The 72089-nt window shown below is 38.0% G+C and overlaps 1 protein-coding gene and 1 long non-coding RNA gene across 3 annotated transcripts in view; both read right to left on the bottom strand.

Annotated features, from left to right (window-relative positions):
- The window catches only part of MME (membrane metalloendopeptidase), a 70449-nt gene extending 59551 nt beyond the window's left edge, over positions 1-10898 (bottom strand). The window contains exon 1 of one of the 2 annotated variants that reach the window (XM_039330623.1): positions 10755-10898. The gene's annotated coding sequence lies outside the window, so the exon portion shown is untranslated. Of the gene's footprint in view, positions 1-6862; positions 7295-10754 lie in introns of those variants that run through there. The other variant, XM_039330622.1, reaches the window with a different exon arrangement.
- A 44655-nt stretch (positions 10899-55553) lies between these two features.
- Positions 55554-60268, bottom strand: LOC120302391. The gene is made up of 3 exons (XR_005555122.1): positions 58366-60268; positions 57525-57601; positions 55554-56876 (listed from the first exon to the last, which is right to left on the bottom strand). It is a non-coding gene; the product is annotated as an uncharacterized LOC120302391 (long non-coding RNA).
- Positions 60269-72089: the final 11821 nt, after the last annotated feature.

Raw genomic sequence — 72089 nt, 5'->3', positions numbered from 1 at the left:
TAGATTTATATCTACTTTTGATTGATGTATATCTACTTTTGATTGTATATGATAAAATATTGAGGATGTTTATAAGGAGGATGAAATATCTGAAATATGAAACATAATATTTTTGTAGTGATTTGAATGAATCTTACTAAAGGAAAGGAGGTAATAAGTTAAAGTAAAAGGAGAACTGTTACAGGAAAAATGAATGGGAAATTGTCATAAAGAAAGAGATATGGAAATTGCTTAGAAGAGATGGAAAAGCAAAACTTTCAGGGTGCCCAGAAGTGTAGGTAATTACACAAGTGGGAAATGTGAAACAGGATGCTTAGTGGACTAATATAGTGAAAGAGTTTATGGATACATTGAGAAGCATGATTGTTGCAGAAATTGAGAACATGAGAATAATATTGAGCCGTGGTGGTGCAGTGGTTAGAATGCAGTATTGCAGCTAACTCTGACCCCAGCTAGGAGTTTGATCCTGATGGTTCAAGGCTGACTCATCCTTCTATCCTTTTATCTTTCCAAAGTCAGTAAAATGAGAACCCAGATAGGCTGGCATGGTAAACCATTCACAGAGTACTATAAAGTACTGTAGAGTGGTATATAAGTCTAAGTGCTGTTGCAATTGCTATATTATATAACACATTACATCTACAAAAGGATAATATAATGTATTATTTCTACAAAAAGGATACTTTCAAGCCATGTAATCAAAAAGAAGAAGGAACAATTAAAAGAAACAGAGAAAATGGAGGGTGGTTTTGATGGATGTTTTTAAAACATTGTTTTGAAAGTGGGAGGAAAGAACCAAGCAATAATTAAAAATAATGAAATGATGTGGGATGATACTGAAATAATGGAATGCTGGAAAGAATGCTGCAGTTATTTGTATAGGAGTGACAGCATGCATTGAAAAGAAGAATTGAAATGAATGTTGTCTATTAGATTTAAATTATGGAATGTTTTGGTGACTATGAAATTGAAGGTTGGTTGATGATTAGGATAGGAATATATTATGGATATAAAATATGTATGAAAATAAATTCAAACTTAGTGGTTGAACATTGAGTAAAACTAGAATTTATGGTGTGTAGTTATTCAATGCAAATGATGATTTAATGCATCATAAAGTATGTTTATGATGTCATTTGGCTGTGCTCATTGGAGATATATGAAGCACTGTATGGATATGATAAAAAAGATAGTTTGCAAGAAGAGAAAGTTATGGTAAAGTATACTGAATGGTATTGGTAGTTATTGGATTTTTTTCCCTCATCTCATTCCTTACATTTTTTAGTTTACTAATTCTTACTCATTTTCACATTACATTGATTGCTCCAAATGAGAATAGTCACTCAAAACATAAAATTTTAAGATTTCATCTGACTTTTAAAAGAATTAGACAAATCCAAATATGTACTGCTATCAATGGCTTATAATATTGCTATACATCAGCTTCACTCTACTAGTTGAAATCATATATCTATAAACAGCAGTAACTGGGCCCCCCAAAATATGGCAGAACAGGGCTGATATATTGTCTGTAGACTACATCTGACCATCCACCGCAAGAAATGAATCACATTTATCTTTGGTTCTTCTTAAATTTTTATTATTAGCTGTGCACTAATATTTAATATTAAATGTTACTTTTTAAAAAAAGAAGAAAAAAATAAAATGGTAATAATATAAGTTGAAATAGAGTGAATACTAAAATCAGCAAAGAAGTGAAAAGAATTGGTACTGTACTGTTTGTCCTGTAGTTATTCCTGGGTATCATTCTGGCCTTGTGATATGGCGGGTGTTTGTTTTTTTAAAATTAATGTACTGACATGCATGCAATTAGACAACTCTATTAAGAAAACTCAATAAATGGAAGACAAGTTCTCCCGGTTCAGGCTAATATTATAGCATTCTATTTTCCACAGTAGCTAATCAGGTGAGCACAAACAGGATATAAAAACTTTCTTGATCTCATCCATTAGCAACATGGGTAACCTGGGCTGAATTTATATTTTGTGCCAAAACAAAGCATGATTTGTTTGATGAGCAGATTGGTAAACAGATTACAGAACTCAGTCATTCTGGTTTATAAAGCATGCTTTATCACTTAGCATGATATGTGCATGAAGCTAATTTTGGTTTATCCATATACCATAGACCAGTGGTTCTCAACCTGTGGGTCGGGACCCCATTTGGGGTCAAATGACCATTTCACGGGGGTCGCCAAACCATGCTGTCCGCCATTTTTTTCCCTTTTCCCTAGCTGTCCTACTCCCTCTTATTGGTGGCCACACCCACTTGGGGGTCACCACAACATGGGGAACTGTATTATGGGGTCACAGCATTAGAAAGGTTGAGAACCACTGCCATAGACAAATTAGGCTTAGTATGAAATATTAGCCTGAATGGGAAAACATTTAATCCAGGTAGGAAGTTTCAAATTTCTGTTTAGCTGTGACACTCACATGATTATTCTTATGTGAAAGAATTCGCCTAATGTAACAACACAGTTGAAATATGATATAGCCTCCTACATATGAATAACATAATTATCTGCCTAAAGCCTACATAAAGTTATTAGTTCACCATTCCTCTCTGGAAGAATATATGAAGGAAGAACATTGTTGGAGTAAAATCTGTAGAACTGAGTTTGAAAATTGGGTTCAATTGGCAGCAAAGTCACTGTTCTTTTTTCTTTAGGAACTTATATGATTAGAAAAAACATTTCTCCTACTAATTGATGGTAGAAAGCAGATTTCATGAAAATTCAAGACAAATTCAAAAACAGCAATATTTGATGACAGTATAGAAAGCTAAACTAAGATATCTTTACTTCAGATCTATTTTTATCAGCATGCAGTATAAACAATGATAATGTATCTTTCAAGATTTTCTGTAAGAGTTACTGAGATAATGTTTTTTTTATTTTACGTACTGCTATAGTATTCTATTGAATTAATTTCAATATTTCAGTTAAAGTGTTCATGAAAACACTGAAGATAATTTATAACTGTTGTAACAAAGCAAAATAATGCTCTAGCAGTAACTGTTAAAAGGAAAATGCCACCTTTTTTGTTTTCTTTGCTGAATTATATGAAATAATGAAGAACCCAAAATAAATAAAAGTTTTGAACCAGGACTGAGGAGACACAATGAAAAGTCTGATTGTGGTACTTTCTGGGTGACTTTGGGCTAATAATTTTCTATCAGCTTAACCTGTTTCACCTATTTGTTGAGAGAATAAATTGAGGAATGGCTTCATGCATGTTACCTTGAACTCTGTAAAGGAAAGATAGGATATAAAGATAGGAATAAAGCAAACTAACAAACAAATAAACTAATGAATGTACTCTTCATTTTCAAGTCAGCAAGATTAGCATTTCTGACATATAAAACCCTGTCTTCCTTCCCAAGATCAGAGGAAACTTTCTTTAATTTATTAAACGTTAAATATTTTGGCCTGATTTAAAAGTACCTACTTTAAAGTATCTGAATTAATATTTTTACTCTAAACATATAGATGAATACTTTCAGAAATAACCTTACCCATCCTGTTCACATAAGTAAACACCTAATACGAAAAGAATCTTCAAATGTAGTAGGCCCATTGTCAAAATTAGAAAATGGTTCATTTTCTTAATATGGTAAAATGCTTTACTGTTCCTAAACTACAATTTATTAGTACATCAAGAATGATCTCCCTTGACATGCAAATGTGCTTTGTGAAGTCAGCACATCTTTCCCAAAGGAGTTAGCCTTTATACTGCTGCCTGAATATTTCTATAGAAAACCTATGATCGGTTCTCATCAAAGAAAACTAATGAAGTCTGCCATACTGACTTAGGGTATGTCCTAATACTGTATACGTCACTTTGTAAGTTCTTTGCATGCACTACAAAGCCTGAGAATTAAAGTAGAGGAACCAGTATTCTGATAAAATAGTTCATTTCTATTTCTCCTATTATCTTCTCCCTTTGCCCTCTGAAAGCATAGAGAAACAAACGTTTGTGATTTTGTCAGATCAAGAAACTGGGAAGTAGCAATGGGAATAAATGTATTTTCTTTTTATTTTTCTAATTTTGTGGCTTCTCCATATTGTTCTTAAAATATTGTGTGATTCAAGTAGCAAAGGTACCAGAATAATGGTATTTATTTGTTTGTTTGGTTATTACATTTATATACCACTCATCTCGCTAAAGGTGACTTTAGGCAACTTACAATCATTCAATAAAAAATTATCATTTTAACTCATATGGGAATGCAGATCAATAGGAATGACCACACTGAAACAAATGCAGCCTATTGAGTGATTCAAAATATCACGATACTTATCCCCAAATCCTTACTAAGTTTAGATCTCTTAATAAACCATAAGAAGAATGTTTAAAGCACATTTCCTTCTCAAAACAACCACTGAGCTTATCCTGAAGAAGATGCATCTATCTTAGAAAAGTTATAGTCAATACACTCAATCTAGCATCAGGTATGGCTGATAGGAAGAACCAGTTGCTACATTATTTAGTTAGGATATCCTGTCTGCCTCCATTATTCAGCGAGAAGAAAGAGTCTTTGTACAACTGAATTGTGTAAGCTTTGTGCACAGTACAGCAGATTACACATTTAAGAAGGGCAAAACAGCATCAGCAACAGAATAGAATAAGATCTTCACAAATTTGAAACTTCAACAATGATAATTTTCTAGGAAAATATCATCTGAATACTTGTGAAGGGAAGGCTAAAATGTCTGAGATGTGCATCTTGAGGACATTTATTAACTAAAGATAAATTGCCCCTAACTACTTCTTTTATATCAAAAGGTGTAAGAAGCATCTCACAGTAGTCCACAAAGGGCAGAGTATTTCAGTTTTGTTTCAGAGATAAGGACTGGGTGATAAAGTGTGCCTTGAAAGTAAACTGACATAACTAGCAGATATCGACCTTATTTTAACACATCAAAGACACTCCTGAATCCTAACAGACACATCAGATATACCATTCCAAGCAGAAAAAAAATCATGAGGTGAGTTAGAAGTTTAAGTTGCTGTTTGTGGCCATTAACTGATTTATCAAAGAGGAAACTATAGCAACCCTATTCTAATTCACATCTTTCAGTTAAATGCACAGGAGCTCTTCCTGGACCTAAAGTGTAAACACTGATTAAAAGTAATAAGCACTGAGAAGAGACCTATGAATTGTGAATCCTTAGAAGAAACAACTTACTGTCACATTCATTAAAAGAAGTGTATTCATCCAAGAAATGTACTGCTTTCTTACTTAAGATAGCAAAAACCATTACTTTTTGGACTCTTATGTGATATATAAACAAGAAAACAATTTATATTGGTTTTTTATATACACATTTATCATACTTCCAGAATAGGATTATCTGTATAGAATCATCTACTAAGTTATTCAGTGATGAAAAGGTAACTGCTACAGGAATTTTGGGGAATCAATAATCCTTCAGATACTACTAGAGCAGCCCCAGCTAGCATAACTGATGATGAAGATGCAGGGAGTTGTAGTTTGGCAACATCTGGATGGCCACGGGCTTCCCATTCCCATAAAAGCTATTGCACATGGTTATATTGAATTGTTATTTATTAGATGAAGAACGTCACTTTTTTTGTAAAAGCTCAAAGTTGCTTGCACGGCGATCTCCACAACTCCTCCAGTAACACATCTGTGGCCATTTTTGCTGTACCAGAATGCCAGTTCTCTCTCTCTCTCTCTTTTAACTGGGATGGGGGAGGGGCTACAGTTCCCATTATCCCCAATAGTACTAGAATGGGAATTAAACACCCACTGTTAATTGGATCTTAAGCAGAGATCACCTATTTTTTAAAACCAACCATAGCAAGATTCCCCCTCTCTTCAAATTATCCCTTTGTACATAGCAGTTTCAAGGAAGGCATGACACATTTACCAAAAGTTGATATAAAGATTGCAGGGGTGATACTTTAATCTTAATGCATGACCTATGACAGGCATAGACATGGGATACCAGATACCACCTTTCTTATTTCTGGAAGGCTTGAAAAGTCTTTGCTAAGCTTGCTGAGGTAAGGAGGAAGGGTTTGAATACATAGTGTTACTTGAGCTGCTGCATTAGGAAGTGAGAACTCATCCACTTATATGGACTCCCTGGGAGTTAAACAGCAATCACATTGTTCCAAAACTCGCTGATAGCTTGCAATTCCAGGACAATGGGGACCAGGCAACCAAACATAATGTGCACAGAAATAAAACCATGTGTAAAGCAAGTAACGCTGCAATAACCTACATATTTCATATTAGGAACACTTTAAATCCAGGGGGAAAGGTGCTTTTCTTGCTTTAGCCATACAAGACAAGAAAGAAGCTTTTAGGGTTTTGTTTTGTTTTTAGAAAGCTTTTAGTTTCTCATTTTCCCTCTTCCTCTTTTCTCTAGCTAAATTCAACAAAATAAAGTTTAGACAAGTTAAACGGTTGAGGAAAGGTTTACTGTTTACTGTTGTAAAAGGCAGTGTTTTTTTTTCCTCTGGTCGTGGTTGCCGCAGCTTCTTTTTCACCAAGCCGTTTAAAAGAAACTTGTTTCAGAGGTGATGGCGATGAGGGGGGCGAGGGGGAGAGAGTGAACTCTGCACAAGCTCAATACTTTTCTCCAGGCTCGCCATCATTACCAAGAGATAATCAAAGGAAAAGTGACACACCCCAACCCCTGCTCTGCTGCCTTTCCCTGAAGTTCACACCTCTGTCCTCTGACATTGTGCCTTTAAAGTCCCCCCGCCCCGTTGCTCCAGAACTCCCCACCTCCTCGGTTCTCCCTCTGCTTCCCTACTCAGAATCCTACTTCTGCACTCCCCGCCCCACCCCCGGTACCTCGACTTACCAAGCTGTTCTTCGGAAAAGTTCGGAGGCGATGTAAATGCATACATCACCGACCAATGAAAAAAGGCGAGAGAAGCAGCCGTGGGAGCTCCAGGCGCTGAGAAGCCGCCGGTCGGGAGGCTCCAGGGAAGCGTCGGCGCGGCGCTCCGGCGAGCGGGCCGGTGGGCGGGCGGGGATTGCTCCGCTCCAGGGGTTCCCCCGGGACCGGGCTTAGGCTGCTCGTCTTGCCAGGAACTGAAGCATCCTCTAAACCCGGGGGGTCGCTCGCTTACTCGCTCGCTTCCCTTGACAGCCGCTGATCGGGAGAAAGAGCGAGCGAGGAGTGGGCTTGCTTGCAACCGCCACAGCGGAGGGGCAGAGGCTGAGCGGGTCGCTGCTTTGAACGCCCGCCTCCCGCCAAAGGGACTCTCAAGATCTCCTCTGGTGCCCGGCTCCTCGGAGGCGTGCGGGCAATTCTGGGGGCCGCAGAAAGGAACTCCTCCTAACCTAAGCGCGGAGTCTTCGCCCTCCCCCTAACAAGGACAACCCTACAGGGCAAAACCCGGAGGGAGGGGGAAGACTTTGGCAACCCTCCCCTGAGAAATCAGGCAGCCACACCAAAGAGAAGGAAGCGTCCTGCGAGGACACGATAGGACCAAGCGTAACCATCCTATCCTGAGAATCGGGAGCTCTACTCATCCACCTTCCTTCCTTTTTTGGCTGATAAATAACGTTTAGGAAATACAGGCGCTCAATAACTGCCCTGCCAAGTCTTCCTCAACCCAAACTTTTCCAGATGTCTTCTGGACCACATCTCCCATCGCTATCAGATGCATATGGATAACCCCTGAGAGCTGAAGGTGGGCAAGGAGTTGTACATCCCACAAACAATAGTGAGCTGGATTCATAGATGGCTATAAATCGGATCCATTTCTTTCATTCCAGGTAGAAATAAATGCATAAACATACAATCTCAAAAATTATTTCTGTAGCTTGGATTTCCTTGACTGTTGACAAGGAGCAAATGAGAGTGGAAGAAATTAGAATTTGCTTCCAAGCCTTTCAAGGGTGCTGCCAGCCCTTTAAGGTAGACTAGGTCAAAGAATAAAAGCAGCAGAGATTCCAGGGATGGTCTTTATTGTAACAGATAGAATAAACCAATTTATACCAGGCAGAATCAAGGCAAGATTGATAGAATCATTTTTTTCACTTTCTCAAGACTGAGTTACCTCTTCTCTTTGCCTGACACTTCATTCTTCTTTCCCACAGCCAGAGCTATGTATGTCCTTTCACAAGTGCCTTTGCCCTGTGTCCTTTCAAACTTGAAAGCTGAAGAAACTTCTATTGGCCCAAATCTTGCTGCCCCCATAGCTGGATTTTACTACACATCTAGAATGGAATCATGGTTTGTTGCTATATTGTACAAGCCAGATTGTCAAGGAAGTGATTGGTGGCTGCTTCTGTGTAAAATTCAGAGATCACAAGCCTGGTGGGAAAAACACTATTAATTGCTGTGTATAGATACTCTGTCCAATATTTGCCTCCTTCCAAATTTGACTTAGCACAATGACAATTGTTACATGGCAGCAAAAAGTTCATCTGTCTCTAGTGCAATGTACTGGTCACCTGGTTTGTGCTGCCTCAATGTAGCTACTGTGTTAGGTTTTGAGAATTTGACTATGTAAGAGAATCAGGTTAAACTGTGGGTGCTCTCGAGTATATTCTGAAAATGTTTCCAGGATTACTATTAAATTGTTCACTGGTCAGCCTATGAACCATTAAGAAAACATTGTCCAGCAAAGGGTTAGAGTTTTGCGTCTCTTGGCTACTGTCTTTGGATGTATGCAGCTGAGCCACTGGAAAAGTCTTATTTAAGAGTTTGAGAAATGAATTCAGCTGTGTAAACATTTGGTAAAATAATGTGTAAACATTTGGTAAAATAATAGACACCAAACTGGTTATGGAAACTGGGTTTCTGGCCTCTCTCCAGAATAATGACAAACAAGCTATTTTCCAAAGCGCCTGAAGGCAGGACAAGAAGCAACGGGTGGAAACTAAGCAAGGAGAGAAGCAACCTAGAACTAAGGAGAAATTTCCTGACAGTTAGAACAATTAACCAGAAGCGGTGAATGCTCCAACACTGGAAGTCTTTAAGAAGAGACTGGACAGCCATTTGTCCGAAATGATGTAGGGTTTCCTGCCTGAGCAGGGGGTTGGACTAGATGACCTCCAAGATCCGTTCCAACTTTATTATTATTATTATTATCAATCATCGCACAGTCAGCCAGATGTTCAGACTGGATTTGGCATTTTGTCTACCTATCGAGTCCTTACCCAGGACCTGGGATAGGCAGATGTGGATGTTTGATGGTATTACAGGTATCGTCGCAGAATGGAAGCAGTTCCTAATAAGGCCGCCTTTTGCAATTGACTAATAGCAAATTTGTTAATGCCAATGGTGTTCAAGTGGTGCTCCAGTTGTTTTGGGAGTGCACCCAAGGAGCCTATTGCTATTGGTACTACCTTGCTTGCTTTTGCCACAGTCTTTCTATTTCTATTTGTAGGTCTTTGTATTTTGTTATCTTCTCCAGTTCTTTCTCTTCTATTTTGCTATCTCCAGGCACTGCCACATCCACTATCCAGACTTTTTTGTCTTCTTATCGACAATTGTTAAGTCTGGGGTGTTATGTTGCAGGTGCTTGTCTGTTTGAATTCTGAAGTCCCAGAGCAGTTTAATTTTATCATTTTCTATGACTTTCTCTATTTTATGATCCCACCAGTTTTTGCTTACAGGCAAATGATATTTTTTGCAGATCTTCCAATGCACCATTGTTGCTACTTTGTCATGCCGCTGCTTGTTATTATTATTATTATAATACAATAATGTCACTTAGTTACCATCCACCTCCAATGCATTCAGAAAGCTTCCTCAGGCTGCCTGCTTCATAGCATGCCCTGAATTGAAATGGTGTTCAAAAGCAGGAGTGCTATGTATGCACTGTACATGTGTCAGGTGGTATAGGTTGCATGACTCTTGGTCGAGGCAGCACCTGTTACATTTGAGAAACCATCTAAAACAGAGATAGTGAGCTCCAAGTCCTCTTAATCTATTGGGAGCACACTTTCTCTGTTGCAGTGCCTGTGGTCCAGAACAGCAGCTATCTGCATGGCTCTGAATATGTTCAAAAAAGCACTGGAAACTTGGTTGTTCTCCAGGCCTTGAGTTAGGATGGTACCAAAACACTAGAATTTTATCCAGTTATGTATCTTCTTTCTTCTAGATGCACATGGTAAGTGTGCCTATTATTTTACTACTGTCTTGCTTTTCATGCTGTGTGTTGCAATATTCCAAACTGAATAATGAGTGAACAAATCATTTTTAAATCAATTGGTCAACTAATCTGTAAGGGAAAAAAAAATACACATAACAAAAGTAGTGACAGACGCTGGCATTCCAAACTCCATCACAGCCAAAACAACACTGCAAAACACTTAATGCCTAGGGACTATACACAAGGGCAGCAATTCCACAACAGACCTGCTGGACTAATTTCACTTGCCAATCTCCTCTGAGACTTCACAAGCCACCTCATCCACACTCTGTCCATACACTAGACTGGATACATGGGCTGCTTTGTGTTAGCAAAATATGGAAAATACTATGCATACACCAAAACATTCAAAACCATCTTCAGGCTGCCTTAGCAGGTGCAGGAGATTGACAATAAAAAAAATTCTATAATAATCTATAAATAAAATGGCAAAATTCTGATATCCTCAACAAATGGTAAGTGATGTCTTGATATCTGGTGAAGGAGTCAAAGTACTCAGTGGAAAGGCTAGTCCAGGTTTTATAAAATATTAGAGAAAGATGGAGAAAGAGTTGCATTAAATGAAGTCACAAAGGATCTTACCCATAAATTCAGCTGGAGCTATGCATAGATCGTACCAAGACAGCTTCTTCAGTGCAAGTCTTGGCCTTCAGTGTAGTGATCTCTTTTCTTTAAAATACTGGGGGAATGGGTAGGCGGGAGTCTTCCTCTGAACCCAGGAAATGATTTTCAGGAAGAACCACATACTTTATGAGCTATAAAGCTTTGTTTATGTCACAATCTGGGCTTTTTTATTTTTATTTTATAACCTCTTAATTCAGCTGCTCAGTATTTGCTCCTCCCTGTATCAATGTGTTTATATAGTACATATCTATTTATCTGTTCATTTGTTTCACACCCTAGATTTCTGCTGTACCAAGCCTTCAAAGACTTAATAGATTTTTTTAAAAAAAGAATAAGCAAAAGTGCAAATGGAATGAATGATAAAATGACAAATGACAATTAACAATCTTGTCAAAAAATATCTTCATCAAAACCTACTCCCTGAGAGAGTGGGGACTATATGGGTAGTCCTTGACTTACAACAGTTCATTTAGTGACCATTTGAAGTTACAATGGCACAAAAATGACTTATGATCATTTTTCACACTATTGAATGTTACAGATCCCCATTGTCATGTGATTTATATTCAGAGGCTTGACAACTGACTCACATTTATGACAGTTGCAGTGACCCAGAGTCATTTGATCCCCCTTTGCACCCTTCTGACAAGCAAAGTCAATGGGGAAACTAGATTCACTTAACAATCATGTTACTAATTTAATAACTGAAGTGATTCTCTTAATAAATCTTTTAAAAATCCTGGAGCACTGGGGAAATACCTGAGGATTGGAAAAGGGCTGATGTGGTTCCCATCTTCAAGAAAGGAGAAAAAAAAACAGACCCAGGAAACTACAGACCAATCAGTCTAACATCAATACCTGGGAAGATCCTGGAAAAGATAATCAAAAAACACATCTGCAAACAACTAGAAGCAAACAAAGTTATAACTAGTAGCCAGCATGGGTGAATCAAGTTTACACAAAGTATTAGTACCGCTTTATAAAACCCTAGTAAGACCACACCTGGAATACTACAGCCAATTTTGGTCACCATGTCACAAAAAAGATGTTGAGTGTTTAGAAAAAATTTGGAGAAGAGCAACTAAGATGATCAAAGGCCTGGAGACTAAAACATACAAAGAACAGCTGCAGGACTTGGGTTTGGCTAGTCTAAAGAAAAGAAGAAACAGGAGCGACATGATAGCAGTATTCCAATATTTGAGGGGCTGCCACATTATTCTCCAAAGCACCAGAGGCCAGGACAAGAAATAATGATTGGAAACTGAACAAAGAGAGAAGCAACCTAGAATTAAGGAGAAACTTCCTGACAGTGAGGACAATTAACCAGTAGAACAGCTTGCCTCCAGAAATCAGTGGGCGCTCCATCTTTGGAGATTTTTAAGAAGAGGCTAGACCAGGAGTCGGCAACCATAAATACTCAAAGGGCCACTTGGACCCATTTCCCACAGAAAAGAAAACACTGGGAGCCGCAAAACGTGTGCATGCATGTGCACATGCGCCGCAGGGGGGGGATTGATTGAAGAGTTTAATTAAAAAGAAATAGAGGGTGCTGTGCATGAGTTCTCTCTCTCTCTCTCCCTCTCTCTCTCTCTCTCTCTCTCTCTCCCTCTCTCTCCCTCTCTCCGATCTTCTGCTCACCTGGCAAGCTGGCTTCACACTGTTCTCCAACAAACTGACACACAATCTTATTGGGCTGGTTCTCTCCTGCACTTCCTGCTTCCTGCTTCCTGCAGAGATGCAGCCAAGGCAGGAGCCCCACCCAATAAGCTTGTCAGCTCGTCGGAGAACAGCATGAAGCCACTCTCTTTTTTACACACACACACACACACACACACACACACACAGAGAGAGAGAGAGAGAGAGAGAGAGAGAGAGAGAGAGAGAGAGAAGGGAAGCTCAAGTACCTTTGTCTCTGTCTCTCTTTCTGCAAATGGCAGAGGAGGCTGGGAGCCACAGCAGAAGGTTCAAAGAGCCGCATGTGGTTCCGGAGCCGCAGGTTGTTGACCCATGGGCTAGACAGTCACTGTCTAAATTTTGAGCTCAATTGTGGTCATAAATTGAGGACTACCTATATACAACTCTTAAGAGAGTACATTCTCCTGCCTAAGGGGCTGCCCCAAAGAAGAGGGGGGTCAACCTATTCCCCAAAGCACCTGAAGGCAGAACAAGAAGCAATGGATGGAAAGTAATCAAGGAGAGAATTAACTTAGAACTAAGAAATTTCCTGACCATTAAAACAATTATTCAGTTGCCTCCAGAAAAAACCCCACTGGAGGTTTTTAAGAAGAGATTGGACAACCGTTTGTCTGAAGTGGTATAGGATTTCCTGCCTGAGGAAGGGGTTGGGCTAGACAAACTCCAAAGTCCATTCCAATTCTGTTATTCTGCTGTTCTGTTTGTATGTTACAAAGACATAAGGACATGATAGCTTTGCTGTTCTTGGCCAAGTCCATCTTAGCCGAGTATTTTCCTTTTTTGCAAGGACCAACCAAGAACTTCTGGGGTACCTACAGGCAAAAGGTGGATGTAGATTTCCCTCTTGCTTTTGTTTCTCTGCAAGTGGTATTTGGAATCATGCTGCTCCCAACCCAGAGATAATACTGAGTCTCAAGCATTATAGCCCCTGAATGATCTGGCTTATCCAGTCCTCTTAGAAGGTACAATTGGCAGGATGGTGATCTGTGGGGCGGGGGCAGCATTTTTAAAAGAAGCCATCCAGCAGAACCTAACAATCCAATAGATTTGTAAAGGGAGAGGTGCCAGTCCTTAAGCCATTTAAAGATTTAAAGGCAATATCAAAAGTTCAGTTTGTGCCAGGAAGAAATTGGCAACCAGGAGGTATCTTTCCACACAAACTTCATATGAACACTGTCATTTGGCTGCTGCACTTTTTACCACTATTCCTTCCACATGTTTTTCAAGAGTTGCCCCTTAAAGTATTTTGCAATAATTCATAACAACTTTAAACATATAAAATGTACTCCTCCTAGTTTTAGTTGACCTGGGTGTTTTCATTACATTGGCCATGATATTTTTATGAAGACTGTGTGCAGGTTGGGCGCACTGCCTTGCAAAAGTTCTGTTCATTGCTATATGGTCAGGATTAGTCAGTGTCAGTGGAGGAGAAACTGCTCCAATGGTATTTCTCTGGGGGCTTCTATAGCAACTTCTATATCAAGCATGAGATACTGTAGAAATCTGGACGCAGTATCTAGATAATGCAGGTGTCTGGATGAGGCACAGACCAATGTTGATTTGTAACAAAATGGAATTGCTACTTGTTCAGAAATCATATGATTCTCTGCTGTTCCAGTTCTAACTCTGGACTGAATTTGACTGTCTTTCTGGGAGCATGTCTATAATTTGGATGACCTTCTGGACTCAGGACAACTGTTGTGTTCACAGGTGGAAGCCACAGCTAAGTTATGAGAAGTGCCTTTGCCCATCTGTCATGACAAGAAAATCACACAAGGCTCCCTCACCTTCTACCCGAACAGAAAGCTAAATCTAATATATGTCCTGCTCTCTGCATGGTGCCTGTAGAGAGCCATGGTGACAGCCTTGAAGAAACTATTTAGAAACTGTTACAAAAACAAAATGTGCAAAAACATGATTGGAGCTCAGGCAGAATGGAACCTATTTGGAAAAAAACCTAGGCTGGCTCCTCCTGGATACCTTAGAGAGCAGAAGGGAGGGAAGGAAAAAGGCAAACAAACTTGCAAGATTATGCTGCTATAGAATAATTCAATCAAGAATATTCCTAGTCTTTTTGTGTAGTCTGTTTCCTGATGTGGACCACCTTAAAGGGCTAACATGACTAGATACCAACTGGGATAGAGATGTTTCTGATTGGGCAACCTCAGTATAGACAGTGAAATCCCGCAGGACAAGACTCCTAAAGTAATGCAATCCAGAAGATTACCCCTGTTAGGTTATGAAGAGAAAATGTTAGGTAGCAGGATCAATGATATTTCCACCCTTTCTGGAACATCCAAACATAGCAGCCTGTTCTCAAAATCAACAGACTGCCAGACAGAGCCTTTGGTTAACTACTGTAAATGGAATTTCTATAGAGCATGGACATGCCACTTCATCCTAGCTGATTGTGCCATTCTCTGGTGAATAATACTGGGAAATATTTATTCCCTGCTCTTCTGTCAGTCTGATTTTTGTTTTACGTGCCAAGTCAGCCCTTTCATACAGGATTAAATGTTATACCAGCAATTGGTCTAGCATTAAAGAGCCGGTCTTTCAGGTTGGAGGGACCACCACTGCTGTCACCTTGATGTTTTTGTATTTATTTATGTGTTTGTATGCATTGTTCATTGAGAATAATCATGAATGATACTAAGAAAACTGAATCTTATTTGAGAAACATTAGCATAATAATGCTCTTTTTATGTCCTGTTTAAAAGAGATTTAAACACACAAACACTCACTCCACCCAAATATGTTCTGCACTCACACACTCCACCCAAACGTGTTCTCCTAATTGAGAATTGGCACGTTTTGAATTGAAATTTGAAATGGTAGTTTCTATCTTATTCACTTTTTATTTTCTATTTTCTTTATATCTCACATTTTCCCCAATGAGGATAAACCAAAATGCATAACTCCCTTCCATTTTCTCACACTACAGCAACCTTGTGAGAAAAATTAAGGCTGAGAGAAAATACTGATCCTCAGTCACCCATTGAACTTCATGGCTGAACAACATCTGAAGCTGACAGCCGAGTCATTCAGTCCTCTAACAACATTATCACTCTGCTTTTCAAATAATGTCTGATTTAGGCTTGCCAATTTTTGAACTATCCCTTGTGTATATGCCTTTAACCAATTCTTGATCTGAGACAATTAGTAAGTGATATATCCACTTATGAAAAAATTTGTTTGCTAATTGGTGCCAATCAGTTTGTGAAGGCACTGGTACTGGAAACCAATCAAAGGGTCCACAAGAAAAGACGGAACTAAGTAGGACAACAGTGTAAACAGCCTGACTCTAAATGTATTGACTCAAAACTTTCATTGAAACTTTCAGTGACATTTATTTATTGTATCAGAAATATTAGGCGATGATAGAGTTTTGGAAGTGTTTTTATTAAAGCCTTCCAGGTTGTAATCCTATGACTCCTGGTTGGAGATAGGGGTTCATATACAGAGGAAATTAGTCTAAAATTAGTTCTTCTTTGCAAGCTTCTGTGAATGACTATTTCTAAAGTTGGAAAGCTCAAATTGAGGTGTGCTAATATGAACTTTGGATATGAGATAGATAGACAGACAGGCAGGCAGGCAGGCAGGCAGGCAGGCAGGCAGGCAGGTAGGTTGTGGGGAAAAATGCATGCGCAGCAAACTGCCATGCTTTCTCCCCCACAAACCTCATAACCTTTTGATACCTTTTGTCCTAATGAAGCAGCCAGAAGGTCATACCCTTTTGACTTAATGCCTTACCTACCTAAACAGTTCTTTCTCCTATCATTTCCTGCCTTTGTTAGTTCCTTCTCCTGTTTGCTCTTTACCTGGTCTTTGACCATGTAATGTGTTACTAGAAAATAGTTGCTTACATGAAGACATTTTCCAATGAAGAAACCTTTGTCAGCATCTAATGGTTAAGCTGGTATATGTAATAAGTATATAAGAAGCAATAAACTCAGAGTTTGTCAAGCTGTATCCTGCAGCTTCAAACCTCTGCTTAAGACATGCCTGTGTCTTTTTCTTAGCGTCTTACAGTAGGTAGGTAGGTAGGTAGGTAGATGATAGATAGATAGATAGATAGATAGATAGATAGATAGATAGAGAGTTAGAGAAAAGACTTTTGTGATCTATGATCACTAAATGCATCCAGACTATTATGTTTTCCTAGCTCACTAAACTGACATTAGAATTAAATGTTTCAAAGGAATCAAATATTTATTCCCTCCATGAAAAAAAAACACAAATGCACTAGCATAATATCGGATTTGCCAGAAGCTCAAACTCTGGAGACCACTTAGCAATGTAACTGGATTTATTTTATTTGCCTGGTAGGAAAATGAAAAAGCAAATTCACTTCAGATAGCCAACAGGCCTTTTTATTTTCCATATGCTAAGGCAAATGGCATGAATGATTTTCACATATTTATGAATATGTAAAAATCAAGTAAATGGCCATGTATGTCAGCCCTATGCATGACTCCCAATATTCACTCTACACCAGAGTTGGGCAACCTGAAATTTCAGAGGGGCTCTTGAGGACCTTTTTGTATTTCCCAACACATTTCTCTATACAACCATAGAAAATCACCAAGATGGTTTTCACTGTCTTGAAACTGGAGTTGCATGAAAATTATAGTTTACTGGTGTTGGGTGCCTAATAAATTCAAATACATAAATAAAACCTTCAACACAGGTGATTGAACAGGTGGAAAGGGTGTTTTTTAAAAATTAAAACTGTTGAACTTCTGGTGGATCTGCACACGCGATGGCAGCTACTTTGTAGCCGTCCTCCTGGGTAAGTGTTTGAATCGCTATGAACAGCGGCCATCAGCTGTTCAGTGGTTCAAAATCCCCCTCCCGGGCAAAGGGGGGGGGAAGAGGGTTGTCTGAATAGTGGTAGAGCCACTCTCATGCACCCCCAAGGCTTTTTTGGGGGGGTGAGAGGAGTGCTCCCACGGAGTTCAGACTGTCTCCGCTTCCCAGCTGCTTTTGTCCCTAGGGACAAAACAAGCCGCTGCAACCACCTCCTGCGATTAAAGTGATCTGGTGAGTTTCTTTTTTAGAGGCGGACAGAGCTGAGTAGAGGATTTAGCTTTTGCTTTCTTTGATTTTATTTGGATTTTAAGTTTAAAGATTTACTTTTACTTTTATATTCCCTCTTTTTATTTTTTTCCTTTTGTTGAAAGGGAAAGTAAAATGGCGATCGGCAAGCCTTTCGGTTTTTTTTTTTTCCCCTTTGGGAAGGTAGAATGGCGATCGGCAGGCTTTTTGGTGTTTTTTTTTATCCTTTTCCTTTTTTTTTAATGATTGGAATGGAATGTGGATTTGATTTTGATGTTGGGTTTGGATTTTAGAAGCATTATTATTTTTGTTTAACTTCTTTGTTTTGCTTTTTGTACTTTTAAAAAAATGGAATGGATTTTTTCTATTTAATTATTTTTTTCTTCTTCCCTTTTCTTTTTTTAACTCCTTTCTTTTTATTATAATGATCTCCTTTTGAAGGATTTTTTGATTTTTTGGAGTTAATCTCTCTTTTTCTTTTGTTTAATTTTTGTAATTTTTAAGAAGGAGTAAAGATTTTTCTAAGATGGCTCCAAAGCGTTCAGTATTTTTTTGTTATAATGATCTCCTTTTGAAGGATTTTTTAAATTTTTTGGACTTAATCTCTCTTTTTCTTTTGCTTAATTTTTGTAATTTTTAAGAAGGAGTAAAGATTTTTTTTAAGATGGCTCCAAAGCCTCCAGTAATTCCTACAGCTCCTAAGGTGGTTTCTTCTTCGGTGTTATCATCAGTGCAACAACCTAAATCAATAGCTTCACCCTCTTCCTTGGTACAGCCAATAATTGTGAAGGATTTGCAAGATATGATGGGAAATGTTATATCTCAAATTAGGGGAGAAATGAAAGAGATTTTAGAGGAAAATAATAAGATTTTGAGGCAAGAGATAGTTTTGGCTCTAAAAGGAGTTGCCTCTGTTCTTGAAAAGCTGAACTCTCGTGTAGAAGAGGTACCAGAAAAAGTGGAATTGATGGAGGGAAAATTTGAAAGCATGGAAAAAGAAATGGAAAATGAGATTCTTATGCTTCAATATAGACAAATGGAATATGCCTTAAGAATCAGAGGTTTGGGAGAGTCTGTGCAAGGAGATCTGAGAGAGATGGTTGCAAAGGACTTTGCTGTGATTTTGAATAAAGAAAAAGAGGAAATACTTAGTGAAATTGAAAAATTATTTAGAGTTAACTCTGTGGTGGCAGTGCAAAAGAATTTGCCAAGAGATGTGGTAATTTACTTTGGGAAAAGATCCCTGCGCAACGAAATTATACAAGCTTTTTATAAGAAGAGATTTCAAATTGCTTCACAAGATGTTATAATTCTAAAGGAGATCCCATCTAAAATTTTAAGAAGAAGAAAGGAATTTGCTTTTTTAGCAGATGAACTTAAAAAGAGACGAATCTTGTTCAGATGGGATGTTCCGATTGGAATTGTGGTGAATTACCTGGGGATATGTTATAGACTTAATACTGTTTCTCAAGCAAAAGACTTTTATACTTCGGTCCTGGGGGTATATTCATCGCCATCTATTAAGTTTAAAGCTTTGGAAGAAAAGAAGGTAGATTTGCAGTCTGAAGAGCCTATATTAATGAAAAATGGGAAATCTCAGTTTGAGGGGCCTCAACAAATGAAGGAGCAGAGGACAACTCGTGCAACATATAATCGTAAAGAAAAAGAGCAACAGAAGAAGGAGTTTAAGGAAGCCTCACAAGTATTGGCTCCTGAGTCTGCGGGAGAAGCAGGATTTATAAACTTTTTGGAGCTACCTTTAAGGGCAGATTTCAAAGCACTTCTTTCGAGATTTATGGATAAGAGAGACTGACAAGGATGGAGATCGAATGAAAATTCTAGATAAGAAGTTTAAGTTTAAGTACTTAGTTTAAGTATTCAAAAGAGTACTGAGTCTGTGGGAGAAGCAAGATTTACAAACTTTTTGGAGTTAGCTTTAAGGGCAGTTTTCAAAGCACTTCTTTTGAGGTTTATGGACAAGAGAGACTGATAAGGAATGTGTTTATTGTGGATGGAATTTGTTATTGGTAAAGATTTAAATGTGTATAAGGGAATTTTAATGGTTTATGGACAAGAGAAACTGATTAGGAATGTGTTTATTGTGGATGGAATTTGTTATTGGTAAAGATTTAAATGTGTATAAGGGAATTCTAATGTTTTAAGTAATGTTCAAATTTGTGTTTTGGAGGAAGTTTATAAAGAATGATGGATAATAACATAAGTATGATATGAAAAGGTTCAGAGTATATTATAATGTGTTTAATGATTGGGTTTTTTATTATTATTATTATTATTTTTAAGAGAAGATAACTTGTTTAATTAAATGTATCTAGATTTGTTTAGGATTTATATGTCTTTTAAGTTTTTTTTTTGATAGGAGAGAAGATTATGGAGATTGAATGAAAATCTTAGATAAGAAGTTTAAGTTTAAGTATTTAGTTTAAGTATTCAAAGAGTATTTAGTTTTAATGGTATAATGAAGGTTTATATGTTTATTTTTGTGTTCTAGGATAAAGAAAGAGGGAGAGATTAGATTTTATATTGTAGGTATAGATATTCAAAGAAAGTAATGTTTAAATTTGTGTTTTGGAGGGAGTTTATACAGAATGATGGATAATAATATAAGTATGATACTAGAAAATGTTTAGAGTATATTATAATGTGTTTAATGATTGCAATTATTATTTTTTAGAGAAGATAACCTATTTAATTTAATGTATTTAGATTTGTTTAGGATTTATATGTGTTTTAAGTTTTTCTTTTCTTTTTCTGAAAAATTTTAATTAAGCCTGTACTCAGCTCTGGGAAGGTTGGGGGAGGGTTTGGGAGGTTTGGGGAGCTGGGGGAGGGTATGGGAGGGTGGGGGGGTTTGGGGAGGGGATTTGTTTTGTAAAATTTAAAAAACTTTCAATAAAAAAAATTAAAACTGTTTTATTTTTTAACACTATTTTTCTAAAGACCTTTCTCAATCCCAGGAAAAATAGCCAGAGATACAGAACTCTGTTTGTACATGGAATATACAGTAGCTCTGTCAGTTTGGCTTCATTATCTTCCCCATTGCAGTCCTCATTGTCCGCTTTGTCTAAAAGTTCAGCAGGTCTGTAAATCCCCAAAGCCTAATCATGTCTACAAATCTCTACAGGTTTGTAATTTCATAAATAAAGCCCTTTCAAATGCCTATAAGAAATAAAGCCCCTTTTAAATGCCTATAAGACTGGATGAGAATGACAAGGTCAATCAAATTCCTATTTATGGGGGATTATTCTGGACTCCACCTGTTGGCCATTTTGCATTTTTGCAGAACCTCCTGGGTTTTATTCCCTTCTGAAATCTTTTTGGGACCAAGGTGAAGTATCAACAACTAGTATTGGAAAGGCAAAACACAACTGAAAAACAGTATCCTTGTATAGACTCTATAAACGTACATGAGGGTTTTTTTTAATCATACATTGAAAGAAATGGTCAGAATTTACATATTGTTGAAGCAATCTTAGAGTCTGATGCTTTCCAGTTTGTAGCCTATGGACATTAATGATGGTCTAGGAGGATATTGCAAACTACTTGGGGAGTGATTGGGGAGGTGATAATTATTATATTCTTTCAAATCTATCATATTTGACAATATTATTATTTCCACTTCATTGTTATTATTTGTTTCATGAGCAGTTTTTGATAATGTCATATTACCTCATTTTAAAGAGTGGAACTTTGGGGTGATGACAGTATGAACCAGGAGACTGGTGGTCTTAAAAGTGGGACTCCAAAACTGTTAACTTTTATCTGACATACTCCAAAGATAGCATGCTTAAAATGGGTGGCATGCATGGGGGTCTCCAACAGGTTGGATTCACATATGGGAAAAGGTTAGGAATCTCTGTTCTAGCCTTGAGTCTTTTATCCATAATCACATATCAAGTCTAAGCCAGTAGTATCAAAGATTGGTACTGATAACAGAAGACTTGAGATTTCTGAATCTTGCACTCCATGATTGTCCTTGATGCCCTGAGACAGATTCTAGGATTCTAGGACAAAGAACTTTAAGCACTGGCTCAAAGAGGCTGTGTATAAGCTGCATAATACTGCTCATATACCAAGTTCATATCTCCACATTCTCAGAAATGCAGTAAGATTATTCCTCTCGTGATTAGCAAATGACCCAGAATGCGTCTCAGTAGAATGATGAAGAACCACACAGAAAAAGCATGAGATGCAACTTTCCTTTTTAAAAAAGATGAAGAAGAAATTGAAGAAGAGAAAACATTTTTATATTCCTGAATTGCAATGAAATCACACCTGCAATACTATGCTCTGCATTAAAATATTTTCATCTAGCAAATGAGCCATCCTTTCATTTTCCCCTAATTAAACAATAACAATGGTTGTAGTCTTGTAATAATAATGAAGACTCTGTCTTTCAAAAAGGCCACCTAAATTAATCAAGCCATATCAGTTTCAAATTTTCCTGCATGTTTCTTTCAAGTCCTGCCACTTCTATTATTAAAGCAGCTCATCTGCTTAACAGGGCCATTTTAATATTCTTTCGGATGCAACTGTAAAAATGCCATTTTGTTTGATCATCATAAGCAGTTTTCTCAATTATAGTAAATCACAACACTAATGGGAAGAAACCCATTTTGAAGTATTCTAATGCATTCCCATTTAAAGCACTTCATTTTTAAATTAGTTTAGGCCAGTCCAACTTAGTAGCTTCCAGATATCTCGAATTACAGCTCACATCATCTTGAAACATCAGAATCGTTAAACAAAACCAATCTTATAAAGAAGGTTGTGTCAAAAGTTTAACTATAGTTCTGCTAAAACTTAAACACATCAGTTTTTGATTAAAGCTCTTTTGCGAGCTCTTTTTGCATTAGCAGACATAACATGTGCCTTTTCAAAAGATCTGCTACTATTCCATTCATAGCACAGGCTGATCTAAGCTAGTTAACTGCCCAAAGTTGATGGGAGTCAGGCAGCCTATAAATTTAATAAATTATTATTATGGTTGGTCACATAATCAGCCAGATGTTTAGACTGGATTTCACATTTTGGAAGTGTGCCCAAGGTATCTATTACTATTGGTACTATCTTTGCTTTATTTTGCCACAGTTGTTCTGCTGTTATTTGCAGGTCTTTTTATTTTGTGATTTTCTCCAGTTCTTTCTTATCTATTCTACTGTCTCCTTATTGCAATGTCTATTATCCAGACTTTTTTGTCTTTCTTATCAATAGTTGTTAAGTCTGGAGTGTTTTGTAGCAAATGTTCATTGGAATTTAATTCAAATAATCCACATTCAATCCCAGAGCACTTTAGCTTAATTTTCTATTACTTTGTCTGTTTTATGGCCCCACCAGTTCATGCTTACAGGAAAATGATATCTATTGCAGATGTTCCATTGCACCACTGCTAAATGTTTCCAGCTAGTGCTTACTTGAGCAACTAGTTTTTCCTCAGTTGTATTTGTGGTATTACCATCTCTGCTTTATTTGTTCAGGATTCCTTTTTAATGCACCAGTTGACAAGAAAGGTTCAGTTTATATGGGCATCTCAAATGATAACAAAAATAGTTGCAGGATAGCCTCAGTGTAACAAGATTAAGTTGGTAATCCTCCCCATCATCATCCCAACAAGCCAATTTTTTCCATACTTACTTCATCTTTCCTCAACTGGACTCAGGACAACTTTCATAGCTTGCATACAAGTCTCCTCTCATTTTATCCGAATCAATTGTGAGTTGGTGAGATGAAAACCTACAAAGAGACTTTACTCCAGATTCATGTGGCTGGATGCCATCATTAGGTGACTTTAGTATTGTGCTAAGACACTAACTTTCTTAAATCTCATCCTCACTTAGAAATATTTCCAAATATTGCCACAGCATTCTGCTAGAGGTAAACACAATACAAGGTTAAATTAAAGTAATAAAATAAATGTTTGCTACTGATGGAAGTTATAATGTGATGGGCAACCACAAAACCATGGTTTCCAGTTTCCATGTTTCTTCCTCCATGCTCAATGGCTTGAGTTTTCAGATGATGCTTTTATTATATGAGCATCTTGTCCTATTGACAAGCTCAAATTGAGGTGTGCTAATATGTCATGTGGTTAGAAGTGTTACTAAGCTTTCGTCCAGCCAAAAAACTGCCGGCGTCATCAGAGTTAGAATAGCAGAAGATTGGAAAGGCAGCTCATATAGCCTCCTTCCTCTGCGCCTGGCTCTTTGAGCGCGTCATTGGCCTGTTGATTGTGTTAATCCTTATCGCACCGAGTTGTTCCGCATCAGGCAAACTGTCTTTGACTCCACTGGTTGTTTTATGATCCTCAAGTGCTCTTTTTGAGCATGTGCAAGCACTTGGAGGGCTGCTGTCAATCCAGTCCCCCTTCTTCCCAGGGCCATTATCCTCCCCCACCCCAAGGCCGTTGTTGTAATTATATCTATCTGTTCCAGCATTCCTGCTCTCTGTCTTCCCCCTCCCTCCCCCTCCTTCCAGATCGCCTTAGCGCTTTCATCCCTGGCTTAAGGCCATTTGGTCCATCATCTTGGTCCATGTGAGTCATGGTCGTCCCATCTATAGAGCCATCGTCCCAATTATGTAAAATGCTGTCATCTTCTTCCTTGGAGATTGTACCTGTCTCAGCCATCATTCTACCACCCCACTCCTGTCAAGAAAGAGTTAAATGTCTTCTCAGTAGGCCGTGGTGCTGTTGTTCCCATCTCCTAAGCGTCTGGTAGGCCGGCACAAGGTCTATATGCCGGCTGATGGATGAAAGCTTAGCAACTCTTCTTAACTACAGGCTTGTTTATATTAAACAGGCTGGTTTATTATATCCTGGTGTTCGTTTTTTCTTTTATTTGTTAACAGTATAATTATACAATTATGGAGATAATGATGTTCTCATGGATTAAATAGGAACCATGATAGGTATCATTATCCATGAGGTAAAAGTTTGAAAAGGTTAAGTGGTTCATCTGTAATATTTTGTGAACTGCCAGTGTTCTGTGAACTGTTTTTTGAACAATCATTAGGAGATTATCTCTGTGTAGCTCTCCTACATTAGAGTTCTCTAGGACCTCCCTGTTTGCTGAACCCCATATCCTATATTTTATTTATTTATTTATGCTCTCTGTTCTCAAAATCCTACTTAGTCAGAAATGCAGACTATTTTTGAAAATGTTATGTAGAGTTATTCCCCCTACATTTTAAGTATATCTTCCTTTGCACCCTATTACTTGAGATTAAGGCATTTATGAATTAAAAACTATAGGGATCTGTTGTCATCAATTTATATTGATGACAACAGATCCCAAAGAGGCTATGAAACTCTTGGAAGTATGTCAAGGTAAATTGATGACTTGGATCTAAAATCAATCTAAAATCTCAGTTACAATCCAATAGAGATGTCTTACTGATGTTTCTGTGCATTATATATTTTGAATGTGCTTCTCTGCCATTAGTTTCTCTCACTGTTAATGCCTGTGTGTATAGATGCAATGGAAATCATTTTTTTATCAATTGTTTGTATAAATACCTGAATCACCCACTATTGTGAATGGTTACTTCATGTCTCTTTGTATGTATCACTGTTATTCTGAGCAGATGATAAACTACTTTCAAGAAAACTCTCTGACTAATGCATACCCCCAAAGACAACATTTTCAGCTGAAGGACAGTCATAATTGTCTGAGGAATGAGAAATGAGGAAGAAGAATGAGGAAGAAACACTGCTCCAATGATGAGCAATGACACATCTGAAAAAGAAACAGATTGGGGGGAAAATTTCCTAGGTTCTGCAAAACCATGTAGAAACCTATTCTGCCAAACTTATTAATTTGTACAAACACTACATTTGTAAGATTTATAATAATAATAATAATAATAATAGTAAAGTTGGAAGGGACCTTGGAGGTCATCTAGTCCAACCCCCTGCTCGGGCAGGAAACCCTACACCATTTCGGACAAATGGCTGTCCAGTCTCTTCTTAAAAACTTCCAGTTTTTATTTAATTAATTTGAATTAAATTAGTTATGTATTTTGGATTACAAAACAATACTTTTAAAATAGGTATTTTTTTCAGTGCAAAAGGCATACACTTTTCCTAATTAGGTTTCAGAAGAGTGGAAATAGCTAGTTGACCTTGTCTAGGATTGGAAGCTAAATGGAATTGAGTGTGATTACTATTGGGATGAAAAATCTCCAGGCAATCAGGGCGGTAATCTAGATAAGTTAGTTCAAAAATATAACATATTTCAAGGATGTCACTGTATATTTTATATTTTACAAGCAGAAGGCCAAATTTTATATTATACGAAATCACATCTGACTCCGTATAATATAAAATTGGCCTCCTGCTTGCAAAAAATGGAGTTTTCCAACAGCTTTGGTTACTATTTTACTTAATTAATTCATCCTCACTAACCATACTTAATTGGAAAATTCTTTTGCGTATACTGAAACAGACAAATCTGATAATTAAATTTGATAACATTTGTATCCTGTGAATTATCCAAATGGGACTGATGATCCTAGGTTCCTCTTCCTGGATTTAATCCCATTTTACAGATTCTGTAGTGAACTCTGGGATCCTATTATACAAACAACATTATGCTCACTAATTTAGCACAAGTTCCTCATGTTGAAGATGACACACCATCAAGAGCCTCCTTTCTCAGGAAAACTAAACACATAGAAAAGTTTAGTTTGGAGGAAGTCATTTATTATTCTTATGAAATTGAGATTAGCAAATTTTAAAGTGTCCTCATAGACATTATCTAAATCAAATGTACCATTCATTCTAAACAAAACATTGCTATATGTAAAATATGTGTACCTTAAAGTATATGTACACAGGCAAATTGTAGAAACAAATGCTCAGAGAAAAATAGAATATTCTGATATAGCAGAAAAAACTATGACAGGCAGTTTGTATATTTGCTCAATTACTTCTGAAAGAGAGTTTTAAAGTTTTTATTCTCACTTCTTTATTTTTAAACCATCTTTGGGTTAGACAGCTCTACAATGCTTTGAAAAGCTTTCAGTTCTTGAAATGGAAGATTATCCCCTTTCAGGACGACAGCTATCAGCTACCGTTATAGTGCTGAAACTATTTGATGTAATCAGAATTATTTTTTTATATTAGAAAGTTACTAATTTCCAACTCCTTTTGAATCTAATACCTTCCCAGGAAATCCCTGTATCCAGATCAGAGAAAGAATATACATCAATTCAGTTTATCTAACAAAAAAAGGTTAAAATGCTTATTTACTGAACATCAGCAAATATGAAAACAATTTGCTGAAAAAATAGGATAAAAGACTGGCAAAATCTTGGAGAGATAGAGATATCTCTCCATGGTTTTGTCAGATAAAAGACTAATCAGAAAATTGTTAATCAGAAAATGGACCACCAGTCTCCTTTTCATTTTTGCCACCTTAGAAATAGACATGTCTGTCTGTCTGTCTGTCTGTCTGTCTATCATTGATCTAGCTAACTATTTAGCTATCTAGCTATCAACTATCTATCTGCCTACCTACCTGCCCAGTGCTTTTTTTCTAAAAAAAAAAAAAAAGGTGCCGGAACTCACACATACCATACAACCCGCCTTGCCTACCCTACAAGGTTCCATCTAAAAAAGGTGCCGGAACTCTGTTCTGGGCGTTCTATGACAAAAAAAAGCCCTGTACTTACCTACTTACCTATCTACAAGTTTCCAGATCTACTGGAATCAAAATTGTGAATAATTAACATGTATAGTTCCAAAGATACAATTATTTTTATTCCAGTTTTAACTTTTTTATATCAGCAGAACAGAAATGCATAACGGAATCAGATAATGACTCGATACTACAAATGGTCATAAATGCAAGCTGGTTGCTAAAATGCAATCATATGACAGCAGGAGTGATGCAGTAGTTGTAACTTTGAGGATAAAGATGATAAGTAACTTTTTTTAAATCTGTCATAACTTCAGATGGGCAATAATTGACTCATTGTAAGTCGAGGATTACCTGTATTACCTGTATCTTGTTTGTCAAAAATGTTCAAAGCAGCATTACATTGTTATAGCACAAGTGCTGTCTTTTCTTAGAATATCACAAGACATGTATCAAAGGGATAGAGTTTGTAGTTCAATGATGTGTCATTACTATTGCCATTTGTCATCCCCTGATCATAATCCTCCAAACTGAGAACACTGCTGCTCCCTGCTTGTTGATGTGAAGAGATTGGTATCCAGGGTATTAACACAATTTTATATAATGCACTTCGTTTATGCACAAGGAAGTCTGTCATCATGATGTTCTGATGAACATATTATTTTTTTCTTTAACACATAACCACCCTAAAATTTCTTAACTGCCTCCATGAGGCCCAAATTTTCATAAATATCATGGGGAAAATTAGAAATGATAAATAAAACAAATGGCCCTTTTTCATTCCCCAGAGACACATTGTCTTTTAATGTTTATTTGGTTTAATTAAACAAGAATTCCTAATCCAACAAGGGGATCAAAATGTAGTAACACAATTTCATTATTCTTGAAACCTTGGCTGATGTGACTGAATTGGCTTCTACTTATAGCTGATGGTGATCTTTTTCTCCTTGGGCCTAATGATAATGACCTGGCGTGCTATTAGGATAGTGCTCTGAAAAAGACTGTGAAAAGCAACCATTGTCAATACTTGCAACTTCATGAAAGCTTGGGCCTTTTAATAACATTTGTTCATCCGAAAAGGGGATACCAGTCTCCTCTTCATTTCTGCCACTGTAGAAATACCATAGTTGTGTTCCTACAATGTAAACAAGACACCCAATATATATTTTCATAGATGGCATCCCACAACCAAAACAAATAGTCCTCAACTTGTGACCAAAATTGAGCCCAAAATTTCCATTGCTAAGCAAGACAGTTGTTAAGTGAATTTTGCCCCATTTTACGACCTGTCTTGCCACAATTGATAAGCGAATCATTGCTGTTGTTAAGTTAATAACACGATTGTTGAATGAATCTGGCTTCCCCTTTGACTTTGCTTGTCAGAAGATTACAAAAGGTGATCACATGACCCCAGGACAGTGCAACTGTCATAAATATGAATCAATTGGCAAGCATCTGAATTTTGATCACATGACCATGGAGATTTTGCCACTCTTGTAAGTGTAAAAAATGGTTGCAACTTTTTTTCAGTGCCATTGTAACTTCGAACAGTCACTAAGTGAACTGTTGTAAGTTGAGAAAACTACCTGTACTTTCCCCAGTAGGCAAAACACTTAGATATTTAGAGAAGGACTTCCTAGGATTATATCAAGGATCAAGATAAAAAACATTCTATTAAAAGATAATGCCAGTTTTCTAAAACTCATCTGGAGGCAGATTAGAAGTCAGTAGAGATGACAGATATTGTTCCTTTTCCCTTTATATATTACTTTCCTTTGTTTTCTTTTTTGTAAGTATTTATGGGACATACATGGATGTATACAAATCAGTACTACAGGTAGTCCTCAACTTAAAACAGTTCTTTTAGTGACTGGTTGAAGTTATAACAGCACTTATGATCATTTTCCACACTTATGACCATTGCAGCATCCCCATATTCATGTGATTTACATTCAGATGCTTGACAACTGATTCACATTTATACGTTGCAGTGTCCCGCAATCAAGTGATCCTCTTTTGCAACCTTCTGACGAGCAAAATCAATGGGAAACCAGATTCACTTAACAACCATGTTATTAATTTATGAACGGCAGTGGTTCACTTAACAAATGTGGCAATAAAAGTCATAAAATGGGGCAAAACTCACTTAACAAATTTCTCACTTAGAAACATAAATTTTGGGTTCAGTTTTGGTTGTAAATCAAGGACTACTGTATTGAAACTCTTAAATATTACTGGAACCTTAAGGACTTTTGATTTACCTTTTGTGTCAATGCTGCTAACATTGGATGTTCTTGCTTTGACAACAGATGGAAATGCAGCCATTTTGCACTATTGCTTTTAGAGTTAGTTGATGATGGGAGGGGAAATGTGGATGAGAGTCCAACTAGTCATAACAATAATAACTCAGCCGTAGGAACCCAAGGTCATTGGGCCCAGAGTTGATAGAGTTTGGGCAGACTGGAGAGCTGAGGAGAAAGCCTGCGCTTCAAGCTAATTGGGGAATGCGATTTATGACTGTTTATTGGAGGAAGGAATTGTGCTTTGTTACTTTGTATCCAGGGGAGGGGAATTTAGTTTTTGGTTTCAACTATGTAGTGCCAATACTTTGTTTCTTGAATAAAAGATTCTTTAAGATAAACAATGCCTTGAAGTTCTTTTGAAGAGTTTCATCTGTCGGAACTGTGACAGATCGCAAATTGTAAATCGAGGACTACTGCATTGAAACTCTTAAATATTACTGGAACATTAAGGATTTTTGACTTACCTTTTGTTTGTTTGTTTGTGGGGGACGTTAGTATTCTATAGATGTGTTAAATCTAGCAAAAGCTTAACAATAAAACATCTGTTTTCTTTGGTCTCACATCAAATATTTGCAGGAAATTACATCACTTTTATCTAGTAACACAAACTAAGAGAGCTCCAAGGCCTTCCAAAAAGAGCTGGGGGCTGCATGGGTCTTTGGGATATGGATTGTCCATCCCTAATTTATAGCTATATGTTCAAAAGAGATCACACAGAAATCATTTGAAGTTTATGTAAGTTTTATTTAAACTGCATTTAATTTCTTTAAATATATTAAGACAAAATAGCAATGAAATGATATCTGATAGCACAGACTGGTGCACTCTGCAATATTTTGTTCCATATCTATTTTTGGCATTATATTTGAATATTATCCAATATATGAAGAACGACAGACTACAGAATGACATATTGTTGAAATACTGTACCTACATACTGGATCCAAGCCCTTAAAATCAAATACAGACCAAGTGAAAAAAAACCTATGAATATTAAAATCATTCTTGGTGAAAATAGACTAGCTTACCATATAGAAAATATAGGGAAGCTGAATTATTTCCTAAATATGTGTTGAAGTGCTACCGAGTAGTTTACATGGCTCATTGACCATGGTTGCTATTGCTTTATCCTAATTACAGACTTTTACTGTTGCCATGGAGCAAAGGTATTAGTTGTATTATCCCCTCGTGCATTGCTGTAGCATTGGAAGAAATGTTACTTCTTCCTGTTCTGTATTCAAAGTTAGACATAATTAGAACAGTGTTATCAATATCACTTTCTATCCATATTGTTTTCAATAACTTATCAATGACTTTGTGAAGAGGGATCAGAGGAAAGAGCTGTGGAGCTGTATTTTTTTTAAGCATGTGAAAAATGATCCTATTAAGAAAACATGCTATCTTGTTACAATGTAGTATCTGCACACTGAAAGAAGTAGAAGGAGTCAAGGTTAATTTATACCTATAGGGTGTGGAATTGAAATTATTACTTATTTGTTTATCATACTTATATGGTCCTCCATCTCACAAAATGCGACTTTCAACAGTTTATCTTAATCTATTGAACTAATGAGATTACATAAAAGCTAAAAAAACCCAGCAATATGGAAAAACAATAATTTTAAAATATTAATATTATGATTTAAAGGATAATATCCTGGGTCCTACCAAATATATCTCCATAGCAGATGTGATCAGCAACAGACCATTTCTGCTGGAACTGATGGGAGAGGTAGATGTAACTGGAGAGAGTCCCTTAAATAACCTGTCCCCAGCCCCTTGAACTGAACCTAACTGGTAACTAATGTAACTAATGGAGTAAAGTTGTAAGGTTTACCATTCTACGGACACACATAACTGCTCACACCATTGCATTTGGCACTTGTTGAAGCTTCTGAATACTCTTCAAGAGTGGCCTCATGTAGTGGCCCAGATAGAGCCCCCAATGTTGAGTTCAAATTTTGAACAAGTATTCTACAGGAGTATTTTTGTTTATTTACTTATTCCTTGTTTACTTATTCTTTACAAGGTCACAAAATGTATTATGTAAAGGGGCTTGGGACTTTACTTGTCTGTCCATCAGCAGGATAACTAACAGAAGTGGTCTGATGGTATAGGATTAGAAGCAGGCAATGGAATCCAATTGGATAGAGGGAAGGATGCAGTGAAGAACATTCCAGAAAAAAATCATCAATATATTGCTCGATTACATTTATTTGGTTGGTTATCAACCTGTATGCTATCTCAGTTATGAAAATAACTTGAGATGACTCAGCTTTTTCTTCTTCCCCTTTAACTGAGTTATTTTGTCCCATTTTATACAGTCGCAAAAGATGTGTCTGTTATGAAATAGAGGGAAAAGGGGTATCTTCAGTGTGTGATCAAAGAAATTGATAACAACAGTGTGAACAAAGCTTTACCTTTATTTTATGTGCTTTGCTTATCTTCTTTGTTTGATTTTTTAAAAGAGTATGTTTGTTATGTGGAAGTTGATCACATTAGTTCAGTAGCTCAAGATAAACTATTGAAAATATATTCATAGTTCATACTTGCTACTCACCCAAACATCATCATTGCATACTAAAAACAAAGTGAATGATATAAATATTGTCTGTGCTAATATATCTGTTGTCCTGGCATATAAGAATAATATAGACATCCTCAAATTCAAGAAACTCATATAGATATAAATAAATAATTTTCATACAACAGATAAATTTGCAGATATAAATTAGACATATTAAAATTATAGTTTTTCAGTCTTCTTCTTCTTGTGCCATATTCGTTATCAGACGTTGGCGATCATGATGGCGATCCTGTTTTTATCAGCAGCCACATGAAAAAGTGCTGCTGAGTTTTGTCCAAACCAGTCCCTTAGATTTTTGAAGTCACGATATTTTTCTTCTGCCTGGACCTCGTTTGCCTTCAATCTTTCCCTGGAGGATTAAATGGAGTATACCGTATTTTTCTGGGTGTCGCATCACATGTCCAAAATATTCTAATTTTCGTTTTTTAATTGTTTTGATGATTTTCCTTGGCTTTCCAAGGCGGCTTATCAGTCTAATAAATAAGCAATTAAAAGAAAGTAAAACGATTCATTCTATTGATGTCTTTTTAAAACTGCAGTGCCCAGAATTGGACACACTATTCCAAAGAGGGCTTGACTGAGGCAAAATAGAATAGAGCAATTACTTCTTGGATTCTATATCCTTACTAGACAACCATGATCCACCGGGTTATCCTTTCAGTCATATTCCTCTAACAACTAGAGAAACAGAATAACCATGGTCACTAATATCAGCAGAAATATTATGCCAAGGAAATCAGTTAATTTGCCTTGCTCTTTCTCTGTTGAGGTCTTCTTGTTGAAGACAGGTATTGTTTTGTTGAGAAATTCTTGCAGTAATTAGTGTTTGTCACATACTCTTGAGTTAATGTTCAATTAGTGTTAGTTTGTTGGTTGATTGTAATTAGTATTTATCACATTATTTTCTCCTCAATCTCTTCTTATCTTCTTATTCTGTGCTTTTTCTTGATATTCTGGAGTCTCTTTCATCATCCATTTCTTCATAGCTCCTTCTCCTGGCTATTTCCCAACATTTAGTGTCATCATTTGACCATGACATCTCTCCTCTCTTTCTGTGTGGCATAATTATGCTGATAATATTTTAATTTACATTAATTATTAAATGTAATTAAATTTTTACTTCAGTGCTGACAATGTTGACAAACTGTTCGTGTCAGAACAGTTTAGAGTCCTTGCCAGCTTCTCCACTGAGTTGTGGGAAACTGTCAGGGACCGTTTAAAAAGAGGACCATGGGACTGCAGCTGACCAACATGGCACAAGTGCAAAGGGATTGGTGGACAGTATGTGGGTTGGGGAGACTTACCCAACCAACTTGTGACCTTTCCTACAAGGTTCCCCTTTGATTTACATCCTGGGAGCTTCTCAAGAAGGAAGTTGGAAGCCAATACACTCCCTCCATCAATTGCAATCACATGATCTTTGTTGACTTTCTCCTGCAAGCTTCCCCAGTTTCCTCACTTATTTGTAAATGAGAAACTTAACCATGGCAGTGTGGTACTAGTGCCAAACAGCAGCAGTGTAGTGATGCTGAAATTTCATTCCCATTGGAGTAACGGATATTCTGTAAATTAGCTCATTTGAGCTACCTTTGTTTTGCTCTGTGATGCACTACTTTGCCCAATTAAAGGTTAGATACGTATTAATACATACAAAAACAGCACTTGTCTTTTTAGTACCTGTGTCACACTGTTGATATTGATATTGACCTTGAGGCCTACTTGAACACATAGTTAATTTTCATATGCACTAATTCTAAGACAGGCTTCCCTCCCAATTTGTGCCCTGCAGTTTTTCTCGCCATGTGCAGCACTAAACATTTCTCTTATTAAATTCAATTTGGTTGCTTTGGTCCACTGCGCAAGTTAATCTTGATCTTTTTGAATATTCTTTTTTCTTTTTTTGATTTTACAACAGAGGTCCCCAACCTTTTGGGCACCAGGGACGGTTCTGTGGAGAAAGTTTCCACGGACCGGAGGGGGTGTGGTTTGTGTGCTGTATGCATCCCACAGATGGGGCTTTGTTTGTATGAACTGGTTACTGGCATGTCGCAGCCCGGTACTGGTCCATGGACCAGGGGTTGGGGACCCGTTTTACAATGTCCAAAGAATGGAATTTAATTCCTAATGAAAATTCTGAAGGATTTTGGCACCTTAGCTGGTTTTAAAATAAATAAACTAAAACAAAAAATATTGGTTAAGAATATGACTATACAAAATCATGAAATTTTAATGAGAGATTCAGGTTTTAAGGTGGAGAAGAAGTTGGGGTTATACTAATATAAACTCCAAGTTATTTCAGAATAATTTTGACTGTTTGGAATGATGTTAAAAAGGATTTATTAAGGTAGGATAAATTGCAACTATGATTTGTTGGGCAGAATTTCTATAACAAGAAGCCTTTTTTTGGAAAATGACAAATTTTTGAGCTTGGTGAAATAATATGTTTATTCAAAGTGAACCTAACTTGAAGCTGAAAGAAGAATTGGAATTAGAACTTGTTTGTCACTGGCTCACATCACTACAATTAAAATTAAGAATATAGATAAGAAAAGCCATGGCTTTCAGTCTGCAAAAAAATGAGTTTGAAAATACATTGTGTGCTAATGATGAATATATTATTTACAATAGTGGTGAATATATTTTCTTCTTTCCTCTCCAGAGTGTTAGCTGCACTTCTAGTTTTGCATCAATTGCTAAACTGATAATCATCCTTTCAGCCCCTTTCTCCAGGTTGATAATAAAGAATTGCTCTGAGAGTGAGATGGATGTCTCTAAATAAAGATATAATAATATTTCACAATAAACTAAACTACAGTAAATTAAAATAGGAACAACACACAAAGCACAGGACTGTTTCATGTAGAGTCAGTAAATACAATACAAGGCCTCACTGTGCAACAACCATCTTTCTGAGAGAGAGAGAGAGAGAGAGAGAGAGAGAGAGAGAGAGAGAGAGAGGGAGAGAGGGAGAGAGAGAATGAATACCACAACAGGAACAGGAAATGTATCACAGGAACAATAGAGATAAATGACAGAGTAGCAATATGACACAGGAAACAAATACATTAGAAATGAATGATAGAGCAGCATATAAGGTAAACATAACGCCCATAACATCTTCCCCTTTTCATGATAACCAAACAACATTATGAAATTTTGGATGAGAGCCAGTAATAACACTTCCTATAAGTCGATTCTGTTGGGTGGTTGCAGATGTCTGCCACTACAGGTGAAGACTGCCCCTCTTTGTACTAAGAGTTTTTCTGACCTTGCTGAGGTTTCTGGGCTCTTTTCACTACTTACTGGACGTTCTGCCTTTGATTGCAGTCAGGTATACTGGCTCGCTCAGGACTGTTATCAACATTGGCATCAGTACTGTGCATTCCCTATTGCCAGTTGATAAGTGTGGCCCAGTAACACCAGGTGAATCAGGTCTGTCCACTGGATATGGAGAGTCAGGCTACTGAGCCACACCAGATCCACATGATTGTGATGATAGAGGATACTATCAACGTCCACTAGATAGGAGCATGGTGCCACCTGTTGTAAACAGATACCCATTTTCCAACAACTTGTCCAGGCAGCGGTTTCATATGGACTCATTCCCCAATATTCAATTCTGGCAAATCTTTGGCTGATTTGTCATATCTTGCCTGGAATACTTGTATTTTAAGCCATAACTTTTCTGGGACACCTTGTGTCACAGACGGCTCAAGCATCTTACTTGTCACTGGTAAAGAAGTCTTTGGTCTCCTTGATATCAGTCTCTGTGCCGGACTACTGTCCATTCCCTCAGTTAGAGTATTTCTCCAATGTAGAATAGCCTTCCATGGGTCTTTACCATCACTTTGCGCTTTCTTGCATAAATTCTTAACAATCTTCACAGCTGATTCAGCTTTGCCATTAGCTTGTGGATGACGTGGTGAGGACATCACATGCTCAAGTTCCCACTCAGTAGCAAATTTCCTAAATTGTAGATTTGCAAATTGAGGGCCATTATCAGAAATCACTATCTGGTTGTCCATGACGTGCAAACTGACCTTGCATTTAATGGTAGTTTCAGCAGACAAGTGAGGAAGAAGTTCAATTTCCCTAAAGTCTGAATGATGATTAACTAGTATCAGGTACTCTTTTCATGCATAGTTGAACAAATCTATACTGATGATCTGCCAAGGACATGAGGGGTGAATCTCGACATTGTGTAACTCAGCTGGAAGGGTGAACTCCATCAAACCCAGACACTCACATGTTGATCCAGACAATAGTGGTTTCTGATTGGTTTCCACAGTTTCAAATTCAGGTTGTGGATACTCCCATGTATGCTGCATTCTGTTTGGAAAAGACCCAATGATTCCATTACTTCTCCTGAATATAATTTCAGTTTGATGCTACTAGGCTGAAGAGGTATCTCAGGTGCCAGTTTTATTTTGTCCTTTAAACTCATACATCACATGTTGCACCTGAGTCCAACTGGCAGGATTGGATTATATTGTTTAATCTGAGCAAACCATTTTTGCCCTTAGAGTTTACAGCATCAATGCATTCTTTTGTGTAAACTACATTGGTGATAAACAAGTGTGCATCCTCAGGATCTAACATTTGCTCAATTGTGTGCAGCTTCCTCACTTCCATTTTACTTGAGAGACACACTTGTACACTTGGCCTCCCACAAGCTCTGCAGGTTTTCCCATATGCAGGACACTACTCTTTCTCTCGTACATGCACACTGCCACAGCACTTGCATGATACTGGGTTGCTCCCAGGCGAGTAATGTAGATGAATTTTGTGCTGACGCTTGTGCTAGTGGTTTTTCATATTTAGCTGTTGTTTGTAGGCTGCATTGACATTGCCATCTGTTTATCCTGCTCCAAGGCTCTCAACCATTTGTCTGTAAGTTCTGTGGTAAGGCATATCTCAATTGTAGCTTGTAAGCTTAAATCATGTTCTCTGAAAAAGCGGCGGCATGTGCTTTCATTATGATACCCAGAACTATTTTATCATGAATAAATTCATCTCTCAGAGAGCCATAATCACAGCTTGCAGCTTTTTCTCTTAACCCTGTGACAAAACTATATAATGCTTCACCTTCTTCTTGCTTGCCAAAAATATATCTTTTGTATATGATATTTTTAGAGGGTCTGAAAAAGACTTCTAAGGCATCTAGGATGGCTTTAGCATCACTCTTTTGCTTCTCTGTAAGGGTTAAATTATGCTTGTAAACATGGAGGCATTCCCTGCCTATAAGTTTTCTCAGTGTGGCTGCCTGCACTGCTGCTGGTTTTTCAGTTAAGACTGTGACTAGGGAGTAATCCTCAAAATCTGCTCTGAAGTTGGCCCAGTTACTGCTGCAGTCTCCAGTCACCCTCGTTGCCTCAGGCAGTGGTATACTGTTAGCAGCTGCCATGATGCTGGTTTTCTTGCTTGCTTCAAATGCTCAGCTTCCAGGACAGGGCCACGAGTGCTAGATCGGCATGCATCAAATGTGAGGAGACAACGCAGATTCAGATGCTTGTAACACTATGTTTCTTGCAGAGTCATGACATACAATACAAGTGACACCATGTTTCTTGCAGAGTCATGACATACAAGGCCTCACTGTACAACAACCATCTTTTTGAGAGAGAGAGAGGGGGGGAGGGAGGGAGAGAGGGAGAGAGGGAGTACAGGAACAGGAAATGTATCACAGGAACAATAGAGAAGAATCACAAGAGTAGCAATATGACACAGGAAACAAATACAATAGAGATGAATAATAGAGCTGCATATAAGGGAAACATAATACTCATAACAAGGACCAGCGCTGCATTTAAGATAGTATACAAACTGACCCATTTTTAGTAGTCTCTGGATACAATCATTTAGCCAGTAATGAATTCTCCTAGTAGTTATATTTTCCAGCCCATATTTTTACCGTTTTATCAAAAATAATATCATAAACCTTATTGAATAAATTGCATCAACTATAATCCTAAACTAAAACTAAACTAAAAATTACATTTCCAGCTGGAACAGAATTGAAGTGGTACAACTTTATGTTCAAAGTTCAGCTGAACTAACTAAATAAATCTATATATAAACATTTGAAAGAAATGTTTATTCATAAGCTACAATTGTGCAAACCAAAGTTTATTAAATCAACAGAATTTAAATTCTTTATTAGGTGCTTATACACCATGATTTTAATATATAGTTAGATATGTAAACTCACATTTTCCTTCACATTGCCTGGTCAAACTGGTTGCCTAAAATACCTACCAAAGCCCTGGCAGGGTATAGACCTCCCAAGGTCTTAGTATACTTAGTATACTTCTAAAATAATGTTCTCATAAATACTTTCTCATGGTGTCTAAAAACCATTTTGCATAATAGCAATTCATTGACTGATACTTTACTAAGAATAATCCTTCTGTAAATTTCATTTCTTTTTGTTCATAAATGTAGTCTTCAGACTATAGAACAGCAGCTAAGAAATAGCAGGTATTAAGTAATTCTGCTGGAAAAATAAAACTAACATTTGACTTTCCCATTTCTGTTTTTCACTAAGGTGATAAGAATTGTCAGAACTGACAGCCATTGCTTTAATAAGGAGATAGTTGAAGACTGTAAAATTGTCTGCAGCTGCCACTGTACATAAAGAATTTAAAATTGCAGCTTGTAATTTTTATATCATTCAGGATACTGGATTAAAAGTTGAATAATGTAACCAATATCCCTATATTGCATATAAAAGATTCAGAATATGAAGATCTATGAAAATTGTCAAGATAATACTTAACAAATATCTAAGAGCCATTGCAATAATCTCAGTCCATATATCTGACTTCAATCTGAAATCAAATACATATATTTCGTGTTATAAAATGAACATTTTAAGTACAAAGGATATTGTTATGTCCCGAGCCTTGCAAACGGGCTCGGGGCGTTTGCAGGCACGGGCTTCCAAATGTCCTGGTTTCAGATAATGGCCCTCAATTTACCTCTTTTGAGTTCCAGGCTTTTCTTCAGGCCAACTTGATCCAGCATATGACTTCTGCTTCCTTCCACCCATCCTCCAATGGACAGGCAGAGAGAATGGTGCACACTACCAAAGATGCTCTCAAGAAACTGACTTACGGTAACTGGCATCACAGGTTAGCAGATTTCCTTCTTGCACACCGTACCACACCTTGCACAGCCACAGGGAAGAGCCCTGCAGAACTCTGCTGGGTTCGCCGCCTCATAACCAAACTGGACAGGTTGCACCCAGATCGGGTGGCTTTACAGGTGTCACAACTGTGGCACCTAGGAGACTTCAGGTGGGCGATCCAGTTTGGGCATGGAACTATGGGCCTGGACATCTCTGGGTCACAGCTGTGGTCTTCAAGGTCTCTGGGCCATTGTCTTACGAAGTTGCCTTGGAGAATGGCCGTGTTCTTTGCAGACACATAGACCAACTGCGTTGGAGACTGGACAGCCACGTTTATGCTCCTGGCTCTGCTCTGTGGGGGGAGGACCATAATATGCATTCTAGGTCACAGGTTCCCAGGCCTAACAGGGCCTCACAAGCTGCTGAGGCTGTTTGGCGGTCATCCCAAGACTCCACAAGTGCTCCAAGCAGGAATTCCCAGGATAGGGGGTCATCCCACACATCCGTTATTGCTCCAGATAGGGAGTCACACTGGGGGTATCCACATTATTCAAACAAGTCAGATAGTGCTCCAGACAGGGAGACAGACCGGGGGTATCCACATAAATCACACACAACTACAGAAAGGGAATTCCAACAGGGGCACTCTCATAATTCAGCAATTGCTCCAAAAAAGAAGTCAGTTGCAAGGGAGGCGGCTGCTGACTCTGGCACCTTTGGCATGTGCTCAGGGGCTACAGAGTACTGGGGCACTTCCGCCACTCAGGTCTCTCCACCTGCTAGCCTTGGGCTCGAGGGACAGTGTTCCCAAGAGGAGTCCATTGTGGGCTCGGGGACTTCCACTCCTCCAAGGTACACTGGCTTGGACTCAGAGGGTCCAGCCAGTCAGCAGCTGGGGGGGGGGGGAAATTGGGCATTTGGGGCATCAAAGTCCTGGCCTGCCTAGCTTGGTAGGTGAGCAGGTAGGCCAGGCACCCTCACCAGGGTCACCTGGGTATTTAGGGCACCAAAGTCCTGGCCTGCCTAGCCTGGTAGATGAGCAGGTAGGCCAGGCACTCTCACTGGCCCCTAGAAGGTCGCAGTGGGCAAAGTGCCCACCTAAACGTCTAGGAGATTATGTGAGGTTCCTGTTAACATATAAGGGACCTTGCTATGAGGTCGCTGAATGAGGGGGGTAACACTCAGAGAGAGTCTCATATACTATTTTGATTTTGGATATATTTTATCTGAGTTAAATAACTATTTTGAAAGGTGTCTGCCTGCGTGCAGATCCGAGCATTTCCACCCTCCTTGCATTTGAATAATGCATCTGTGTTCCACTCTCCCTGCATTGCACGATGCACCTGTGCGTAAGCTAGGTGTGTTTCATCTAGGAGAGAGGGGTGTTGTGTCCTGAGCCTGCAAGAGCTGAAATCAGGCTCAGAATTGTTGCAAATGGTCCCGGGCAATCCAAAAGCTGCCCGGGACCAGACAGAGTGGTGCTAGCCTTGTGCGCATGCGCAAGGCGCAAAAAGGATCAATTCCTATTGGTTCACACTGTCAGGGTTTCAGGCACTATAAAAGGCCTGTGTACCTTTTGCTGTTTGCTCGGTTGTAGGAGAAGAGTAATAAAGAGCTTGTTGTTTTCACCATGTGTCTTCGTCAATTGCCAACAAACGGAAAACATAACAGTAGGTGCTAAGTTGAATTCCATTTAAAATAAAAAGATGAATGCTTTGAGATAGATCTGAGTTTCTTCTGTTAATTTCTGCTATAGATGATTTATAATGAACATCATTCAATCATCATAGAAGTAGAAAATACTCTGACTGATCCTTGGGATTTTGATCTGGATGCCTGATACCTAGGGAATGGATAGATATACACCTAGTTTTCTTGAAGCAATTTCATCATCATCATCATCATCATCATCATCATCAAACTTTTATTACAGCCTTTAGATCAGATAGGAAAACAATAAACTTGTCATTATTATTAATAAAACTTTTTTGAAGAAAAGACGTGCAATGCAATAAAATTACATAAACACATTATAGTAATTCTAACGAAGATAGCAGTAGCAATTTGTTCTAAAGTTCAGCCATAAATAGGATGGATACAATAAATGATAGCACAAAATCAGGAATATATCAAGGTCCTGATCAGACAGAAGCAGTGAGAAATAGACATTGTGCTCTCACGAGGGTAGTTCTTAAAATGGGCTAAATCTGTATCTTCTGAGATTTTCTCTAAAGTAAGCAACAAAGGAACATAGGATAAGCACTGATGAAAAGGAACATTTTTATAACTGTAACAAACTCACTCAATTTTCCCCGTTTCTTGAAAAGAAAGTGGGATTGTCTAGCACCTCCTTTTTTTCAGTGGCTCTAATGGTATGTTAAATGCAAAGTATATCTTAAGTGTTGCTTACTCTTACTGGCTGTTTAATCTAGGTACACCATCAACTAGTTGAATCAATGGTTTTTTGACAGAATCATAGATGTTTACTTGGCTCTTGTTTCAATGCCTATGAATTTCTCAGGTTTGGGATGAGAGCCAGCAAGTGACATTCACCATTATTACTTTTCTGAGAGGGAAAAACAAAGAACACTTTTGTGGTTAGGATTACTACAAAGTGAGCAGGATGTGCTTTTTCCAGAAATTCAGAAGGGTGGCCATAACAGGCTGTGCTTTCTGAAGAAATATTACACTTGATGTTTGAAGAAGATCATCTGAGAGAATATTTGTTTAACTTGGATGTTGTTTTCTGTTTTAAGCTAGCACAGTGCTTGATTTATATGTGGCAGAATCTCATTTCCATCTTTACTTCTGCATCAGCCCAGGACCTTTGTAACATTAAATTTATCTTATGTAATTATATAATTATATACCTTATAATTTATCCTAAAATTTCTAGTAATATAACTACTCTACCTGCTTTTTGTTTGAATTTCCCTGAGGCATTTTACCAGGACTTCATATTAATGGCAATCTATGTATGAAATAAACATAATTATCTCCTCTTTCTCTAAAAATAAATATACCCTCTTTGCATTTATTTTACATGGAGCTAGTATTGTACCATAAACTCCTCTAGCTTTAGATTAATTTTCTGCTGATGCTAATGTGTTCAGAGATAAACAGAGTTACAGATAGTTCTAATACATGTTAGCATATTTGGTACAGTAAAAAGGCATTTGCATTTACAGGGAAAATGCAACCTAGAACTAAGGAGAAACTTCCTAACAGTGAGAACAACCCACCAGTGGAATGGCTTGCCTTCAGAAGTTGTGGATGCTCCATCAATGGAGGCTTTCAAGAGGAGACTGGACAGCCACTTGTCTGGAATGGTATAGGTCAATGATGGTGAACCTTTTAGAGACCGAGTGCCCAAACTGCAACCCAAAACCCACTTATGTATTGTCGGGTGCTGGGTAGGCATGGCCCATTGGGTGGCGTGGCTGCAGTGGTAACGGCAGACTGGGTGGGACTAAAAAGTTCAATCAATCAATTCCAATTTTGCAAGATCTTTTTTTCCCGTGAGAAGTTGAAATTGATTGATTGATTAAATCTTTTTATTTTTTTTGCACACGGCGGTGGAAACCTAAAGCTAAAAGGTTTTATAAAATCCAGTGGAAGGCCTAGGACTGGGGCAATGGCGCGTGTGCCCACGAGAGGGCTCTGCGTGCCACCTGTGGCACGCATGCCATAGGTTCGCCACCACAGGTATAGGTCTCCTGCTTGAGCAGGCAGTTGGACTAGAAGACCTCCGAGGTCTGTTCAACTCTATTATTATTCTGTTATTCTGTTTATTTGATTTATATTGCTGTCCCTATTACAGATGTGACTACAACATTACAGTTAACTACATGTTAAAAATAGAGAAAATATCAACAAAATCATACATTTTTTCCCTTACGTATTGTCATAATTCACTTGATTTCTATAAGGCTACAATCAAAATGCAAAAACTGCCCTTGAACATCAAAATCAGTGTATACTGAGATACATCAAAATCAGTGTATACTAATAAGAAATACAAGAATGTGCTGAACATGTGTAGTGCTTTGAAAAATAATTGTTGGGTCATAGTTCTATAGAAGATATTTCCTCTCTTTATGTCTGAAAAAGAACACTATTGTATAACTATGCTTCTATGTGTGTCAATTCTAAGGTTGGAGAACCGGGAAAGACAATCTTGCCCTCAATGTTGAAAGGAAGCAAGAGCCTTGCATGGCTGGAATCCCACATAAACCTATTTTATTATTCTGATATTTTTATTATGCAAAGAACCCAGCATCTGTAGAAGTCAGACATTCTATGGAACTATTTAATAAACAGATAAAAATATCTGTGTGATTATTTGAATTCAATTATAGTTCACATAGTGTATTGGGGATTTATTCCCCTTTCTTCCTGACCAGTAGTTTTCTTTAACTTGTCCTTTATATAATTAATCCTATTTAAAGAACAAAAACAACTTCTTTTTATATACTCAGCATTTCAATGTTCCATTTATATTAGTATAGCAGGTAAATGCATGTTTGCCATTAACAGCTTAACTGTTTATTTAAGGTTTTAAAGTCTTGGTAAAATCCTTAAAAACATCCTCCAAGATCATATCTTGCATCAATTATTAGCAGGAAGGAAAAGTAATTTTATGTTAAAGAATAATGGAAGGAAAAATGAATGAGGTCAATTTGAACCAAAGGCAATATGGCTGACATAAATCTGAAAAGCATGAAATAACATAAAACCAACACTATGCTGTCCACACAATGTACTATTTTGTTTCTGCAGATGAATCCTCAGATCATAAAAGAATGTGCAAAGAATTTTATCTTAACTGATGTTTCTAGCAAAGATCATATATAACTTTTTCTTAATTAAAATTTAAACTCTCAGAAAGGATGACTTTACACAACTGCAAACAGCATCCCCCTAGTGGTGGAGGCTATAGTGAATATAATTGTTTTAGTACTATTTTCCTTGTTAATGTAGCTCAATTATTTTATAAATTATAAAGATAAAAATAATTATATGTATATAGTTTTTAAAAAATCCCTTCTCAACCCAGTGGGTGGTTTGTGTCTTCCTCAATCTTGGGTCCTCTACCAAACATCTGGGAATGTAAAGTTTTTGTGCAGTTTGTGCAGTAACGTATCTGTTCCCAGCAGCTGTTCCTAGCACAGAGTTTTGATATTCCTGGGATCTATTGGAGCCACTCTCCCAAGTTAGGAATCACAGCCTGAGTGCTCCTATCACCACTGGGACCACTTTGGCCCTGACTTTCCAGCTCCTCTCTTATTTCTCTTTCAGGCCTTGCTATACTTCTCCAAAACTGTACATATTTTATATATAAAAAATTATGTCCCACCCAATTCCTAATAACTCTGGGCAGCATACAAATGATTTAAAAGATAACAAGACAATAAAACAAGTATCCCTCAACCCATTCCCCACAAAAATGACCCCAAACCAAAGCAGAAATGGCAAAATAACAAACTGGGTGGAAAGAAAAGAAAAAAATACCCCTAAATTACAATGGTTGAGTAATCCTTACCAAAGGCCTGGTGACACACACACACACACACACACACACAGAGAGAGAGAGAGAGAGAGACAGAGAGACAGAGAGACAGACAGACAGATAGAGATGTATACACACACATATACATACATATATGTCTATCCATACATGCATTTTTTAAAAAGTGAGCACGGAGAACAATATTCATTGCTTGGTGGACTTTCTTATTGAATACGCTGTTATGGAAAGTCCAACCATATCAAACATTTCTCTATTCAACTAAGTCCAACATCTCTCAAAACCATCTAAACATTTTAAAGAAAGTAATACTTTTTTTACATGATAAGCTCAAAGGCAAGCATTCAATTATTAATTTTTGAAGAAATATTAGAAGTTTTAATAAAATTACCTCTTTGAAAAAATTTTTGGGAAGTGTAGAAAAATCTTTGTTAAGAAAAACCTAAATCTAAAAAATAAGTTTCTCAAATGCTTGGAGCAATATATTGATTTATTTTAATTTGCATTTCTAATATCCTCTTTACTGAGTTTAATCCAACTTACTTTTTAGTAGGCCTATTTAGTTAATTTTCAGGCTCAAAAGCTCTTGCTGTTTGTTTTGTTTTTACTAATCCAAGTTCCAGAAGCATTTACTTTTTATGCTTCTACTTTTATTTTAATCCGTAGGGGGTTTCTCAAGAACAGTAGTATAATAAAGGCCTAAACTTTTATAACAGTTCCTTCCCCCATTTAAATGTCTCAAAGAAGCTTTTTAAAATGTAGTCTGGGAAAGAATAAGGATGATTATTATGTTTTTTTTCTCTGCTTGCCCTGTCATCTTTAAAATAGTTTCATAGAATCAAACAAATCCAAAAGGCTTAAAAGCAAAACTGAAGCAAAAGTACACAAATGCCAATCTAAATGATTTGTGCTGCTTGTAAATTTCATAATAAATGTCATTCCAGGCTCAAGAAGATCAATACCTGTCAAGTTAGATTTGTAGGCAGAATGAATAACTGGGTTGGCTGAAAAGAGCAAGCTACGGGAACTTGATTCCTACAGAGTCACATGGTTGATCTCAGAAGTATGCCATTTCTTCCTCACAATCTATTGAAACCAGGTCTATTTAAAGTTGAACTAAGGTAGTCTGACAGAAAAAGTTTTGGAACAAGACTTCATATATCACAATCATTTACACACAAAAAGAAAATGCTGTCTGTTATGTCCTGAGCCTTGCAAGCAGGCTCAGGGCATTGCAGGCGGTCCCGGGCAGGTGCAAGCTGCCCGGGACCAGACAGGCTGTCGCCAGTACGTGTGCACATGCGCGGGTGCTGGCGCGCCAAAAGTAGCAGATTGACCCGGGGAAGGCCTATAAAAGGAGGCCGAGAGTTTTGGGCGTTGCCGCCATATTCCAATGTAAGCTGAACTGAAGAATAAAGGTTTCCTGAGAACTACAACTGCTTCTCGTGTCTTACCATTTTGCGACGGACTCAACACTGGCGACGAAGGTGGGATTGCCTTACATCGAAGAAGAGAAGGTGTAAGCTTACCCGAGTGAGTCCGGAGCGGCAGGAATGGCGTTGACTTGGCAGCTACCTGCCAATCCAGCGTGCATTCGGGAGTAGGCTGGCTGATAGACCCTTCCTGATACGAAATGGCGAAGATTGGAAGGCTTTCGGAATTCGACGTCTCACATCCAGAGAGGTGGGAGTCCTACGTAGCCAGGGTGGAAAACTACCTCAAAGTGAACCAGGTGAGGGAAGAGAGCTTGAAGGCTGCCACCCTGTTGTGCGTTTGTGGTCAAGACGCATTCGAAATCGCTGAGAACCTCGCAGCACCTGTTCCTTTAGAGTCTGTCAGCTACGCAGATCTAAAGAAGTTACTGAAGGAGCACTTCCAACCCAAGATGTCCGTCATCGCGTGGCGCCACACCTTCGAGCAGAGGGATCAACGACCCGGAGAATCGGCCAAGGAGTACATCGCCGCACTGAGGAAAGCCGCCAAACATTGCGAGTTCAAGGACCTCGAAGAACGACTGAGGGACCGATTTGTGTGCGGGCTAAGGCATTGAGAGTTGCAACAGAGACTTTTCGCCAAGGAGGACTTGTCTTTCCAAGATGCCTTGAGAGAGGTCACCGGAGAAGAAGCAGCGGGCGGCGCCATCAAAAACATGCGGCTGATCAGAAACAGTCCAGATGCCGCATCCGTGCACCAGGAAGAAGTCCAAAGAAACTCCGAGGAGGATCCGGACGAGGAAGTGGACCGTCTCCACCCCACAAAGGAAGGAAAACCAAGAGGAAGCTCTTCAGCTCTCCCCAAGTGCATCGGTTGTGGAGGTCGCCCCAAGAGAGCCGACTGCAAGTTCCGCTCCGCTATCTGCTGGGCGTGCGGAAAACAAGGATACATTGCAGCTGTGTGCCTGGGCCGTCAGAAGGTACAACCTCAGGAAGAATTGCGCCTGAAAGGTACCAGGGTCCCCAGCCAGAATAGGGTGGGGTTTTGTGCTTCACGAAGAAGCATCTACAGGACAGGCACACACAAGCCCATTAAGAAAAAGCTGTCACTTAAGGTGAAGCTACAAGGGGTTCCATTAACTATGGAACTGGACACGGAGTCTGCACTTTCGATCATTTCTATGCACACATTTAAGAAGATTTGTTCCGGCAGCGGAACCCAGGCCAAGTTGAGGCCTTCTGACATTGTGCTAACGGATTTTCAAAACTCCAGAGTGTGTGTTAAGGGGGAGGCCACCCTTAATGTACAGTATAAGGATTTTGAGGGTCCACTAGACCTACTAGTAGTAGAGGGTGAACGAACGAGTCTCATAGGACTCGAGTGGTTTGAGGCCTTGGGGATTCATGTCACAGGGCTCAACAGCCTACAAACACTCGACCTACAGGAAGTCTGCAAAGAATTTGCAGACGTTTTCAGCCCCCAGCTGGGCACATTCAAAGGACCCCCTGTGTCATTAAAGTTAGACCCCACGGTCACTCCCATTAGAATTAAAGCAAGAAGGGTCCCTTTTGCTTTAAAGAGTAAAATTGACACTGAGTTGGACAAACTGATCCAACAAGGAATTCTAGAACCTGTTGACTCCAGTCCATGGGAGACCCCCATTGTCACGCCTCTTAAGGCAAATGGGGACATTCGCATCTGTGCTGATTACAAATGCACTCTAAATAAGGCATTGCAGCAACATGCCTATCCTGTTCCTGTGGTCAGTCATATCCTGGCCTCCCTCAAGGGGGGGCGCGTTTTTGCAAAGCTTGACCTAGCTCAAGCATATCAACAGCTGCCTGTTGATGATGACGCTGCTATAGCTCAGACTATTGTGACCCACAGAGGGGCTTTCAAGGTAAAGAGACTTCAATTTGGAGTAAATGTTGCTCCTGGGATTTTCCAAAGCGTAATGGAAAACACACTAGGGGGTATACCAGGGGTTTGCCCCTATTTTGATGATGTCTTAATTGCAGGAGACTCCACACACATTCTAGCTGAAAGGCTAAGAGCTGTCCTATTAAGGTTCAGGAAAACGGGACTCAAACTCAAGAAGGACAAATGTAAAATTGGGGTACCTTCTACTGAGTTTCTGGGGTTCAAAATTGATGCTGCTGGGATTCATCCTGCTGAATCCAAACTAAAAGCCATTATGCAAGCCCCTAGGCCAAAGTCTAAGGCCGAACTACAGGCTTTTCTGGGCCTTCTGAATTTCTACAATTCCTTTCTTCCACATAAGGCTAGTGTAGCTGAGCCTCTTCACAGGCTATTAGACAAACAGGCAGTGTGGCAGTGGTCACAAACACATGAGGCTAGTTTCAATGAGGTCAAGGCCTTGCTCACTTCTAACAGTGTACTTGCTCACTTCAATGAGTCCCTTCCTGTGTGCATCGCTTGTGATGCTTCCCCTTATGGGGTGGGTGCTGTATTGAGCCACCTCAGGGCTGATGGAACTCAGGTTCCTGTTGCATATTACTCCAGGACATTGTCTTCAGCTGAGCGCAACTATGCTCAAATAGACAGGGAGGCCTTAGCTGTTGTTGCTGGAATTAAAAAATTCCATGATTTTTTGTATGGAAGGCATTTCACGGTCTTCACTGACCATAAGCCTTTGTTGGGACTGTTTACCACACGTAAACAAACTCCCCAAATCATCTCCCCCAGGATGCTCAGGTGGTCTATCTTTTTGTCTGCATATGATTTTTCCCTACTTCACAAGCCTGGAAAGGAAATGGGCCATGCTGATGGCCTCAGTAGATTACCCCTGCCGGTAATAGAGGCTGACCCCGCGCCAGCCATCAATATTCTCTCCATTCAAGCCTTGCCCGAGTCCCCCCTGAATGCCAGGGATGTAGCCGCTGAATCAGGCACAGATCACACACTCTCACGTGTCCTTTCTTGGGTTTTGTCTGGATGGCCTGAGCACTGTCCTAGTCCTGAGTTTCAGAGTTTCTGGTCTAAAAGGAATGAGTTGTCCACCTCTCAGGGTTGTCTGCTTTAGGGAAGCAGAGTTGTCATTCCCACCTCAATGAGGACTAGGGTCTTAGATTCCCTCCACGAGGGTCATCCTGGCATTGTACAAATGAAGGCTCTTGCATGCAGCCACTTGTGGTGGCCAGGTGTAGACAAAGACATAGAAGCTAAGGTGCATGCTTGCCTCCTTTGTCAACGCTCACGCCCTGAAATGCCCCAAGCTCCTGTGCATAGATGGGAGGAAACACAGTCTCCATGGTCTAGGGTGCACATTGACTACGCTGGGCCCCTTCAGGGTCAATTCTTCTTGGTCCTCATTGACAGCCATTCAAAATGGCTTGAGGTGTACCTATCTCTTCCACCACCACTGCAAAGACTATTCAGGTACTGAGGGGGATTTTTGCTGCACACGGGCTCCCAGACGTCATTGTGTCTGACAACAGCCCTCAATTCACGTCCTCCGAATTCCAAGCTTTCTTGCAGGCTAACATGATTCGTCATGCCACTTCTGCACCTTTCCACCCGTCCACCAACGGTATGGCTGAACGCATGGTTTGCATCACCAAGGACGCCTTGAAGAGGCTCACCTACGGGGATTGGCATCACAGGTTGGCTGACTTTCTCCTTTCTTATCGTACCACACCGTCCACTTCTACAGGGAGAAGCCCAGCTGAACTTCGTTGGGGGCGCAAACTGACTACCAAGCTTGACCGGTTGCATCCGGACAGACTGCCTCCTTCTGTCTCACACCCCAGGGCACCTAGGCAACTACTTGTGGGTGCCCCGGTTTGGACTCGTAATTATGGGCCTGGTCATACATGGGTCCCCGCTTCTATATCCAGGGTCACAGGTCCTCTATCCTACGAGGTATCCCTGGACAATGGTCGTGTCCTGCGTCGGCACATTGACCAACTTCGCCCTAGACGGGACCTTCCCGCTGAGACTCCTGGTCTTTTCCAGGGGGGGGAGCCCTTTGGGCAAAGGGAGGGGCATGGAATGCTGCTCTTTACCAATGAGGGAGCCACAAACGGCCCATCCCAAAATTCCGCGAGTGCTCCAAACAGGAATTCTAGGAGCTTAACCAGTTATCAGGCATTCACGCCTACTCCAGCCAGGGAGTCACCCCGAGGGTATGATCACTTTTCACCCATATCACTCAGTACTCCAGTCAGAGAGAATACCCGGGAGCATCCCAACAATCCATTCCCTGCAAGAGAACTGGCACACACTCCTCCTATTTGGCCTGACTTCAACCCTGTCCCTAGAAGGGGGCAAACACACAGGGAGGTGGTCGAGGAACCAAATCCCGACTACAACACCTCTGACTACACTCAGGGGACAACTGAGTTTTGGGACAGTACTGAAACCCACACAAGCCCGGACACAGAATGGGATTCAGGGGATAGACAGCCTCCTGACAGGTCTTGGACGGACCTAGGAGGTTCTACAGAAACGCCCAACAGTGACAGTCACTTAGAAGGGCCAGAGAGCCTACAGCTAGGCGGGACAATCAGGTCATACACTGGAAGAAGCCCTGGCCTGACGAGCCCGGTGGGCAAGCAAGCAGGCCAGGCATTGGAGCACAGTCCTTGGGAGTCACCAAGGCATAACAAGGGGAACAGACACACATCACCCCTCAGTCAGGGGGTACCTGTCAGACACCCAGAGCTTAGGAGGTCACAGAGAGCAAGGAAATCTCCTAAGTACTTAGAGGATTACATAACACTATTGGCTAAACAGAGCCAGTAGAAGGGTAGAAACACTAAGGCAATGGAAAGGGGGGGAATTCCGAACATTGGGGGAGCAGAACATTGTACTAAGAGTGGGTTGTGTATTATTATGGCATTGGTCGTAGTTTTAGCCCGGGGGAAAGGGGTGTTATGTCCTGAGCCTTGCAAGCAGGCTCAGGGCATTGCAGGCGGTCCCGGGCAGGTGCAAGCTGCCCGGGACCAGACAGGCTGTCGCCAGTATGTGTGCGCATGCGCGGGTGCTGGCGAGCCAAAAGTAGCAGATTGACCCGGGGAAGGCCTATAAAAGGAGGCCAAGAGTTTTGGGCGTTGCCGCCATATTCCAATGTAAGCTGAACTGAAGAATAAAGGTTTCCCGAGAACTACAACTGCTTCTCGTGTCTTACGGTTTCGCGACGGACTCAACACTGTCCCTAAGTTATTTTATGCAGTATCCCTTTGGCAATTTGCCTCAACCTTGTGCCTTCTATAATACCTGGGACCACAACTTCCCAAGTTCCTAATCTGCATGGCCATATCTGAAAATTGTGAACAATCATATCTAAAATACCATGTCTGTTGGAATCCAGGTTGAAGAAGATAGTTCAGTGAGTGGGTCTCTAAATTATACCATACTATAAAGAGGAGGAATATGTAAGGCTTGTCTAAAACATTCTAATGGCTAAGTTCACATAAATCAAAATTAACCTAGCATATCCTTCAGACCTACCCTCATGTGGATAATCTATAGTTGAGTATGTCATTCAAATCCCTGAATTAAATCAAATCAGCAACCATGAATGAGCATGTTCTATTAGCAGGCAACATGTTTGAAATAGATATAATATTCAAGCTGGTTTCCATGAAAATCAACCCATTATGTTGGACAGGTGTTACTCCAAAGAAAATGTGGGTAGGCTTTCAGGCATTATAACATTTTCTATAACAAGTGGCAGCCTTTAACAATGTTGGCTGATTCCCAAAGAGTAATAATAGTCAGACTTGGCTGGCACCTGGATGTGAGAGAAATCAGGAAATGTCATGACTGTAGATTAGACCAGGTAATCAAAAAATTAAACTTCTTCCTTATTTTGGGATGGGGGAAGGTGTGCTGTCAAGTCAGTGTTGACTCTTGACCATTGCCTGGACAAGTCCCTTCAGTTTTCTTGGCAAGGTTTTGGATGTAATTTTTCATTGCCTTGTTCTAAAAGTGAGAAAAAGTGATGGGCCCAAGGTCACCTTGCAGGTTTGGTGAATGGACAAATTCTGGCAAGATTTCAGAAGTGCTTTACTATTGGCTCCTTCCTAAGGCTGATAGTGAGTGAGTGGCCCAAGATCACCCAGTTGCTTTGTGCCTGAGGTGAGACTAGAACTTACCGTCTCCCAATTTCTAGTTTGGTGTCTTAACCACTAAACCAAACTGGCTCTCTGCCTTATTATTAAGGATATGTTTGTTTTCATGCAGTCACTAGGAGTCATCTTAAAACAGGGATCTCTATCTTTTAAAAATTCTACTACTTGATCTTTCAGAGGCTTTCAATCAGATTACTGCCCTACAATATTTATGAGAAATAATATAAGATGGAAATTGGTGGCTTTGGAGGTGAACTAAGCATATTCTATAGTATAATTTCATGAACTGCTCAATGTTGAGCTCTTTCGTTATTTCTTTCATGTTTGGTCTTGATTTCAAGCTACACTGTATTATTTTACCATTCTATTTTTTTATATATTTCATACTTTTAAAAAAATGTTATAAAGCACTTGTGTTTAATAGCTGGAAAACATTATAGAAACTAATAACAATGGCAATAATATTTAAAACAGTTTTGCTGGAAAGTTTCTAATCCAATAAATAACATTGGAAGAAAATAAGGAAAGGAAAAATCTTTAAAATAATGGAAGAGACCAATTGTATTATGCATAATATTTTGGGGGAAAAACCAGGAGCCAGGACTATAAACCACTGGGGCTGAAATGTAAATTAGTAGAATGTCCAAAAAAAAATAATAATAAATGACTGAAAACATATTAGAGCCAGTTAGTGGATAAAGTAGAAAAAAAATTAGTGGGAAATTTACATAAGAACTCTGTTCCAAGTCAAAGTACTTCTGGATTTATTAACACATATTGTTAACTGTGTTTGAACAAATAGATTTATATCTAATCCAGATGACAACTATTTGAAACCAAACAAAAAAAAATATTTTCTATGAAAAGCTGTAGAGCTTGCTGGTTATCCAATTTCCCATTTCTTGGCTTCCACTATTTTAGCAAGTATTTCAAGAAGAAAGCAGCTTTGACAATTCTGTACCTCTCCTTCACTTCCCCGCTTCTGTTCCCCTACCTCTGTCCCTTCCGTCAGACATGTGCATATCACATGAAATAAGGGCATGGATGGCACTCCCAAGTGATTTATTTTATACTCCCCTTTTGTGTGGAATAAGTGGAGGAAATGCAGCAACTTTGGATGTGATAACGGTTGAATATTATTCTTTCCTCTTGCTCAGTGCTTAGAGGTCAATAGAATACCACTGTCTTCTACTCATTTCTGAGGAATTCAGAAATAAAACAATAGTGGTGTGCAAGATTGTTAACAATATGAAGGATTTTTTTTATATGTGTGTATATTGTGAAGCTGTCTCTTGCATTTCAGTAGTTCATTATGTAGTCCTGAGATACATACAATGGAAGATTATTCAATTGCAACTGAAAACTGTTAATTGTTGTTAAAATTCTCACTAGTAGTCTTCTGGATTGACTCTTATTTGTAGACAATACACACACAGAAGGCAAGTTAGAGACTTATGAACAAATTAAGGGGGAAAATGAAGCCAATTACTGTTTGTGTAACAATACAGACTGTGACAAGACTTCTGTGTCTTTATAAGTAGCAAGCCAAAACAATCTCAACTTCCTACCTTATTTTTATTCGCTGTCCCTTCATTCCATCTAATTTCCCTAGGCCTAATCACATAGCGGTCAGATTTAAACAAAAACCATCCCGCACAGCTAGGCTAATAGCAACCTCACACCACACCATTTTTTTTAAAAAAAAAATACTACAAATCTGCAGGTTCACATTCTTCATTTTTACAATAGAGGATTTCATGTCATCTTGAGAGGAACACATTTATTATTGCAGGTGGACACTGATCCATGAATGCTTATGTAATAATAAGTGTATTAGTTTTTATGATTCCATTAAACTAATCATTATATTTTCTCTAAAAGCCTAACATGATTCTTTGGAAAGTGTTAGTCATGTCATTAAGGAAATAAACATGTTTATGGATAGCTGGCAAATATCTATTCTGATTAAACTTTTTCATGGCTTATGAGGTAACATGAGATTGGCACAGAATTTAAACATGATTGCTCTTGTCTTATTTTTGCTTGTCTGGACTGGCATGTTTTAAGTGTTGTTGTTTTACATTTAATATACAGAAATGCTTAAAAATTTGTGAATCCCTTTGAATTTTCAATATTTCTGCATAAATCTGCCTTAAAACATGATCACTTTTCTACAGAAGTCCTAAAACTAGACAAAAAGAAGCCAATTAAATAAATGAGTCAAAAACATATTTGTTCATTGATTTATTGAGAAAATGATCCAAAGCTAAATATTTTATGTGGAAAAGTAGGTGAGCCTTTCCTTTCAGTAGCTGATTGGGCAGCAATAACTGAAACTAAACATTTGCAATAACTATTGATCAGTCTGCACATAAGTCTGGAGAAATTTTATCTCATTCCTCCTTACAGAACAACATCAACTCAGGGATGTTGGTGGGTTTTCTCATATGTACTGTTCACTTCATGTCCTCCCACAATATTTCTATAGGATTAAAGTCACAACTTTGACTTGGCCATTCTAAACTTTCTTCTGCTTTAACCATTCTTTGGTTTTGTGACTTGTGTGTTTTGAATTCTTGTCTTGTTGCATGATCCACTTTTTATTGACCTTCAGTTCATGGACAGATACTTTGTCATTTTTCTGTGGAATTCAAAATCCATAGTTTCTTCAATGATGGCAAACTACCTCTGTCCAGAAGTCCAGACCCGAATATCACCACCATATCTTAAGATAGGGTTCTTATGCTGAAAGCAATATTTGCCTTTTGCCAAGCATATCTCTTTTCATAGAAGCCAAAAAGTTAATTGACCTTTTCTGAGTAGGGTAATGTTGGTACCATTTTCTGGGAGGTCCTCAGAAATCTCCCTTGTTCAACCCATGACCCAATTCCACATCATTGTTTTGAACAGAGCATACTTTGATAGCAGATACCCAGAGTTCTTATTTCTTTAAATAGGTCAGGACTTCCCAGACTCTCAACTGAGTGTCATCCCATTGATTGAAATGCCTGACTCTAATTCCTATTCAAATAAAGTGATAAAGGTTTACATACATTTCCACACACAAATATGTAGCTTTGTATCATTTTCTTCAATAAAGCAATGAATAACTATAATGTTTTTGGCTGATTTATTTAACCAAGTTCTCTTTATCTAGTTTTAGGGCTCATGTGGAAATATTATAAATTGAAAACAATTACAAAATTGCAAAAAAAGTTAATTTTTTTCCAACCCTTTTCAGGTCCATTAGTTCCAGAATCTCTGTTTAGAAGAAAAAGTGATAGACAATTGGAAATGATGATGAGAAGCAAAGTGTTTATTGTAAACACAAGTGCAAAATTAATATTTGCAGTGTGAGTTTTGCAAATATTGGACAGGTTAATGTGACTGTATAATATTTATTAAAATGATGAATAAATAAACCAATAATGAAATGTATCAAATAACAATTTCTGCAGCAATTATGTTTTTGTCTTCAAGTAAGACACGGTGGCAAAATTACATTCCATGGGACAAAGTACAATCTATATTCCATCTAATTTATTTTAAGCAAACTCTGAACTCAGTTTCATTTAGCAGTTTATAATCTATTTTGTACAGATAATTCAGTGCAGAATTCACCTGTCCTTCAAATTCTGGTTGCACTGTCTCATAGGCTCCTTTCTATGGTAAGCATCAGAAATAGACTCAGTTCCAATTTGAACATTAATCATAATAGCACTACCAAGAATGAAAAATAAAGGAAAAATTCTGAGTATATCAAAATATTTCTTTCCAGATATTCTATACAAGAGTTTCCTAAGTTTATAAATGACAAGCATTTTATGGAGGATTTAAGATTCTTTGCAAAGAAGCTAGAGGGTGATTTTTATTTAAACAAGAGTCTTTGGGATTGTGATAACAGAAAGTCTTGTTTCAGATTACTTTTGTTTGAAATAATGAAAATTACTTGTGATTAAAAATCTCTTCATGTCCCCCATCTCCCTATTTCCTAAGAATTCTTATAAGCAAAAACATGTCCGTTCTACCAAAAAAGCTTTTTCTTCAAATAAATGGAAAACCAAGAAAGTTACATTATTCTAGAAGAAAGCATGCAACCTTTAATAAAGAGTCCAGTTGTAACTTGTGCTTGGTAATTTATTTTTATGCAATCTATCCTATTGGTATAATTCATAGCTCAAATAGATAGAAATTTTCAAGATGGGAGGTTAATGTTTGATCCAACAAGTATATTCTTTTGGCTTTTTCTTCCTGCACAAAAGTGTATGAAATGTTGTTTCCTTCACATGGAGTCATATTCTTTTGAAATAATCTGTACTTCTGTGTTTCAGGTTGGCATGTTTTTAGATGTCTTCTTAATTTTATGGATATAGGCCTCTGTTACCCAAAACTTGCTCACATCCAACACACTGTCCATTGGTTCATCTTTTTTTGCCAGTCCATGTAAAACAAAATTTGATAAAGCTCTAATCATATTTCCATGTTTTACTTGTACTTGAGCTTAATTATTAAATGCTTGTGCCATAAGAAGCAGCAATGGAATTTATTTTATATTTCCTGTTTTCACCTTATTCTGTATTGTTTTCCTTCATATCAGAGACTCTAGAAAGAAGATTGGGAAGATAAAATATATGATGAATGATTGCAGGAACTGAGCATGTCTAGTCTAACAAAGAGAAGGACTGGGGTGAGATTATAGCAGTGGTCCAATATCTGTGGGGCTGTCACAGTGAAGAGTGAGTCAAAAGAATGGGTATCCAAAGAACTTGAACTCAGGACAAGAAGTAATGGATAAAACTTATAAATGAGAGATCCACCTTAGAACTAAGGAGAAATTTTCTGTCATTGAGAACAATTAGTCAGTAGAAGAGCTAGCCTCCAGAAGTTGTGGGTGCTCCATCACTAGAGATTTTTAGGAATAGATTGGACATTCAATTGTCTGGAATGGTATAGGGTTCCTGCTTGAGCAGGCAGTTGGACTAGAAGACCTTCAAGGTCCCTTCCAATTCTGCTATTCTGTACTGAGTTTTTAGACAAGGATCCATTTCTAGGGGGAAAAACACATTATACAAGCAGCAGATTGTTGACTTGATTGACAGAACATTTTTGTATCTTCACAACAATGTGTCTCTTTGGACTTTTTTGGAAAGACAAAATCATTTATAATGCAGACTAAATTTTTATAACTTTGCATCTGTAACTGTGGAGTGGAGCAGCTTATTATTGTTGGGAATTTCACCTTCAGCTTACCTTTCACTTCCTTTTCCTGGAATTCCACCTTTGAAGGGTGAGGCTGAGTTGATAAGGTTTTGCTTGAATCACAGTCCCTAAAACACACACACACACTTTTACCTAGTCTGATTTTATACCTATATTTGGAACTTCTTCATTACCAGGCTGGAGTTCTAATATGTTGTCACTCAACTTTTCATCTGCCCTGCCCCCTTTCATAGTTATTCCACTGGCATTTATTTTGCTGAAAATTTCTCTCCTAAAACAATGCAAAACAAAGCAAACTACAGAAAGGAATTTAAACCTGGGGAATGACCTCATCTCAATCTAGTTCAAATAGCATTATTTAAAAGTAAGATTGTGCACTAAATTTTTAGTATAATCAGGAGCTCAAAAGGGTAGGGAGTATATGTTTTGGACTTTGGTATTTATGCTTATTTCTGCGTTACTTCCCACTTGCTATTTTTTTTAAATCAAAAACTACAACAATAACAACAATTTTTAATCCTGCCAGTTTACCTCTAATTTTGGAACTAGGTTAGAAAACATAGTCATGAGAAAAGGAGAAAATAAGGAGCCTTAGAGCAAGTAAGATTCATTATTTTTACTTATATGCTTTTAAAAAGATAAAACCACTTTGATTCTTGTTCTGTACCTACAAAAGAAATCCCAAGACATTAATCTTTTACCGGGATTTATTGCTAACTACATTTGCCATTAATGTAATTTACTTAGTAGGTATTATTCTATTTTTAATGGTTGTTAGCTGATTTAAGAAGTATTTCATTGGCTATAAATATGAGATATACATCCAAAAAATAAATCACAAATTAAAGAAGTAAACCAAAATGCAGCTTACCTGAATTGGCACTAGTTTGGCTTTGGATTTTTTTTAAAAAATTGTGATGCACTCTGGGACCTGAATGACATTCCCAAAAGCAAGAAATGGGTTGTTCAAATAAATAAATTGAACATAGAAAGTTTGTGCAGTATATCAAATTAAAAATGCACCTTTAAAGGTACTCTTTGAGTTGTAGAAAAATCCCAATGGTGTGCAAAGAAGAAATTTTTGGGGACTATAAAGCAGTGGCATTTGTCAAAATAGTTTTAATTTTGATAATAAAAGGCACCACGTTGTATCTAAACAGACAGCTAATGAATAGATATTGCATGTTCTTCAGGAAGGACTGATTCTCAGAGGATTTTTTGCTGGCAAGAAATGAGAACTCCTAAATGGAAGGTAGAAGACTGGAGATGGGTGTACAGCTTGAGAAAAAATTATTTCCCCATTCCTCGGGTGTTTAAAGGTCCTGTTCTGCTGTAGTACACAATCTCTGGCAGTGAGGCAGAGAGGGCATTCAGCTGGAGTTGACAATCCTAGGAAGGAAGGCTGAGTTTGACAGATTTTTGCCTGTATTTATAATTTATTCTTCCTTTTGGAGTGGAAAGAGGCAACTTCCTGTCAGATAAATGATTAACTTACGTTAATCTCTATTGTTTTTAAATAGTCCTTTTTGTCTCTTAGAAAACTCCATTTTTATGTAATTTGAAACTCTCATCTTTGGTGAGTTGCTACAGATTTCCACATACTTAAGAGATTTTGAAATTTTTATTATATTGCAGACTTAGCTAATCCTAGGAAGCTTCCTTTCTCTGAGAGTCTTATCATTGTCCTCGTAGCCAAAATACAAAGTAACATATGACCTATATTATCTTTTTAACAGCGATAGCAGGTAATGACATCTCACTGAGAAGACCCCTATGAAGTTTCCAACTATGCATCGGAAGAGTTGATATATTCTGTTTGAAAATCAGATATGCACATTCCCTTCATCTTCCTATACTAGACTGGCTTTTCAAAGGACAAAGGCTGCTGATGACTGGCGGGGGGATAACAAGTCCTGAAGAATCCACAACAGGTGGTGTTACCAACTGCAAATTTAACTCCTGGTCAAAATAATCTGATAGCCTACTGTGAAGAATGTAAGAATTTTTGAAAAGTATGTAAGTCAGGAGGGAGTGAATAGAGAAAGCCTAGTTTTTTGAAAGCATTGTAATTTCATGTTTTGCCCTTTTGGAAAATCAAGGTAGTATGCCACCCCACTCTTATTTCAACTCTGTGAACAGATACAAAGAGTTCAAAGCTAGTCTGGAAGATGTTCCTATGCAAACTAGATTTAGTGTAATAATAATAATAAAAAAAACAGTAGCTCAGTCGTTAGCCAAGTTGAACATCATATATCTACTTCTATATAGGAATGTTTGTTTAATATAAAATATGCTCAGCCCAGTCAATTCTCTCACCACTGAAATGGAAGGCTAAAGCAGAGGTGTGAAATATCAACTTCAAAGTGTTGCTGAATTTCCTACACTTTACAGCAATCTCAGCCAGCAATATGTCCCTAACTCAGTAGTTATCTTACTATTTCTGCTGATACAAATTAGGATGCTAAATTTGATGATACTCTTTGAATATATACCACAAACGTCCACATATTTTGTTTCAGTTGATGACACCAGCTTTTAATATTGTGTGTGAGGGAGCAACTATTCATATTTTCTGTACCAATATTTGATTTTATATATCTCTGTCTTCTTTCCTATTGCTTACCTTCACTACAAGCAAAAGCACTGCAAACACATTGCAATTTCTTTCTGTAAGGAAAATTTAATTATGCCTCAGGCCTTTAATCTGTTGTTTGCATTTTTTGTGTGTGTTTTTCAAATTCTGCAATATTGGTTGCCTGTGTGATGATCATGGCAACTCGGGAGGTAAGGGGTAGGGGGAAGGGGGTCCAGAATGGCTCAGGAGTTTGTGGTTTTCATGACAACCATGGGTTTCTCTCAGTTACATCTGGTCCAATACAGAATGCGGATACACATTTAATCTATTTTTTTTTTCATCTTAGAACAGCAGACTTGTGATATGAAAGAACATTATTGTTAACAATCTTTTCTGATTATCAGATCCCTTTCTGGCCAGTTCATTGACTGAAGAACAGATCTCAGACAACACCCTAGATATGTAATGAATATACTACTTTGGATAGAAAAGGATTTTTCCAGAAATGTGTTGGAGAATTCTACCATATTTTATATAAGTACCCACAATGTGTGGAATCAATTGGGCAAACAAATTAATATTTTTGCTGGTTAGCAACACTTTAATGATACAAGATTAAGTACTAGAATCTAATTCCTAATTTCCTAAACACTTTCTTTCCTTAAATATTTCTCCTTTGCAAGAAACTTTAAAATGTTTTGGATCTTAAGGTTTTGTTATTAACTGGACTAAAAAGCTACTGTGCCCAAATGGGAAAACAGTTATAGTGTACCATTATTTCACAGCTCTAATTATATGATTAGATATATCTTCCTATAGCCTGCCAAGAATGTTGCATCTATTTTTGTAAGTTGCATTTCATTTGTAATATTTTTCAGTTTCTTTTGTTAAATAAAGTTTGACTTTGTTCATCTCTGACAAGATTAATTTATCTCCAAAAAATGAAGGGAATGACGCACAATGGTAGTCACACACTTCTGTCCTATTATATTAAAAGTCGGCATTACAGAGATTTTATTATTTTCTTTTTTTACTTTTTCCTCACCAATAGAGTAGCATTTGTAGGACCCCTATCTGTCATCAGCTAATATGAGGAAGATGCCAGACAATAGATCGTGGCAATGGTGTCAAGCCAGGGCTACACCAGGGAAAGAGGTTACCAGTTAGCATATGGAAATATTTATTTATTTATCAAATTTATATAAATGCTCATTTCACCAAAGGCAACTCTGGGCAGTGAACAACAATATATAAAATAGAAAATATAAAAATAGCATATGCAATTTTTAAAAAAAACATAACAATAAATATCATAAAAACCAAAAAAAGCAAACCCTAGATGAAGAGAGAATTTTAAAAATGTCCCCCTTAAAAACGGAGCCATCTGGACAACATTATGAGAGTCCTTAATCAGCTCTAGGGAATTGATATTCAAATATCCAGAACTAAATTGACAATATCAGCATAATTAGGAAAAGTACTTACAAAGAAGTTTGGAAAAAAAACAGTATTTAAACAATGAATGTTAAGATGCTTGTTCAGGCTACATATGGGCGACAAAAGTATCATATGAGACCAAGTGGGTTTCTGGAGAAGAATTTGAAACTTCTCGCTTTTAACTTTATAGGCTCAGTCCTACCTACCATTATTTATTTTATTTTATTTATTTTATGAGACTTATATACCGCTTTAAGTGCAAGCACTCTCTAAGCGGTATACACCAGTAAGTGATGTATATATATATTTACATTGCCCCCAACAATCTGGGTCCTCATTTTACCTACCTCGGAAGGATGGAAGGCTGAGTCAACCTTGAGCCGGTGAGATTTGAACCGCTGACCTGCTGAACATAGTCAGCTAAAGTGGCCTGCAGTACTGCACTCTAACTGCTGCGCCACTACGGCTCTTATAAAAGTTTGTTCTCACTTTCTCTCCCAATTTAACCTAAAATGTTATCTGTCATTCTAATAAGGCAAGCCAATAGTTTCAGATTAAAATAAGGAACATCCTTGATGAGTCCATTAACAGCAAGTAGCTAGAAAAATAAACCCCAGTCTTTAGCTAACTGAAGCCATGTTTTAAATGTTATATTAGGTTCCTTTGAACTGCGGTTAACTAGTCAATTTTTGATTTCTTCAGAAAAAGGGATTGTACAAGAACAAAAAGGGTATTATTCTATTTGACATAAACTTAGATTAGATAAATATAACAACTCATGTCTTTCAACCACTTCTTTCAATGGGTTTCTTGATTCTTTTCTAGTGTGCTACTCTTAAAGATGAAATATTTCAGCCTCCCTGTCCTGAAGCGGCATTAGTTTTGCACTACTAAATGCTTGAATACTGAAAATACAATTCCCAAAGATTGAAGATATTCTTCATTGGTATATAATCTTTCATTTCTGCTCTTATTCCTTGTCATGTGCCCATATTTTTATTCATCTTAGCACTGACACCCCACCCTTCAAAACTATTATTATAATAACAAAAAATAACTTCACTCAGATTAAAGGAGCTCACACAAACACAACCAGAATAAAACAACAATTTCTAAACTAGTCATAGCTAAAACATTTTCGAGATCTTGGGAAATAAAAATAACTCTGAGCCCCAAAAGTCATCAGACTGTATGTGAAGTAAGGATTTACTATTGCTTATGTGAGTTTCCACAACCAAAAAGCCCTATTTCTCAGTTATTATAAACCAACATCTAATAGTTGGGAGTTCTTCAGCAAGCAGTAAATAAAAACAAAATCTAGAATCAGTAACAACCAGGGTTTTTTTTGTCATAGAACGCCCAGAATGGAGTTCCAGCACCTTTTTTGGATGGAACCTCGTAGGTAGGCAAGGTGGGTTGTATCACATGTGTGAGTTCTGGCACCTTTTTTTTTTTTTTTTTTTTTACAAAAAAAAAAAAACAATAACTGGTAACAATAAGGTGACCAACCATCCTCCTTTAGGGAGGACAGTCCTCCTTTTGTAAGTTCTGTCCGCCCTCGAAAAGTGTCCTCTTACATGTCCTCCTTTTCGATATTTGAAGACTAATCTGCAGGGCTTTTTTTCTCATAGAATGCTCAGAATGACATTCCGGCACCTTTTTTTCCATGTTTTTTTTTCAACTTTTGCATGAGCTGTGCCACTCCCCCTACTGGCTTTCAAAAGCCAATAGAAATTGCAATTGAGCACGCCAAATTGCTGCTGAATGCAACTGGCAAACTTTGCACATGCAAGTTGTCTGCAGTGAAGGTGAATTGGCAGGAACTTTGCACCCCTCCCTGCTACCCAACTACACCATCTCCTAGTTAGTCCCAAAGATAGCTGGAGGAGACTGGAGCGGCGATGCCATGGTAAGTTTCTCTTGATCTTCGGCCCTGCTAGGACAATAATGGCTGCGGGCACAAGAGGCAGGGGCGGTGGGGCTGCTGCGGGCAGGGGTGTGAGGGCCGCCGGCTGCCGGCTGCCCCCCATGCTGTGGGAGCCGCAGGACCCGCTCTACACAGGGCTGTGCAGGGTGGGCGGTGGTGCTGGCAGGGTGGCTGCAGACTGGGTGTGTCGATGGTGGGCTGCCCCCCGGGGCCAGAGCTGGTACAGCTGATGTTTTGGGAGCTGCAGGGCCCACTCTGCATTTATCATATTATAGTGTATTCTGTATTATTGCTGCAATGAATAAAATGTTTCTTTTATTTACAATATTTTTTTTCTTCAATTTATTTGTGTCCTCCTTTTCACTGTAAAAAAGTGGTGACCTTAGTAACAACCAAAGATAACATATAACCTCATGCTACACTGGATTGAAAATAGCAAATAAAATTGTTTTCAGTCATTGCCTAAAGACTGAGTGAGAAAGACAATGATGGTATTAAATCTCTTGAGACAGAAAGTTCCCAGTCTGAGAACCATTCTGTCCAACTGCTGTCATCCTGCAGAACTTTTTTTTTGTTAAATTGACTTGTACCTCCACATTTTTAATGTGGAGGACAGTCTAATAATTGTACAGATATCAAACCATTTAGGGCTTTAATTAGCAATCATATTGCAGTGAAAACAAATCACCTCTAACTGGGGAATCCACCACATTCACACTTAAACCCTAAAAAATTCTGAAATTTCACCGCATTCCTTCTTGGTTCATGTTACCAGAGGATCTCCTATGCCTCTCCAGAGACATAGGAGGGAAGCAGAGTTTGGAGGCCACCTCCTGAAATGTGGTCCACTGTAGTTTAAATTGAAGTTAAATGGACATACATACATATGTGTGTGTGTATGTAATATATATATATGTGTATGTATGTATGTATATATATATATATATATATATATATATATATATATATATATATATTTGTTTTCTCCTGCGTAAAATTGGAAGTGTCTTGGCAATGTTTCAATGAAGTCCCATTCGTCATCTTCAGGCTGGTGTTTTCAGCTTCGTGCTCCTCCTTGCCAAGACACTTCCAATTTTACGCGGGAGAAAACCCGAACAACCAAAGACAATATATATATATATTGTTGCTATATGTAAAGTATATCTATAATCTTGCTACATATATTAATGTATATGTATAATATTGCTACAGATAATTTTGCCTGCTTTATTCAAAGAACCTTAACTTGAAAAATGAAAACAGTATTTTTCACTGTCTTATCTCCATCAGCTCCTCCCTGGAAAATGAACGATTCTATTAAATTATAAAGGATAGGCACTGAAAGATCCTGGAAAGAAAGGAAGACAGGGATCATTCTTGTTAGGTTTAGAGTAGATGCTTTTTTCTAATGGAGCTAATCTACAGCTATAATCTATCTATACCTTGGTAAATACTGGGAATTGTGGTCTGAACATCTCAGAGGTCCAGGTCAAAGGAAGCTGGGTGAAAGGTTAATATTAAATCTGTAAGATGACATTTGGCTTCCATTTAAAGTAGGGTGGGCCATATTTTTTTGGGGGGGGGGTAGGTTCCATAACTGTTTCCAATACTTTTGGAGAGATGTAGGAGACCCTCTGGCAATGTGATAATGGGAGGAAAGGATGAAAAGTTCAGTGTTTTTTAGGGTTTTAAGTGTGGATGTGGTGGAATCACCAGCTAGATTGGAAGGGGGTATTAAGACAGGGCTGAGTTTAGAGTCTTTTTACTGCAGAAAGCAGCACAGGCCTGACCTCAATCATGCTTGAGCTTCCAGGTTTGCTACACTTTCTTTCATATTTGCCAAGTGTCCTGAAAATAAATCCAAAACATATTGTAAAACAACTAGAAAATTGATATGTTGCAAAGCAAATTGCTAACCTGTAGCACTACTCTTTAGTTTTTAACCTCTGGGCCCAAAAAGGATCCCCAAAGTCTGACTGATGGTGTCTGTTGTGCTTTTGCCTTCTGCACTTCAACTTAGGAAGAGGACAAAGTTAAGCCGGGATAGTAATAGGGAACATTCTGAAAATGGGATTACATGCAGGTAACATTGTGGCAAATTGTGCTTTTTAATTTTATGTCCCTTATGGCAGCCATTTTGTGAATGGGCAAGGTTGCTCAATGACCATTTTACAAGGAAGACCACAGCACAATTTGTTGATTGTCATATTTAAATTTTTCTCTCTGCTCTTATTCTATTGTGTATGTATTTGCTACTCCATCATCCTTTAGGATCTTAACTGTTTTTGCCACAGGGGAACATAGATGGTATAAATTACAAGTAAAAATGTATATTAAAGATCAGCAAAGTATAACATTATATAACCTGAAAATTCCAGATCTGAGAACAAATGATATGTTTCTTCTCTGTTAGTATTTTTTCTGAGGCTTATTTAATTCCTTTCTTCAGTCATCAGTGGAAATCAGGATGTTTGTGTGATTACTTTTACATAAGAGAGTATCTTATTTGAAGGTTGTCAGCATTTGAAAGGCTTGTAGTTCCTATTCAGTTGACAGATAATGAAAAATATGAAGGGAAAACAAAAGCTTTGAAGTTGCCTATCAACAGTAGACAGACCTTGGGCTGAGTCCAATAATTCCTTCTACCGATGAAAAGTAAATCATAAAACTAGTAGTGATTATCAGAAAGGGAATGTAGTCATGGAACTTTTTTTTTACATTCTCATAACAGCTACATAAGGAAATAAATGGAAAGACATCACTGGTTAATAAAATCTGATTTCCCCCTTAAAGCTACTTTGTGTCCTTGAGTCAACTCTAGAAAATTGGGAAACCCCTCAATAAAACAAAGCTGCAGGCAGAAGAAAAAGATAGAAAACAACTATTGTGTGAACCAAAATCCAGAAAGCCAGTTAGTTATTTTTTCCATTATGGCAGGACATATTTGTTTCAATTAAATTACATTCAATACACTTTGGGGGCATTGTGATATATTCATAATTTGCACAGAAACTATTTGCTAGGAGGCACGGTCTGCAGTCCACTATGTTCTGTATTTGGCCAGAGGCAGGATTCCTGGGGTAGTATTATTGATTTTGGAATCCCAAAGGTGCTTTTTTCAAAAGACAACTGGACTTTATTGGGTTTTTTTCCTTGAAAATATTTCACTTCTCATCCAAGAAGTTTCTTCAGTCCTTCCTAACTATATGTTCCTAATTATAAGTTTTTTGGATAAGAAGTGAAACATTTTCAAGGAACAAATCAAGTAAGTCCAATTGCATTTTGAAAAGCACCTTTGGGATAATCATGATCTGGATGATTGAAAATCTCCATAGACACTTGATTTTAGAGGTAAATCTCTCTGTCCATCTGTTTCACTTTTTTGCTTGTTAGGTCTCTACTGGTAGAACTTTCCATGAGTACTGTGCATTGTTGGGTCAAAAAACATAAAAACAGGGCACCAGGAAGGAAAAAAAAATAGCAATTCTTTCTATTATAGCTAAAATACGTTTGATTAGGGACCTGGTCAAGTTGGTTAAGCTAATACTGCCTCAGATCCTAACTGTTGTAATTTCAGTAGCACTAAGGAAAGAAGAAAGGATAGGGAAACCCTATAGAATTTAACTAAGATATATTAAAATTATTAATAAAGTTCAGTATTTTGGTTTGATTTTTCTAACTGAAGAAGTATTAAATATTATTTGGCAAGCAAAATGAAAGTGCCAAGAAAATCCTGTCAATATTGATCACGGTGTGTCTCGAGCACTTTATATTAATTAAAAAAACCAATAAAAATTTGTTTAAAAAACGGTTTTATATGTATGTTGAATGATATATTGACACCTTTTTAGTTCTATGTGTGCACTTGGAAAGGTCATTTTTAGGTCCCATTTCCTCTGTGCTGCCTCCCTGCTTCTCTGCCAAGGGGCCCTTTAGAAACTAGTCAAATTTATATGCCGGCATAAAAAAGCCAAATTTCCTTTAATGCAAGCAGTGTTTTTGGCCTTGTGACATCAGCATACTGGAGCTGCACAAAAACTGAGCCAATTCAGAGAATTTAGGGAGAGGTAAAATTTTATATATCTATCCTGTGAAACATAGCCTAACATCAGTTTTGAAAGATGTCCTCTATTCCACAATTTTGGTTGGTGGGATAGGTGGTGGTAAGATTTCAGATCTGCAAAATTTGTTTTGTTTCTTCCTTCCCCCAAATATAAGTTGTACTCCCTGAAATCTGATTTATTGTAGTCATAAGTTAAAATAAAATAACTCTGTAGTTAGGAATCAATTTTGGTGATAAAAACTTAATGAAGTTCACTGTCATTTGACAAAAACAGCTCCACTCACTTTTCCATCTTTATTTTAGACATGTAAGTAGGAATTATATTTAATTTAAGGGAGTTAAAAATAATTGTTTATCCTCTGCAAGCCATCCATAGATCTTCTATAAGATCCTGATAGTTCTGTTACAATATAGAATAAAATATCAGTGCTGGTAAATATCTTTTTTAATTGAAAATTAATCATACACATCATAAACCCAAAACATCAATCCCAACAACACTGCTCTAATGTAATATTTTGCTGCATGTGGTTTGAATGAATTATTTCTTGTTCTTCCTCAAAGCCTTAGTTTATGGCAGTAAAAATCATTGTTTTTCCACACACCCCTTCCTCAAATTTAACATATGTATCAGCCAAGCTAAACAAATAATTACTTTAAAAGGCATTGGCTGTTTCTTCAGCTATTATCACTTGCATTCAGCCTCCCCCAAAGCCTATCATTAGGCTCTAGAGAGGGTTGATTAATCTACAGGAGGCACAGCTCAGGGTTCATGAAGACAATAAAATCTTAGGAGATATGGCTAGGCAAGTACTGTATCGTTAGTGAGATCCATGTGCTTTCCTGCCTTTCTTTTCATTCACTTTGCTGTATTATATCTTAAATCAAGGTTCATGAAAGATAATATCACTCTGCAGTGAATGATATTATTGTAAAAAAATGTAATTCAGCAAGTAAGTCTTAGCTTTCCTGCTCTAACTGTTCAATCAACATTGCCAGACTTAGCTATCTATCAACAGAACAAAAACACAAATAGCAAATGTTTACCTTTTGCTAAATACTTCATTGACTGAAATGTGTGCCACCAGCTGTTTTATGAGTAAAATTCCAAAGCAGAAAATTGCCCAGATGTTATCCATTTTTTTTTCCTGAGTCTGGAAAGTACAATTTCCAGAATGCATACTAGATGTCCTTGAAAGTCTTCTATTTAATTGGTTTATCAGCTCTGTCTGTAATTTCATAGAATGAATCGTTGTAGCTGCAACTTAATAGGAGGAAAGTTATGTTTTTTACTTTGGAAAACTAACAGTTCCTTGAGAGAACAGAAGAAAATGACACTCCTCATTCCAGCTGATTCTTTCTGGCTTCGTTCTATTCTCTTTTCCACCAGGTCTAATACTTCATTGGCAGTGCTATATGGCTTTGGAATAGATGAAAGGGTGGCCCAATCAGCAAGTATTGCATATTGCAGCAGCCACTTTGACAGACTGCAGAACATCTCAGCTCAACATGCTGATGTGTAATTACATACATCCTCTTTAGACATGCACTGGATTAGTGTACAGGATGGCAGCCTACCTATTCCTTTGCCATGCCCTTCAAATATGGGTGCTAATCCTTCCTGCTTTCATTCTAGATTTTGCATCATATTAAGAGGTCTGAAAAGACTTTCCATTTATGTTGAGTTCAGGAGTCCTTGGTGCTCTCTGAGGTTGGTTGCTTTCTTGCAGACGTTTCATTAACCAAACTAGTCAGGAGTCAGATTTGCTCTCAGTTTATATTTTAATGGCTTGCTCTGTCAGTGTTGGGGGGGGGGGATATCTTAGAGTTTCTTTGGTTGGTTGTTTACTGTTGGATTGTTTGGCACTTCCATGATTGGAATAACAGAATAACAGAGTTGGAAGGGACCTTGGAGGTCTTCTAGTCTAACCCCCTGTTCAGCCAGGAAACCCTATATGATTTCAGACAAATACTGTTTACTTGTTGGTCTGATGTTAATCTTGAAGTTAATCTATGCTTATTTGGGTACTGATTGCTGGTGGGGAGGTGTTTTGGACTTTTTCTTCCCTTTTTGGCTTGTTGATTGTCTCTTTTGCATAATACATAGATATTGTTTATGTCTATGTGTCCGTTGATGATTAATTTGTCAGACTGTCTCCTTTATTGGATATTCAATTCAGTTGAGTACAATTTTCTTTATGATCGTGAACTCTACTTGTAGGGAGCACAGTATGATTGGGTATATGTGCCATATGTTTTGATTTGTGTTGTTTTTACTCTGTTGTTCTTGGGCACAGGGGAATGCTATTCTACCTATAAGGTTAAAGTAAATTTAGTAGAGGTTAATGTAAGGTTAGTAGATTATGGTTAATCATATTGAGCTGTATATGAGAGGAATACCAAGTTATTTCAGTAAAATGTTTTTAGCTGCCATTGTTTGTGCTTATATACAAATATGAAGATTGAATATTGAAATATGACATGGAAATAAACTTTGCAATGATATATCTTTCTGAAAATCAAACTCAGAATCAAAATAGATAAATGCATCTAATATCCTGTATTTTTCTGTGCAATAATATTCTAGCTGTGGATACCATTTATTTCAGGGTGCTTAAGATAAAAATGTAGCACTTCATTTTCCTATATTTCTGAGCCTTGATGACACATTGGAATCATGAAGTTAGAATTATGACATAATTCTCCATTTGTATTGCAGTCATTAGCTACATTCCCAGAGTTTCCCCTAAAGCATGCTATAGCAAATTATCTTCTGGTAACAATAAGAAATCACACTAAAACTTGGGTGGTAAAATTTGTAAGCATCTGATCAAGTTTTACATACATTTTTCCTGCAGCAATTTATCATAAAGTGCCAGTCTTTAACATATTATTTTACAAACATAAAGAAATATGGTCTGTACCTTTTTATTTTATTTTTTTTCTATCTCAGTTTAAAATTTTGTCAAGTCTCAATTTAGAAAATGAACCAAACAAAACACTTAGCCCACAATGGCATTGGCTAAATTGAGCAGCCACAGCTATTCCCAAAATTTCACCTGATATACAATAATAAAAATATGCTGGATCAGATGAATAAGACGTCTATCTAGTGTTTTAATCTCAAAGAGGCCAAACAGATGCCAATGGAGAATTCAGAAGCAGGGCCTGAGTTCATAAACAGCTTCTGTTTTTGTGCTTTCCAGCATTGAGCTTCTGCTACTGGAAATAATGTATTGCTTTCATGTTCTACACCTGCCCACCCAGCAGTTCAACAGCATGCAATATTAATAGATGCCATTTCAGTGGGAAAAACCTAGCTGTGTTTGTGTGTGCAGAGAAGAGAAGCCAGCACTGGACCTGGTCAGATGCGAGGCAACGCAACATGAGATGAAGTGAGCTGAAACCTGTGGATGAGCCCAGAAGAACCAACAACCTGAGCATCGCTAGTCAGCTGGTGTAAGCCAGTTCTTTCCTCCCCCGCCCCCCCGTGGTGCACCAAGGATAGGCATGCAAGTGCCGAACAGAATGAACTAGCAATTTAGGCTGTCAGGGCTGCATTGTATCTAGCATTTGTAGATTTCCCTGACATTGTATGCTATACTTAAATAAATAAATTAATGTTCTACAAATAGCATTATTATCCATGAAAGATTTAATACTGTTTTGAAAACAATTAGATGGGTGCATCCCATGTTAATTATGTCCACAGTTTATGTATAACATGAAGATGTACTGTAAAAACTACTTTGTCACCAAATAAACTGATGAGCGATTCAGGATTGTGTTATTACTGGAGAAAAACCCCAAATCCTAAACTCTTTCTACTTAGTCTGACTCATGGCCAGTTCCATAGACTTTGATCATAACATTTTTAAATTGTCTTTTTTGTACTGAGAAACTTCTTACATTCTGAATATATTGTGTAAAAATTATGTGTCAGAGCTACAGTTCGATTTTCCACTATTCACTCTATCTTTGTCAGTTTTGCCAAGTTGACCAGACAGGAAACAAAACCAGATAAAGTAATTTTACATTGACAGAATCTTGCAAGTCTGACAGTAAAATTCTCCCAGCATCTCCAATACAGCCTGAGAAACTAAGGAGGGTTCCTTATGAGTTTTTCCTGCACTGCCCATTAGCCTACTGCCCATTATCTGACCATTCTTTTGGCAGCATCGCTTTGCCCTGTCTCCCATGGTTTCCCCACATACTGTTATAACCTTTACTCCCTCTTTTTTTCCAACTTTGTGTATGAATGGCTCTTTTAGCAAGAAAACATAACACAGAATAATTTTATCTAAAGTATTTGGTGTTCTTCTCATGTTTTTTCATTGCACTTTTCAGTTTCTGTTGTGACTCCACTACTGCTTAAGCATAGATGCTTGAAACCTGGCACAGAAATGCAATAAAGCCTCTTTCTTGCTTTTCTTCAGATGTAAGTTAAATTTATAAAAAAATAAATATGGGATATATTCTGAATTTAGAGACAGTATCTAGGTTCCCAATACTGCTCTTGTATACATACAGTAGATTTAGAACAGATCAAAACCAGATTTGTTTTCAATTTCGAGTCAAAATAGTAATGTCACC

The sequence above is a fragment of the Crotalus tigris genome, unplaced genomic scaffold (assembly GCF_016545835.1).
Source record: "Crotalus tigris isolate CLP2741 ecotype Arizona unplaced genomic scaffold, ASM1654583v1 scf7180000024430.1745191, whole genome shotgun sequence".
Classification (NCBI taxonomy): Eukaryota; Metazoa; Chordata; class Lepidosauria; order Squamata; family Viperidae; genus Crotalus; species Crotalus tigris.
Note: the sequence above shows the minus strand (reverse complement) of the source record. Positions and strands in the feature narration are given on the sequence as shown.